Here is a 60948-nt window from a genome sequence, read left to right on the forward strand (position 1 = left end):
TTTATCCTTCTGTGACTGAAAACACAAAGGCTAAGCAAAGAAGGAATATGAATGAGCAGAGTGGAAAAGAACAGAATCTTTATCTTGATGACACTGCTAGTTCTCCAGTATCAGACTTCCAAAAGGCAAGTTCAATTTTTTCCCTCTGAACTTTTTTTTTAAACTTTTACCCTTATCAAACGCCATCTTGTGGTGGTGGTGGGTTTTGGGGGGGGGGGGGGGGAGGTTGGTTAGGCATCGACGTCTACCTCCTGTATTCATAGCCAAGAAAATGACAACATGAAGGAGGTGGTGTACTACCTAAACTCCAAATTGTTTGAACAGCATGTGATCATCTCATCTAAAAGCTTAAAAAACAGTCTCAGTATCGCTGAAAGTGCTATAACCCTTCAAGCAAGGGACTTGGGCAAACAAAGTCCTTACTCATATTCAATCAACAAATCATGTATCATATAGAGCTTTTCCCTCCCCTTTCTGCATAGAATTGTTTCGCACATATGTCAGATGACTTAATTATTTTATGTCTCAACCCAAGTTGTACATGAAGAATGGACAAGCCCATTCTCTTACAATTGATATTCCCATAACTCTGCCACTTATGTTTTTCAGGATACCACAGGTTTTTATAATGATACAACTTACATGGAGCAAGTAGCAGGCTACTCTGGAACATATTCAAAGGTATAGTTTTCTATTTTCCTTCTTTGATTTTCTATTGTCATGGCTTATTCATTGATTATTCTTTGCAACTGCCAATATATCTCTTTTCCTTTTCAGGGTAAATCTGTTCTAGGGAAACATTTTGGTTTCTTGAAAACATCTGTGGATGGGAAATCTTCATCTGAGAAATCTGGTATGTGAATATTTTAGTTAAAAAGGCTGGTTTCAATTGTTAAGTGGTTTTTTGTTAAAATAAACTGTGGTGTCGTGGACAACTTGCACGCACCTATACTAGTTTTACGGTATCTTTTATCTCCCACCAAAGATAGGTACATTTGATTTTGTCCACCAAAGCTCGGACAAATAGAAAAAATCACCCATATCTTTTGCCTCGGTTGGAATTTGAAACTGACCTCATAGTTGTTAACCAATTAACCTAACTTCATTGCCCATTGAGCCACACCCTTAAAGCGCAATATTAAACTATTTTAAGCTAAATGGTTTGGTTTTGTGCATCTTGCAGGTGTTTTGAAGGGAAGAAAAAGGGGATGAGAATTGAAAAATTAGTATATTTTCTGTGTCAGTTGCTGCAGTTGAAGACAAAGAAGATTAGATTGTAGGGGTAAATGCGACATGAAAAGTAAAAAAAAAAAAAAAAAAAAAAATAGATTTTTAGGATCTTGTTTTTATCCTTCTTATCTTTCTTTTTTTAATCCTTCTAGTTATTTGTTCCTGTCCATGTAGCGGGAAACAACCTCAAAGCGTAAATGTGAAAACAGAATAAAAACTCTGGCTTTGTTTCAAACAATAGCATTTTTTTGTATTTAAAAAAAAAAGGACTCTTTTTTCACTCAAGTAGTGTTCATCATTCTTTAATTACCACTATGCTGTGTTATGCTCTCTGGTTGTTCACAAATTCATGAGATAATTAATTATTTAGGGAATTCTTGCATAAAACTAGACTTTTACAGGCTGCATTGAGAAATAGCCATCATGCAGAAATGAAAGAGCAAACCTCTAAGGCTAATAAGCAAGGAAAAGCCACAATTTTCTTTTGTGAACAATACCAGTAAATATTTCCCCGCACCCGGTATTTACATTAAACTTTGTTAATTTATCATAGTTAAGTATTAAATTGAGATAAAAAATTGTATTACTTAGTTATGATTTTACGCTAACACTGTATTTGAATAAACATGATGTAGTATTCATTTATGAGTTGCTGTAAGTTAACACTGTGTGACTTAGATATGACATGTGAGAATACATTGAGGTGATTTGAGTTGGGTGAATTCTGGTAACGTAATCTACTAAAAAATGTAACAAGACAAAATGAATGATAAAGATTGATCCATTTAAAGTCTCATTTTCTATCGAAAGGGACCAAAAGGCACAATCCCACCTTCACCATGACAGCTACACACTATAAATGTCATCTATACATAAATATATACAATATTGGTCCAATTATTGATTTTGTCCTAATGAATAAAGTTCTCCCTCCAAATCTTTATTGGTCATATGATCCTTATAATTGCCATCCATATCTTGGAGAATGACATAGTTTTAGGAAAAAGACAATACCTCTCCAGCTATTGCTCCTGAGTGCTGACAATTATCTCCTTAATATCATGGTCCACTCTAATCAATTGTTATTACTAATATCGTAAGAGTAAAATTGCAATGCAGAAGTGGAAGGTTTAATTTGAAGAGAATAATAATGCAATTATAGTATTGCACTCTTTTTTTTCTCGTTCTTTTAATAAAAAGGTGTCATTCGGACAATTGAATACTTATTATACCTTCTATCAGCATAGATAGTAATAGTACTTGCAACGGATGTTTAGACTAAACCAATAAATATATATGATATGTGTTTGTGCATACACATATATCACTTAATCATGGTTGATTAATACATTTTACTACTTCATTAAATCACTTAATCATGATAAATTAAATTAATTTAATATAAACACTCGATATGGATAAGTTTTTACCGATAATGATTAGCTCTGAATATTTGTACTCTTTTCTGTTCTTCCTAGCTCTCATGAGGTTGCATGTGATTGAATGTGCCCTTTGTCCCTGCAAACCTTATGCAATACAAGGGATAGTTTAACTTTGTAAAACGGGAACTATCAAACCTACTTTCACTCTATTGATTTGCTTTATTGTGTCAGAAAGAATAAAGAAATACCATGTATACCCAAATAAATGTTACAAACATTTTCATAAGAAAACCACAAGATTTCATGAATTGAGATTTGGCTCGAAAGTTTCTCAGGGACTATTTTAGGACGAGAAAAGATCGCCCTTTGAGGTTTACTGCACATAAAAGAAAACTTGGAAAGAACATATATAGTAAGATTTAGCATGCAGAACACCAAGATCATTATAAATATACAAATTTAAAATATTGGTAGTACAAAAGGGTTGATTTTAGTTAACGATTTTTTTTCCCCTAAAGTGAGTAGCATATATACTTGAAAATAAGAAAAAACATTGACAAGCGAAATAAACCATGCATGGGTTAACTACTAAAAACTCCTAATTTACCTATGGAATTTACCGAGAGACGTCCATCGGTAATCAGGATTTACTGAGGGACGTCATCGATTCTAGGCGTGTGGGTAGTTTGACCCTTGGTAAATAATTTCGAGAGACACTCTCAGCAAATACCGATGGAGACCCTCACAGCTCCCTCGGTACTTTCCTTACCTAATATTCAGGCAAAATTAAATATACCGAGGGACGACCCACGATACTTAACAAATATATATATATATATATAATATTGATATATTATTTACAGAGGGACATCCATTAGTATATTAAAATTAATTAAATTAAAATTTTAAATATATAAACCGAGGTACGACCCTCGATAAATATAAAAATTTAACAATTATACTCAAGAATGTCCATCAGTAAGCTAAATAAAAGTAGTTTGATACTTGAAAAATAACGAGGGACGTCCATCAGCAACCTGGAAATCTGAGATTTGCAATTACACTTGTTACCGAGGGACTCTATCGGTAAATCCCTTGGTATTTCTAATATTATTTTGGCAAGCAGTGCCTATTTTACTGCACCACTTGCTATATAAAAGATTTTAATAGCTAATTCAATAGAAACAGAAACACAACCGATAATAGCCATCAAAACAATAGTAAAAATACTCCGAAATAATTCAAACATTAAAATTAAGCCAACAAACGTCATACGAATCCAACCAACTTCGACGTTATGCAAACATATATCAAAAGCATCCCACTAGACTTCAAACAATCCAAAATAACATAAACTAGAATAAAAATAACAATTGACACCTAATACTCCATTTCAGCCTCTCCATGCTCTCTATTCTCCTAATCCTTATCGTCTCCATGCTTCTGATCATCCTCATCCTCTCCATCCTCTCCATCATCATGATCGGGGCTCGGGGGCAGAGAACGGGGCAACCTGATCAAGTTACACACTTGAGCCTTGAGTTCTTTGACGTCTGACTCAAGCTTTATCCTACGTCGCTCCTCTCCCAACCTTTTATTCTGTTCCTCCTCGTAATTCCTAGCAAGTTCCTGGAGCTCGTGTCGTATCTCATCAAGCTACTCATTTGACACAGTGGCAAAACTCCCTATACCTTGCAATCCATACTGGAGGCGGTGAAAGTTCTTCTCGGAGCAAAAGGTCGTACGCTCTTCCCTTATAGACGCCGCCAACCACGTCTAACCAACAGCAGACAGTTTGTTCCTCCGATGGCATGATTGGATTGCCTTGATCATCGGTCGGCTGACTCCTAATGAGCTCCTCCATCGCTTGATTATACCGATTCTACATTAAAAATAAAATTTAGTATAAAACAAATGGTATAAAATAAATTCTGAAAAGGGAAAAAAAAACAAGACAAGATAACTTCATTTTAACAAGCTGCCCAGCTAATGTTCAGATGGACTGAATCTCTAAGGTTTCCAGATATTTGAATCTTAAACCACCAGAAAAAACGTTAAGACTTGCGTTCGAGTGAAGAGTTTTTGAACCTTTCAGTAATGAAAGAGAGCCGGGTGGAGGAAGGTGGAATTTGGTTCTGTTCAAAAGGCAAATCTCTTTTTGGATTTGCTTTACTTATCTTCATTGCAATAACTAGAAATAAGTGTTTTTTTTAGAGATGTTCGCCCAACTAGAACGACATATTGCTTTACGCAGCTGGATTTTCTTGGAATAAAATGGCATATGTACTTCCACTCATGATTGGTACTTTATGACTTGTCAAAATTACCATGGTGAGGAAGGTTCCGCTCCCACAATATGTACCAATTCACAGACATCAAGATTCAAGCCTTCATTTTGGTTGTTCTTAGTAAACAAGTTAAGTAGCAGTACTAAAAGGAAACTTAAATATTTCCGAAACAATATGCCCACCTTTTTGGGGAGGAGACAGAGAGAATGACACGATATTTACTTAAAAGACTTTCATCAATACTATTAAATTATATGCTCTCTTCATCTGCTATTTTACAATAAAAACATACTTATACTCGGTGTTTACATCAAATTATACGAACATATCATGTTTAAGTAATAAATTAAATTGAAAATGTGCATCAATTAACCATAATTTAGTGAAAATAATGTGTGTGAAGATTCATAAGTATTATGTATTCATTGCTACGAAAGGGTCTCCCTCTTAAGTTTTTCACTGTTTCACATTTTGACTACTACCATAGGCTCCATAGCCCCACCTCCATTTCCCCACTTTACTGTTTTACATCTAATTAACTACTTTAACTATTCCCCTAGTAAGACCCACAATCAGATGAGGACAATCTCCATTTAAAGCTCCCACACACTAACATCTGCACAGTTCTATTTAACAATATCGACAATCTACTGTATAATGCATTTGGATCTTAAGTTTTCATGATTAATGTGATTGTGTATTATTTCTTGAAGATTCACAAACTTCAATAGTTATTTAAATGTTGCAACTCTGCTATTTCCTTCATTTTTACTGCAGTTGCTAACGTAGTTGCTGTCTTGTTTTCGAGTCACTCATTATAATTAGAGGAGAAAAACAAGGTCAATAAATGGTAAAACATGGTAAGAAAGACTAATGTAATAATATTGTATTCTAATTTTCCATCTTATTGTGTTTCAGACCGAGAACAGCAATCTGCAGTAGTTCTATTAGTCTAACTAAGAGATTTTGAGAGCACAAACAATATTAATTAAGAAACATTATTGACGACGGACAGCTTTTATTGCTCAAATAGCAAAAATCCGTTGCTAATTTAATTTAACAGTGGATTAGTAATAGATTATACAAAAATCTTGTTAGCTACGTGTTATTTAATTTAGCTACAGATTAACAATAAATTTCATAGCTAAATATTTAGTGTCGCATACTTCAATGTTGAGTAGCTTTCAGATTGATTTATGAGAGTGTGTAATTTAGATAAGTTACCAAACTTTTTCTTCTTTTTTTCTCTTTATTAAGTTGTTTATTGAAGGGTAGTCGTACATCAACGATAAGAAATATTGTTGTTGTATGACTTGAAGTCAAGTCACAGTTTAAATAATCGTGTAAATAATCTTTATAGAAATGTATAATAAGACTTCATACCTATAAATATAACATAATTTGACTCATAATCTACGTATAACGAGATATTAGCATTTCAAACTTTTTTTGTTCTTTTTCTTTTAAAGTTGTTTTGTTCCACTAAAGTCAAAAGATTCCAGACACGATTTTTGTCCATATTATGTTAAGAAAATGGAAAAGATAAACATAGTGTTGATTAGGCCTAGTGTTGCTTCCACACAATCTTTTGTTTTGTGCCAATTTTTGAAATTATCCGTGCCCACACGTGCACGTATACGCTAAGATTCATTCAAGTGTTTCAACTTCAAAGATGTAAATATCAACCTTTATTTAAAAAAAAAAAAAAAAAAAAAAAAAAAGAGAGAGAGAAAAAAGGTTACGTAATAAACTTTACCGCTATTAATTGATAATTCTACTTCAATAAATAAACATACGAAAGCAAAGAACGAGAAAGAAACAGCGATGGCAAGGAAGGAATTTTTCGTTGCTCCTTTCGATGCAAACGCGATTTCAAAATTTAAATTTGATGGGTTCTATCTAACCTTAAGTTTTTAGAACTGAGTTTATACGATATTTCAAACTAGTTGGATAGACACTAACAGACAAATCTTTAAAATAAAGGCTCATTTCTATTTTAATCATTTCTAATGCACGTATTACGTACTATTATCAATGGGAGTGTGTTGATGCTCAAATATAAAAGCTTCAGCTGTTAAATAACACATTTATATTTAATCAATTATGTCTTTTACACGCTCTCTCATGTGCGGATCTGATTTGTTTTAAGGAATGGACGTTGAAGATTAACTTTTTGATAATGGGTGGTAGTGAGACTTAAACTATTAGATTTACAATATAACTTTGATACTGTGTTGAAGTCTCAGGACTATTTAATCTAAAATTAAAGCTTAAGCTATTAGAGAACATATTTATTTTTCTTTATTATGTTTTTAACATTAATCATCACACAAACAAAAAGAATAATTAAAAAAAAAAAAAAAATTCCCCTTCGTATTCTTGACAAACGAAAAAGCTCCTAAAGATAGTTAATTTGGTAGTACGTATATATTGAATTTAAATCTTAGAATGATTGGAGAAACCATAAAGATGAGTCAATTGCTAGGTACAAAATTACTAATTAATTGTTTCGAATGTTAAACATCAAATCAGAAAAGGAGAGGGGCTGCGGTACTGTTGGTCGAAGAATTTCACAAGGAGGCAATGGGTACCTCAGCAATAAGTTCGTTTTCATTATTATCAAGTGAAGTGATACTTCACATGTCCACCTTGACATGACTTTACTCTAACCAATTGAATTACAATCCAGAAAAACAAGGTATCTAGTAGATGTTAGTAAAAATTAGAACAATATAGATCATTAACAGTAAAACAAGGAAAACAACTTATAAATCACAATTTTAAATGATAAGTCGCTGTAAAGCGATTTCGGATCGGCCCATGGTGTAAATCGTTTAACAAAATTATGACACGAGGTTTAAACTTTCAAACACTTGCACTAGTGGCTGGAAGTGTTTGCACAAACTATTGTCCTGAAAATAGAAGAAGATATTTTTTGGTGTGTGTTCACTAAAAGTCTCCACCGGAATATATAGGTAGAAGGAAGGATCTCGGTAGTAAAGGACGAGATCAGAAACATCCCTCAATGTTTGGAAAATTAATTAAGATCACCATTAATTTGGTGAATTGGGGAAGGTGGGTGGGGGAGGGGGCGTGGGGGAGAGAGCACGGCTACGAAGCCCAATTCTCATGTCTTGTGAGCTTATTCGCAACTGTGCCATTCTTAGCACAAATGAAAATCTTACTCATTATAAAGTGGAAATTTTGCATTCATGAAGGACAAAAGAGAATGAGAGTGAAAAAGAACCCACAAGGAAACTTTGACTTTGCATTACCAATCAAGAAATTACTAACATAATTCTCACAGTAGAAATTTTAATTCTTTTTTTTCTCAATCTAAGGAGTATTTCCGAAGTACAAAGGGAACTTATATCATCTCTGGCAGATTTGCGAATAAACCAAAGTTTTAAGTTCAGTTTTGGAATTAAAGACTTTAATAACAATGAATATATTGACGACGTTGATATATAACCCCTAGCCTTCCAAGCTAACGATGAGCGAATTTGTTTAAATTTTGGATCTGCATTTGAATATAGGAGGCGGAAACAGAAACAATCATGTGGTCAACTCGCACGAGTGTTTGAACAGTGAAAAGAAGGGCTCCACTAAATGAAAATGCAAATGAAAGTGGGTGTTGGACCCCATTCATGTGCTAATATTGCTTGTGTGCAAACAAATACATCCCATAATTTGGAAATGTTGTCTCATTGTTTTCCAAGTATACCTATTTACCACTGTTATTGTTGACTCTTCACCATATATACTTTGGAAAAAGAAAAAAACATAAATAGACAGTTTTTGAAAAATTATTACATACACATGGCAACATTAATTGATTATCAATTATGGCAGTTTCTAATAAACAGGATTTTTATTTTTTGGTAATATACAGGAAATTAATCGTGCATGAATCACGTAAAACCACAGCATCCAAATAATTCTAGTCTATTTTTAAGCTAGATTTTTCCACAAAATATGAAGTTTAAAGAACTACGTCTCTTAACAGAGCCCTATAAAGCTGGAGGAAGAATCACGTTTGAAAAGCCTCAAGTAATTGAATTCCTTAATTATAGGCCACCAATTAATGCTCAACAACTATTATTATGTTTCATCTATCTTCTATATAAGAATGATTTTGTTTTAAATGGTGCTTTAGGTGTATAATTTATTTTTTATTGCTAAATTGAATATTTGGATAATGATGCTCACTTGGATAAATAACTGGTAACATTATAGAGATTTTACATTAACAAATCTAACTATTAATATACATTATTACACTCATCATATAACTGGTATAATTACTTGTATAATTAGTAATATATATTATTATGCTCAAAATGTATATAATTTATAATACACATTATTATAATTATACTCATAATATTACTGGTATAACCATTAATATACATTATTATACTCATATTAGTATTGGTATCATTATACTCATAATATTATTGGTATACCCAGTAATATAAATTAGATGTGTATATTGTTGTTGTTGTTGTTATTATTATTATTATTACCGGTATAATTAGTAATAGATATATAATTTATATTTCTAGTATATTCATGGTATAAATTATTTATATTTGAAATATACCATGTATTTCTGGTATATGCATGGTTTAAACTATTTATATCTGAAATACCATGTATGTTTGTGGTATAAATGTAATATATGACTAATATTCTGGTATAAATGTATATGGTAGCCAATTTATATTAAATATAAATATGTATTGGTAGCTCATTTACTTTAGGGATCAACTTGATCTCTGCTCAGTTCCTGAAAACTCCAATTAGTGATCTTTACCGTGAATGCAAATTGATAACAGCTAGTTTATGTTTACATTAAGTTCCAGATCTTGCTCAATAAATAAACCTCAATCCTACTAGAAATAAAATTGCATGTAACTTCAAATTTGTTAAGAAAAGTTCTTTTTGAACGGCAGATATAAGTTCTTTTTGACATTATATATGAAAAAAAGAAAGGAAAAAAAACTCAGAGACCATTACTAATTAGACACACAGCGAGAGACTCATTTTTTTTTCCTAACCTTAAACCTTGCATATCCTCTATAACTCTAACCAACCAAGAAGGGAAAATGAAAGAATAAAGGGATGAGTAATAGGAGATGGACGATATATTGATTAAAGAAGAGAGATAATCCAAAAATATAGTAGATGTTTATCAGTAAAAGAGAGAGATAAATGATGGGTTTATCTCTTAAAATTAGGGATAAATGAAAAATAAAAAAGAAAAAAAGAATAAACGAATATGTTGTAATATAATAAAAGTGCTCTTTTTGAAGAATTTGAAAAGTTATGCTATTTATGTTCTTAATTCTTGTACCATGACTTATGGTGTAACCTTCTCATAATTACTTTTCTTCTTTCGGAGACACGAGGATGTGGGAACAAATATTACGGTAAAGGAATTGACATGCAAGATTTAGTTTTGACAAATAGTTCAAATTAAATGTTATCTAGTAATCGCATATAAATATTTATACAATTAAGCCGTTGCTTACTATAGTAAAGTATTTACACTCTTTGGCGGATGGAGCCCTTGGCCAATGGATTCAACCAAACTAATTTCCATATGAAGCATAGATATGCAAGAATTAGTAATACTTTTAGATGTTGGACATATAATTCCGAAGGTACAGTTGCTTTGGTAGTTCCTCCTTTCCTTGCTCTGTGACAAAATGCCGAAACTCAAAGGTGATAACTAGCTTACTAGAAGATATTAAAATCTGATTGAAAAAGGCTTAATACATCGACAATCTCACTCGAATTACGACTTGTTTGAGCACCTGAACACATGATAAAGTGTTCCTATAAGATACTTTTGATTCAAATTTTGAATTTCTTTTTTGCGTGTGTTTCTCAAATGTCCATAACGTAGATAAGTTAACCACTTCAAATATGTCATGTAACGACCCGTTTAGTCGTTGCCGTAATCCCGAAAGATTCGCAACTTTGACATCCTGGACTTGTTCGGCTCGTTACGTAACCCCGGTGAACATCTAGCCTGACTGGACCCATCGCGTGAGTAGGAATTAAAATATCGAATTTCGGCCCGTTAGACCCAGTTAGACCGCCCCAGCGGTAGAGGCGGCAGCCATAGCGATCCGCCTCGGCGACCCACATACCCGTTGGAGCGAAGGCGGGGAAAGATTTCATCGGAGGCCCCCGCGGTCTCGGTCCGCTAAAGCGGTGCCCGACCTTGAAGCGTTAGAAACCGGTGGTTGACCTATTTAAAGCCCATTTATGGACTTGACCTAATATTTCATTTCCCAAACATGACCATCACTGAGAGATATTCCATCCCACTGAGAGACTTGAATGTTGGGAAGGTAACACACTTTTTGCTAAAATACCTCATTTTCATCTTCCTCTAATCCTCTCTTTCTTCTTACACCATTTATGGTTATGGCAAAGCATTAAATGAGGGTTCTTTCTCAAAATTCTTAAGAGACTATTGGGTAAAAGTGCTAATGTTGACCTAGAGTAATTAGTAACTCAAAGATGGCTTATTTATTGCAAGACCTAGATTAATAACTGTTATACCCCATTTCAACCCGGGTCAAAGCGGAGTACAACCTATTGGTGATTCCTAATTAATTACAGCAAGGAAATACGCCACTAATTATTTTAATGGTGAATTAGGACACCAATTTTAACTAAGTAAATGCCTAAAATAAACTCAAATTTTAAAGGTCTTACTAACCTAATAAATTCTAGGTAAGGGTTCTAAATATCCTAATGAGAAGGTCTTCGGCATCCATTAGAATCCGTTAAATACAGTTACCGACTAAACTTAGGTTAATATAAGAGATTGTGACGAAGTACAATAAATTGGTATCTTATAAATAATTTAAGAAAAAGGATTTCATAAAAGTATATAGGTAATTAAAATAGAGAACTTTGCAAATAAATAACATAATGCATTTCTAGACTTAAATAAAGAAATAACTATTTTCAAAAAGACTGAAAATCATTTTTTATAAATCATACATCTTAATGTCATTTGTTTCAAATAAAAGTACTTCCACAATACCTTGTATGAATTTAAGAAATTGCACCTAAATTAATCGCTTTTTTTTTTTTTTAAAGAAAATTTAACAATTTTGAGTTTTGAGTGAGAATTACGTATATGAATACATTAATGATGAAAGCTGAGTTTATTCTAAAAAATATGATATACAAAAGGACATAGGTTTTTTAAAAAAATTGCTTCAGTTGATTAATTCTTTTCGGACTTGAAAAAAAAAAACGAAGCTGCCTTTCTATAAAAAAAAAAATAGACTTGAAATTCCATACTTATTTAACAATTGATATCTCATAAGGACTTTCACCATAAAGAAAATTTAGCGAAACGTTATACATACTTAGATTCTAATAAAATAAAAAAAAGTTATAGGTATTAGACGGGACTTTAAAATAAATAGTTAACCACTAATTTCCCCTTTATAAACTACCCTTTCTAAACTCATAATGTTCTAGGCCGTGTTCTTCTAAGAAAGCTAAAATATCCCAAGCATAACCAAACGAATAAAACATAACAAAGTTATAATAAGAAGACTATCATAAAGTTATTCCCCGCTCCCACTTCATGTTCGGGTAGAGGAGTGAAGATTATGGATACTGAGAGATGGAAAGTCATCTCGCCCTTTTCACCCCGCCTTTCATTCGGAGATGTCGAAGTAGGCGCGACATGCGTATGAAGGAAGAAATGCAAATTTCTCAGCTATCGGAAAATTTGAGTCTCGCCCAACTCAAGCGTGCTCCCATATGCCATGAAAAAACAAAGAAAAGAAAAATGGGAATTAGGAAATGAAACAGATTTAATAAGGAAAATAATAGACAAAGACGAATTCTAAAACAATGACTAGTCAAGTCCAAAGAAAGAAAAACAAACATGAAACTTAATTACAAGCACAACTAAAATCGACAGGATTCAAAGAATCACTATGTGAATCATTTTTTAGGGACAGGGCAGATTAAGAGAAAGCACATTTGCTAAGTTAAACATATTCAGATCAGTAAACTTTCAATCAAGTATAGAAATCCGTTCTTTTAAAATGTGGCCTCAAGTTAAATACTTTTTCATCGGCCCTTCATGTAGTATCGTGTTCAAACCAGTGAACTTTTTATCAAGAGTAGTGTCTGCTAGTTAGAAAAAATGCAGCATCAGTTGCTGAGCCAGCTTAGCAACACATCAGTGGCTCGGCAACACCATTCAATTCAAAACAACAATTTTTTATCAACAAACTGGCCAAAGAATACAACAGCCATTTGGTCAAAGATTTTCACAATGCAAAGATCTATTCTTTTCAGCGAATATGGCAGCCCTTAGCAACATGCAAGAGCAAGAAGTAACAATCGTAACAGCTGCAAGGATAGCATTAAGGCTTCCAGGAGACAGCAGCCATGTTCATCAATATGTGGTCATGAATTGACCCAAAATGCTGCAGAGATGGCTCAGATCATAGTAGTAAAAAACAACAGCTCAACGGGTCATTTGGACAATGTCCAATGCAGTAAGTATTTAGCAAAGCAGTAGATGTTTTCCCCAACATTCAGCAAGCTCAAAGAATGTCACAGCAACAACTTATCAATGTAGGATCTGTTTCTTTAAAACTCAATAGCACCAGAAGTGTAGTACCAATCCCATACTGCAACAGCAAGCAACAACAAAGGACAACCACAACAAAAATGGAAATAAAACAGCAGCATATGAGGGTCTCTTGAGCATAACAGTGGTTCAAACAATAAGCATAGCGGCCACTGCTTTCCTTCCAATTTTTAACAAAAAGTAGCAGCCTCATCTCAAGTTCGACAGCAACTTCGGAGCAATTGGGATTTAAAAATCCCAAAGTCATGCAAAAAGAGGGGGGAGGGATGAGTATTCTAGCTACAAAGTAACTTCAACAGTGTAGTAAATGATAGAATAGACACTCCATTTATCGACTGATCATTACTAATTACTCGAGTTTAATTTATTAGACAAGCTCCAAGATTCTTAAAAATTAAGCGGGCACATAAGATAGCTTTATGAAAGTATACAGAAATCATATTATAAATGTCTAGGGAACTTCTCCAAATCCTTACATTAATTTAGAAACGCAAATAGGTGATCTAACATCCTATGAACAAACATCTAACTTGGGTTTGGTAATCAGAGTTGTTATAACCTAACCAGATTCTATACTGATGACGCAAAGGAGACAAAATATAGATGGTCAAACACAATTCAGGCAGGGGATCTTTTGAACTCTAAAGAAGGAGCAAACTTATAGGCTTTAGCTAGACTTAAGACTTAAACTCAGGAAAAAAGAAAACATATGTTCGGGCTTAGCATCTAATTAAACACTTCCAAGGCACTAAAGTAGGCTCACTCATGTTTAAAGGAATATTTTCAGACTTGAACCAAATATGCAGTCATTCTATGCTGTAACAGACAGTGACATCAATTTAAACAATAAAGGGAAGGTTCATTCTTTATAAGGAGCACTTGGACAGTTAAAGCTTGACATTTTATTGTCCAGAAGTTTACTCTAAAGAGTGAAGGACTATATAAGTAAACCTTTTAGAAAAGAAAAATATAGTAGTAGTTAAAGGAAGATAGCAGCAAGTAATTAGAGTTGTGGAAAAACAATCTTTGAAGGCTAAAGTGGTGGTCAGAATCTTAGTTTTTTTTTTTTTTTGAGAGAGAGAGAGTGAGGCTATCGCCTTTGCCCAACCGCGAATGCTTCGAGCTCTTTTATAGCTGTAAACTAGGGTTCGGATTTCAAAATCCTTTTGGCTCCAAAACGAAAATCAAGAGCCGTTGAAGTCAAAATCGATCTCTGAAGATTGATTTTTTCCTCAGAGATCTGGAAAAAAATTTGGCTTTTTGTGTTGACTCAATTAAGGAGGGGCTGTTACAGCCTTGATCCTTGCTCGAAAATGGAAAAATTCATCTCTGCCATGACCGATTGAGATGGTGACCGTGGCTGAAAAAGAGGACTGCGAGACTGCAGGGTCACTGCTATGGGCAGGAAAAGCCGAACCTTACCCGAATTGGGGGAGGCACACCCTGGCTTCGACGGTGAGAGGCGGGGAGTTGGTCTCAAAAACCAGCAAGGAGACAAACGTCTCCTGCCATGGAGGAAAGGATAGAGAGGCGGAAATGACGAGGTGGATGGGGAGATGAGGGTTTTCGTATGGTGGGGGGGGGGGGTACTTTAGTCATTTAGGAATGTATTTTAAAATACCGGCCAATACGGGGATGACACGTGGCAGGGACATGTAGGGAATGTGGGAGGCATGTGCTGGTAATGTGGGAGACGTGTGCTGGTAGTGTGTTTTTGACCATTTGGCGTAGACGTGGCGCTTGCGTGGCATCCACGTGGAAAAGTTGAATGGAATGGAATATGAGAATTGGGTTATTGTTGACCGAATTAGGACCGGATTTTATGTAAATTTGGATTTCAAAAATTAAATGACGAACACTCTTTATAAGTAACGTGCATAAAAAGAAAATATCACTTAATATATTTATCAGTACTCAAATAAATGAAATAAATGTGTATATATATCATGAAAGTTGTGCAAAGAAAGAAATGCTATCGTTCAATAAAATAAATGTCATGCGTTTTGCATAAGATGATAAATAGAAATGTTAAGAGTGACCATCGCGATTATAATATTAAGTGCTCGCAAAGATGATGAAAAAATAATAGTAATAATAATAATAATAATAATAATAATAATAATAATAATAATAATAATAATAATAATAATAATATTAATGATAATAACAACAACAACAACAACAACAACAACAACAACAACAATAATAATAATAATAATAATAATAATAATAATAAGATGGCGATTATAATAATATTAACAATTATAATATTAAGTGCTCGCAAAGATGATAAAATAATAATAATAATAATAACAATAATAATAATAATAATAATAATAATAATAATAACAATAATAATAATAATAATAATAATGATAAAATTAATAACAATAATATTAATAATAATAATAATAATATTAGGCGACGACTATAGTTGGACAGTGGAAAACGACAATATTAATAGAAGGCTAATAATTGCAATAAAATATAAACGAATGTTCTTAAGTTGTCAAGATATTAGAAGCGCAAATAAATATTTTTTGAAGAAAGGCGGGACAAAATTGGGTGTCAACAATAACAAGTTCTAAGCCTAAATCCTTTCTATTTCTCAAAGGGGTTAACTTGTTAGGTGTTAATAATGAGGAATGTGAATTAGGGAGGTAAGTTTGACTAAGGTAAACCTTGATTTCTATAAAAAGAAGTGAAATAGCAATAAATCAAGAATCCAGAATGATTATTTGAGAAATGACAGTTTTACCCCTATGACCCCAAATTCCTAAATTGTCACTTACTTGAATTTATCCATCGTTCCTAGACCTCTCGGATCTACAGTTTCCCTACAAAGATGGAAGATGGAGTCCAAGTGGATGTTCGCGCACCTGTTCTGCCTTGAGGTAGGTTACCACTTTCTTCTCTTGGTAGACTCCGGTTAGACTTTCATATACGTGTGTTAGATGAAACAGAGAATGAATGTATAGGATTTCGAAGATTGGGATGGATACTTTAGATTGATAACGTATAAGAAATAGCGGTTACTATGTATTACTAATATAGTTGTAGATTTATGATTACCTTATGGTGAGACTTTGATTAGGGAAGCGTATGTTTAGATGATATTGTCGGAGAATGCATGTAACCTTCGGGTATGAAGTTGGATTGGATATTGTCTTAGGTTGGGCCTTGTTGTATGATTTGGGGGCTAGCCACCCCGTTACGTTGTTGACTTATCTTGTTCTATTTACTTATTGGCTCGTTGCCACGTTGAGAAATCGGATATTGATGATTAGTGATATATCATGACTATGATATTGTGGTACTTTACTTGATTTGATATTGAGATGAGAATTATGATTCCATTGTGGCATATTGTGTAGCCTAATTATTGATATTACTTGTGTGCCATGTGTGGTACTGTTTGGGATTGAATTGGTTATTGATATTACATTGCATCATATTTATATTCATTTCCATGATACATTGATATTGCATTGTTATGGTACTGAGGATGGAAAGTGAGAAGGGAATACTGATTCATTGAAACACATTATATATCGAGTCATCTCTAGCTGTGTGCGGAATGACTGATACGAGGCGTCTAGGTAGGAAGGCGTCATCTCTGGGTTGTGTGCGGAGTGACTGGTACATGGACTTCGCGGGTCCCCCGTGGGTTGTGCTGCCGAGATGTGATGTTCCATCGGTCGGAGAGCATGTGTACGGTGCATATGCATTGCATTCATCTTTTATACATTATTGCATTGCATTGTGCCTCTTGATTTTCTGTGATATTATTGTGATGTGATTGTGATACACTGGTTCGGAATGGTTATACTGAGACTTGGCATAGTTGGGTTTAGATGCTATAACATAGGTGATGACTTTTCGTGCTATGATTGTGATATACTGGTTCGGATTGGCTATACTGAGACTTGGCACAATTGGAGTTTAGTTGCTATAACCATAGGCGGTGATCTTGGATTGGGAAAGTGTGGTGCTAGATGGCCTTAATACGGGTGTGTATGATTTGCTAGGTTGGGTGAGTAATGAATATTAGAATGACGAGAGAGTTTTCCTTAAAACTAATTGCGGATACGATAGATGATAGGTTGATTGTGGTATTGGCGTAGGATTGGCCCTGTTAGTAGTCGTAATGTTACGGTATTTTGAGCATGGCTATCTAATTAGTATGCTAGATGCTCTAGAACTTGAGGAATGATAAAAGTTAAGGAAATGGACTTCTAGAAGAGCGTTATTGGAATAAGGCTTTATAGTTGTTTGGGACGAGGGGAAGGCTATATTCATGAATTGACTTAAGACCGCCTACCATGTTTATTTGTGAACTCTATTACCATTATGTTATTCTAACCATTGTCAGCCTATGATGCTTACCAGTACTAGTGTTATACTGATACTACTCTTGCTACATCCCTTCTGGGGTGTAGAGTTGTGCAGGTTATTGGTTGATTTGGAGTTTCCGGGAGATGTGCGGTGCCTATCTTGCAGACCTCCATCATCTTATTCCTGGATGGAGGTTAAATCTTTTATTTTCATTGTAATTGTATCCAAATTAGTCGCTCTTGTACTAGTCTAGATCAGGTCATGGGAAAGGAGCCGGATTTATTAAAAATTGTTTGTAAACACTTCCGCTTTATTTATATATATTGGTTTTACTTCCGCATTTCGCTTGTATCTTAACGTAATGGTAGTGAACCTTGTTTTATGAAAGTAAATGAGTTTGGTTTGGGTTAAGGGTTTGCCTACCGAGGTAAAAATGGTAGGTGCCCGCGCGATACCTAAAATGGGTCGTGACATGTCCTCTCCTTCAACTATATGAATTAGTCTAGTAAGCCGTAAAACCACAGGCGTGTTATAATTGAGGATGACACGTATAATTAAAGGGAATGACATTTTAAGTGATTAACTTATTTATGTAATAGTGTGTTTGAGATAACAGGCAAAAAAAGTTCTACAATTTGAATCAAAGGTGTCTAATATGAGCATTTTAACATATGTTCTGGTGCTCAGTTGTAAAAAACCGTAGTGATTAAATCCTTGAACACAAAGTTACCACCATAAAAATCTAGTGTATAGATATTTATTTGCTCATTTAATTTCCTTATAAAGGAAGAAATTGATTCAACCTAGTGATCACCGTCCACCTTCCTATCAGCCAATCATCGTTATATACAAAACGGAAAAGGCTCAAATATGCCATCCAACTATCGGAAATGACTCATTTATGCCACTCGTCAATAGTTTGGCTTATTTATGCCATCGAACTATAGGAATGACTCATTTATGCCATCGAACTATAGGCAATGGCTCATTTATGCCACTCATCAATAGTTTGACTCATTTATGCCATCGCCCGTTAATAAAAATGACTCATCCATGCCATATTTCATTAAAGCTGGTTTTACAATACCATATATGACACGTGGCCTCCAACTAGATTATGGTTGTGGGTGGGTAAGGTGTATGGGTCGGATTTTTTATTAATTTGGTATTTAAAATTGGGCTGGTTTAATTAAACGACGTAGACCTCTAATTGGAGGCCACGTGTCATATCTAGTATTATAAAACCGGCGTTAATAAAAAATGGTATGGATGAGTCATTTTGGTAACGGGCGATGGCATAAATAAGTCAAAATATTGATGAATGACATAAATGAGTCATTTCCTATAAATATGATAAAATGAGCCAAACTATCGATTATGAAACGACATAACGGCATAAATGAGCCATTTCTAATAACACAATGATATTTGAGCCTTTTCCGTATACAAAAATATCCATTACTTTTGTTTTGAATGACAACTGAATGTCCACGATAATAGAGAACTTGGCCAGCCAAAAATATATGGAAACTGAAATCTTCCACAAGTTTACACAATATTAGGTCATACATGATTAGACACTTGAAAAAATCCAAGATATTCAACAGAAAATGACATTTTGCATGAAACGACAGTTTATAGGTAACTAACAATAAGGTTTGGTCCCATGAAAAGAGATTGATGAAGGAAGGGGTTGATTTTAAAAGGTCGAAGTAGCATGTGTATAAGGAAACAATAATCAATAATGGAAATGATAGAAATAGTAGTGAAGCACATAACTTATCTGATCCCAACCATTGGAAAAACAGTAAAAATATGATAGAACAAAATAAATTATATGATCCTAAACGTTGAACATCCAAGGAAATCAGAAAAAAGACGAGATTTGTTTATCTTGTGGTCGCAACTAAAAAGCTAGTTAAACTCTGCTTTAATTTTTCCATTAAGCGGTAAAGTTCATTACCTAACCTTTTTTCTGATATATTTTTTTAAAATAAAGGTTGATATTTACATCTTTAAAGTTGAAACACTTTGAATGAATCTTAGCGTATACGTGCACGTGTGGGCACGGATAATTTCAATATTAATTGGCACTAAACAAAAGATTGTGTGGAAGTCACTAGGCCTAATCAACTCTATGTTTCTCTTTCCAACAAAAATCGGGTCTGGAATCTTTTGACTTTAATGGAACAAAACAACTTTAAAAGAATAAGAAAAAAAATAGTTTGAATGGCTAATATCTCGTTATACGTAGATTATGAGCCAGATTATTTTATAGTTATCGGTATGAAGTCTTATTATACATTTCTATAAAGATTATTTACACGATTATTTAAACTGTGACTTGACTTCAAGTCATACAACAACAATATTTCTTATCATTGATGTACGACTACCCTTCAATAAACAACTTAATAAAGAGAAAAGCAGAAGAAAAAGTTTGGTAAATTATCTAAATTACACACTCTCATAAATCAATCTGAAAGCTACTCAATATTGAAGTATGCGACACCAAATATTTAGCTATGAAATTCATTGTTAATTTGTAGCTAAATTAAATAACACGTAGCTAACAAGATTTTTGTATAATCTATTACTAATCCGTCGTTAAATTAAATTAGCAACGATTTTTGCTATTTGCGCAATAAAAGCTGTCCGTTGACAATAATGTTTTTTTAATAAATATTGTTTGTGCTCTCAAAATCTCTTAGTTAGACTAATACAACTACTGCAGATTGTTGTTCTCGGTCTGAAACACAATAAGATGGAAATTAGTTGAACACACTATTATTACATTAGTCTTTCTTACCATGTTTTACCATTTATTGAGCTTGTTTTTCTCCTCTAATTATAATGACTGACTCGAAAACAAGACAGAAACCCATGATATTTTTGGTATAAAAAAAAAAAGGCATCCTATTTTTGTCTATTAGCTCCAAAAAGAAGTCATTTTGGCTCCGGACTCTGCAAGAATTAGTAATATAATACTTTCAGATGTTGGACATATAATTCCGAAGGTATAGTTACTTTGGTAGTTCCTCCTTTCCTTGCTCTGTGACAAAATGCCGAAACTCAAAGGTGATAACTAGCTTACTAGAAGATATTAAAATCTGATTAAAAAAGGCTTAATACATCAACAATCTCACTCGAATTACGACTTGTTTGAGCATCTAAACACATGATAAAGTGTTCCTATTAGATACTTTTGATTCAAATTTTAAATTTCTTTTTGTTTCTCAAATGTCCATTACGTAGATAAGTTAACCACTTAAAATATGCCATCTCCTGCAAAACCTCAGGCGTGTCTAATTGAGGATGACATGTATAATTAAAGGAAATAACATTTTAAGTGATTAACTTATCTACAAAATAGTGTATTTGAGATCACGCGCTAAAAGAATTCTACAATTTGAATCGAAGGTGTCTAATATGAACATTTTAACATATGTTCTAGTGCTCAGTTGTAAAAAACCGTAGTGATTAAATCCTTGAACACAAAGTTACCACCATAAAAATCTAGTGTAGAGATATTTACTTGCTCATTCAGTTTCCGTATAAAAGAAGAAATTGATTCAACCTAGTGTCCACCTTTCTATGAGCCAATCATCGTTATATACAAAAATATCCAATACTTTTGTTTTGAATGACAACTGAATGTCCTCGATGACAGAGAACTTGGCCAGCCAAAAATATATGGAAACTAAAATCTTCCACAAGTTTACACGGTATTAGGACATACATGACTAGATCGCACTAGAAAAAATCCAAGATCTTCAACAGAAAATGACATTTTGCATGAAACGACAGTTTATATGTAACTAACAAATAGGTTTGGTCCCATGAAAAGAGATTGACGAAGGAAAGGGTTGATTTTAAAAGGTCGAAGTAGCATGTGTGTAAGGAAACAATATAATAATCAATAGTGGAAATGATACAAATAGTAGTGAAGCACATTACTTGTCTGATCCCAACCATTGGAAAAACAGTAAAAATATGATAGAACAAAATAAATTATATGATCCTAAACATTGAACATCCAAGGAAATCAGAAAAAGACCAAGATTTGTTTATCTTGTGGTCATAACTAAAAAGCTAGTTAAACTCAGCTTTAATTTTTCCATTAAAGTTATATTAATTTGAATCAACTAAAAACAAATTGTAGTATAACTTAAGCAAGAGAGGAGAGAAGCATGCACTAGAAGAAAATAACTTTAACATTATGGATCAAAATGTTTGTTTCAAGGGGAAAAACTGATTGATACAGAAATTTTAAAAAAATACTAATTGATACATGAAAACATTAGTCAATATCTGAAGAGGCGACACTTCGTAAAGCTCACTAGCTATATTTACAGGTCCACGCATTTCCATAGAACTCCTGCAGATGAAGTGAAACTATATTGAAACTTGAGAATCGATTTCAAACCTTTTTCCCACCCAAACTCTTAACTAACAACAAAGAAAAATTTATAAGCGAAAGGGGTTTGAATACTCCCCTCGAAACATTCCCTAGTATTACAAAAACTTGTGACCAGAGTTATGTCCCAAAAATACGTCTGTGAACGGGTGGAGCATCAAGAGTTTTAACCACTTGAATCCAAGGTTTGTCTATGATCAAGGTGGAAGTTCTTGAAAGATGTCCAACAAATAAAACAGGATCCCTGAAAGCACAGAATTCAAAATTCTTTCTACCGTTTTGTTTCAAATCTAAGTCATTCCCTTTCAACTTGCGCTTTAAAGTCCCATTTGCAGGAGAACTATTATGTAGCTTCTTCAAAGCTAAATCTTGACCATTAGCTAAGTCAGTATCGTCATCATCACCAACTGGCAACCCAAAGTTAATCAAGCACATCGCCCTACAGAATAAAGCCATAAAATGCTAATCATGTGACATTTATAGAACTAAAGCACTGAAATAATGCAATTAGTTTATTGGAGTTAACCAGATGGAAAACTCGAGAAAGATCCAACAAAAGGAGAAGGAATATGCTGGAAACAGGACTAGTGCATGGTCGAGAAAATTTCCATTGGGCCATAGCGAGGTACATGTATCGAAGCATACACTGCTTAGGCCTTATAAATTTCCACAAAATATTAAAGCCGCAGCTTGTTCCTTCATAATTAAGTTGGCTGTTCAACTGAACACTTCTAAGAATGACTTGGACCAACATTAGGTTGGAAAAGGAATTAGATTTCTTTTTCTTTTTTTTTAATGCTGCGGTGACAGGGCCCGTTTGTGCCGACCTCAACTATTTCATCAGATACGTGTTACCTTTGACCAACATTGGGTTGGATAAGGAATTAGATTTCTTTTTTTTTTTTTTATGACGCGGTGTCAGGGCGAGTTTGTGCCGACCTCAACTATTTCATCAGGTACCTGTTACCTTCCATCAGTGCGGGTACCAGGTAACTTTGCCTACCAAGGTTTAGGCAGATGACAAGTGTCTTTTGTCTTCGTCAACCTCATGGTTCTCCTCCTCCCACTTCATTCCACTAGGCCATACCCTTGGGTGTGGATAAAGAATTAGATTTCTTAACACAGCCAAAAAAGAAAAGAGAGAACTTTCAGCTAGTAAATTGCTTTAAACATCCTCTCAGCTATAATGATTAAACCACAGCAATATGCAGCACATCACACGTGCTGACCGCTACTTCTGATGTGTGCTTATGTGCCTAGATGCATCAAAAGCAAAATCTTTTTATCCAAACATATAAAATGACAAGCCTAGCTAAGTAACTCCACTTGTTTATTACTTAGCCCCAATTAGGAGGCCAACCCGTGTTTTATGTTATTCACCATTCTCTAAAAGACACTCATATCCTAATAGACCCTGTCTAGTATAAAGGCCAGTATAAACTAATGAACATTAAAACAGCCTATCACCAAAAGAATTTAACTAGATAAGACAGCAGAAGACCAAAATAACAAAAACTCAAAAACAACTTTGGCAAAAATTGCAAAAGACACACCTTGAACTTTAGACTATGACGGATGATGAATTAGTAGAAGGAGCAAAAGAAAGCCCAATCACTTCTCCAGGAAATTCTTGAAATCTTCTCGGCAGGGAGAATGTATTCCGGTTGGACCATTCTCCTAGTTGTTTAGCTTCAACGTCGAAGGCATATACCCTGTTCGAAGATGTGGATACTATGAGCACATTGCTATTTCTAGGAGTAAAGCCACCTGCTGAAACGGAAGAGCCATTCAATCTTGAAATAAACCAATGGAGGTATCACATCTGCAAACAGCAATTTTGTCGTTCTTTTAATCAAAAGGTATCATTCGGACAATTGAATACTTATTACCTTCTACCAGCATAGATAGTAATAGTACTTGCAATGGATGTTTAGACTAAACCAATAAATATATATGATATGTGTTTGTGCATACACATATATCACTTAATCATGGTTGATTAATACATTTTATTACTTCATTAAATCACTTAATCATGATAAATTAAATTAATTTAATATAAACACTCGATATATAAGTTTTTACCGATAGTGATTAGCTCTGAATATTTGTACTCTTTTCTCTTCTTCCTAGCTCTCATGAGGTTGCATGTGATTGAATGTGCCCTTTGTCCCTGCAAACCTTATGCAATACAAGGGATAGTTTAACTTTGTAAAACGAGATTTATCAAACCTACTTTCACTCTATTGATTTGCTTTATTGTGTCAGAAGAATAAAGAGATACCATTTATACTAAATGTTACTAATATTTTCATAAGAAAACCACAAGATTTTTCATGATTTGAGATTTGGCTCGAAAGTTTCGAAGGGACTACTTTAGGACGAGAAAAGATTCCTTTGAGGTTTACTGCACATAAAAGAAACTTGGAAAGATCATATATAGTAAGATTTAGCATGCAAAATACCGAGATCATTATATATTTACAAATCTAAAAGACTTAATGCATATGCGGCCCCCTAAACTTGTCCCCTTTTTTTCATTTGGTACCTCAACTAAGTATTATTCCTATTAAACTCTTGAACTCGTCCTCAAGTGGAAAAAAGGGCAAGTTTAGGGGGGCGCATATGCATTAAGCCAATTTAAAATGTTCGTAGTACAAAAGGGTTGATTTTAGCTTATGATTTTTTTTTTCTCAAGTGAGTAGCATACATACTTGAAAATAAGAAAAAACATTGACAAGCGAAATAAACCATGCATGGGTTGCTGTCTTGTTTTCGAGTCACTCATTATAATTAGAGGAGAAAAACAAGCCCAATAAATGGTAAAACATGGTAAGAAAGACTAATGTAATAATATTGTGTTCAACTAATTTCCATCTTATTGTGTTTCAGACCGAGAACAGCAATCTGCAGTAGTTGTATTAGTCTAACTAAGAGATTTTGAGAGCACAAACAATATTTTATTAAAAAAACATTATTGACAACGGACAGCTTTTATTGCGCAAATAGCAAAAATCCGTTGCTAATTTAATTTAACAAGGATTAGTAATAGACTATACAAAAATCTTGTTAGCTACGTGTTATTTAATTTAGCTACAAATTAACAATGAATTTCATAGCTAAATATTTGGTGTCGCATACTTCAATATTGAGTAGCTTTCAGATTGATTTATGAGAGTGTGTAATTTAGATAATTTACCAAACTTTTTCTTCTTCTTTTCTCTTTATTAAGTTGTTTATTGAAGGGTAGTCGTACATCAACGATAAGAAATATTGTTGTTGTATGACTTGAAGTCAAGTCACAGTTTAAATAATCGTGTAAATAATCTTTATAGAAATGTATAATAAGCCTTCATACCTATAAAGATAAAATAATTTGACTCATGATCGACGTATAACGAGATATTAACATTTCAAACTATTTTTCTCGTTTTCTTTTAAAGTTGTTTTGTTCCATTAAAGTCAAAAGATTCCAGACACGATTTTTGTTGGAAAAGAGAAACATAGAGTTGATTAGGCCTAGTGATTGCTTCCACACAATCTTTGTTTTGTGTCAATTATTGAAATTATCCGTACCCACACGTGCACGTATGCCTAAGATTCATTCAAGTGTTTCAACTTTAAAGATGTAAATATCAACCTTTATTTTAAAAAAAAATATCAGAAAAAAGGTTACGTGATAAACCTTACCGCTATTAATTGATAATTCTACTTCAATACATACGAAAGCAAAGAACGAGAAAGAAACAACAATAGCAAGGAAGGAATTTTTCACACTTATTAGTTGCTCCTTTCGATGCAAACGTGATTTCAAAATTTAAATTTAATGGGTTCTATCTAACCTTAAGTTTTTAGAACTGAGTTTATACAATATTTCAAACTAGTTGGATAGACACTAACAGACAAATCTTTAAAATAAAGGCTCATTTCTATTTTAATCATTTCTAAAATGCACGTATTACTATTATTGGAGTCTGTTGACGTTCAGATATAAAAGCTCCAGCTGTTAAATAACACATTTATATTTAATCAATTATGTCTTTTACACGCTCTCTCGTGTGCGGATCTGATTTGTTTTAAGGGACCAAGCACGTTGAAGATTCTTTTTGATAATGGGTGGTCGTGAGACTCAAACCTATTGGATTTCTATCTGCTTTGATACCATATTGAAGTCTGTGACCATCTCATCTAAAATTAAAGCTTAAGCTGTTAGAGAACATATCTATTTTCTTAATTATGTTTTTAACATCAATCATCACACAAACAAAAAGAATAAAAAAAAACTGCCCCTTCGTATTCTTGACAAAAGAAAAAGCTCCTAAAGATGGTTAATTTGGTAGTAGCGTAGTACGTATATATTGAATTTAAATCTTAGAATGATTGGAGAAATCATAAAGATGAGTCAATTGCTAGGTACGCAATTACTAATTAATGGTTTCGAATGTTAAACATCAAATCAGACAAGGAGAGGGGCTGCGGTACTGTTGATTGAAGAATTTCACAAGAAGGCAATGGGTACCCAACAATAAGTTCGTTTTCAAGGCCAAACCCATCGAAACACACATTGATCGTCCACTTCTTTCACTTGAAAGACTTAAAGTGGCCACTTGTTCCATTTAGACAACCCGGGTGGGTCATTCTATTCCACTTAGACACTTTTTGCACCGTATCGGAGCAAAACTAACACCGATCGTCTCTCTCGTGGATTAAGTGGCCAATTAAATTGTGCTGACTCATTTAAATTGTGCCAACTCAATTAAATTGTGCCAACTCATTTTAATTGTAAATTCACTAATTTATAAATTCGTGGAGTTTTGACCATTAAAAATTGGGGCTTTTGGGTCGGTTGGATGTGCAATGAGGTGCGCGCCTTTGGTGTTGGTTTTGCTCCGATAACGGTGCAAAAAGTGTCTAAGTGGAATAGGAATAACCCACCTGAAGTGTCTAAATGGAACAAGGGTCACTTTAGGTGCTCAAGTGAAAGAAGTAGACGACCACATGTGTCTGTCGATGGATTTGGCCTTTTCATTATTATCAAGTGAAGTGATGCTTCACATTTGCACCTTGACATGACTTTACTCTGACCAATTGAATTACAATCCAGAAAAATAAGGGATCTAGTAGATGTTAGTAAAAAGTAGAACAATATAGATCAGTAACAGTAAAACAAGGAAAACAACTTATAAAATCACGGTTCTGTCGTGACAAGCCACTGCCTTGAAAGTGATTTCGGATCGACTATGGTGCAAACAGTGACAGAGCCAGAATTTTAAATAAGGGGGTTCAAAAATATAAATAAGTAGACAAATGAAGAAGTCAAGTGGGTTCAACATCTACTATATATACATAGAAAATAATTTTCACCTTGTATATACAGTGTAATTTTTTGCCGAAGGGGGTTCGGAACCCCTTTGGCCCTTACTAGATCCACCATTGGGTGCAAATCGTTTAGCACGGTACTCTCCCCAAGGTTCCACAAAGACTTCCAAATACTTATACTAGTAGTTGGAAGTTTGAAATTTGCACAAATTATTGCCCAGAAAACAGAAGAAAAGATTTTTTGGTGTGTGTTCACTAGAAGTCTCCACCGGAATATGTAGGTAGAAGGAAGGATCTCGGTAGTAAAGGACGAGATCAGAAACGTCCCTAAACGTTTGGAAAATTAAGATCACCGTTAAATTGGTGAATTGGGCCTCACGTATATCTCGCGCACGCAAAGAGGGGTGGGGGGTGGGGGGTTGGGGAACGGGTACGAAGCTCAATTCTCATGTGCGCGAGTCCACTCATTTATTCTAGCCCATTTACCAACCCAATAAAGTACTTCTCATTATAAAATGGAAAGAAAACTTTCCACCACCTATGAGGACATTTTGCATTCACGAACGACAAAAGAGAATGAGAGTGATAAAGAACCCACAAGAAAACTTTGGCTTTGCATGACCAAATCAAGAAATTACTAATATAATTCTCACAGTAGAAATCTAATTCTTTTTCCCTCAATCTAAGGAGTATTTCTGAAGTACAAAGGGAACTTATATCATTTCTGGCGGATTTGCGAATAAACCAAAGTTTTATGTTCGGTTTTGGGATTAGAGACTTTAATAACAATGAATATATTCGACGACGTTGATATATAACCCCTATCCTTCCAAGCTAACGATGAGCGAATTTGTTTAAATTTTGAATCTGCATTTGAATATAGGAGGCGGAACCTGAATCAATCATGTTGTCAACTCGCACGAGTGCTTGAACAGTGAAAAAAAGGGCTCCATGATGTGTGTGGTTGGTCCTAAATGAAAATGCAAATGAAAGAGAGTGTTGGACCCCATTCATGTGCTAATATTGCTTGCTTGTGAGCAAACAAATACATCCCATAATTTGGAAATGTTGTCTCATTTTTTCCAAATATACCTACTTACCACTGTTACTGTTGACTCTTCACCATGTATACTTGGGAAAAAAACATAAATAGACAGTTTTTGAAAAATTATTATATATACATGGCAACAATTGATTATCAATTATGGCAGTTTCTAATATACAAGATTTTTGTTTTTTGGTAATATACAAGAAATTAATCGTGCGTGAATCACGTAAAACCACAGCATCCAAATAATTCTAGTCTATTTTTAAGCTAGATTTTTCCACAAAATATGAAGTTTAAAGAACTACGTCTCTTAACAGAGCCCTATAATTGAGTTCCATAATTATAGGCCAACAGTTAATGCTCAACAACTGTTATGATGTTTCATCTATCTTCTATATAAGAATGATTTTGTTATAAATGGTGGCTTTACAGGTTAGGTGTATAATTTATTTTTTATTGCTAAATTGAATATTTGGATAATGATGCACACTTGAATAAATAACTGGTAACATTATAGAGATTTTACATTAACAAATCTAACTATTAATAATATATACATTATTACACTAATCATATAACTGGTATAATTATTTGTATAATTAGTAATATATATTATTATGCTCAAAATGTATATAATTTATAATACACATTATTATAATTATACTCATAATATTACTGGTATAACCATTAATATACATTATTATATTCATATTAGTATTGGTATCATTATACTCATGATATTATTGGTATACCAAATAATATAAATTAGATGTGTATATTATTGCTATTATTATTATTAAAATATTACCAGTATAATTAGTAATAGATATATAATTTATATTTCTAGTATATTCATGGTATAAATTATTTATATTTGCAATATACCATGTATTTCTGGTATATGCATGGTATAAACTATTTATATCTGAAATACCATGTATGTTTATGGTATAAATGTAATATATGACTAATATTCTGGTATAAATGTATATGGTAGCCAATTTATATTAAATATAAATATGTATTGGTGGTCATTTACTTTAGGATCAACTTGATCTCTCCTCAGTCCCTGAAAACTCCAATCGGTGATCTTTACCGTCGATGCAAATTGATAGCAGCTAGTTTATGTTTACATTAAGTTCCAGATCTTGTTCAATAAATAAACCTCAATCCTACTAGAAATAAAATTACATGTAACTTCAAATTTATTGAGAAAGTTCTTTTTGAACTGCAGATATGTGAGAAGTTCCTTTTGACATTATGTATGAACAAAAAAAAAGAAGAAAAAATACTCAGAGACCATTACTAATTAGACACACAGCGAGAGACTTTTTTTTTTTTTCTGACCTTAAACCTTGCGTATCCTCTATAACTCTAACCAGCCAAGAAGGGAAAATGAAAGAATAAAGGGATGAGTAATAGGAAATGGACGATATATTGGTTAAAGAAGAGAGATAATCGAAAAATATAGTAGATGTTTATCATTAAACGAGAGATAAATGATGGGTGTATCTCTTAAAATTAAGGATAAATGAAAAAAAAAAAAAAAAAAAAAAGATATGTTGTAATATAATAAAAGTGCTCTTTTTGAAGAATTTGGAAAGTTATGCTATTTATGTTGTTAATTCTTGTACCATAACTTATGGTGTAATTTTCTCACTTTTGTTCTTTCGAAGACACGAGGATGTGGGAACAAATATTACGGTAAAGGAATGGACATGCAAGATTTAGTTTTGACAAAGAGTTCAAATTAAATGTTATCTAGTAATCGCATACAAATATTTATCCAATTAGACCATTGCTTACTATAGTAAAGTATTTACACTCTTTGGCGGATGGAGCCCTTGGCCAATGGATTCAACCAAACTAATTTCCATATGAAGCATAGATATGCAAGAATTGAGTCCGGCGCCAAAATGGTTTCTTTTGAAGCTAATAGACAAAAATAGGATGCCTTTTTTTTTAATACCAAAATGGGTATTTCGTGGGTTATCCAACGAAATACCCAAAAAAAAAATACTGTTCCGGTCCGGAAAATAAAATTAACTAATCGGTGCATTTCGCCACAAGTGGAGCGAAATGCAAACAAAATTTTTGTTTGCATTTCGCCATTGTTTGCATTTCGCTACACTTGTAGCGAAATGTAACAAATAATTTTTTTTTTTTTTTGTATTTTGTTCATATACCAACGAAATGGGACAAAATTTATTTTGTTCCATTTCGCTGGAATATGAACGAAAAACCCCTTCTTTTTTTTTGTTTTTTTTTTTTTTACCGTTTTTCTGCTCTCCACATCGCTGTGGTTTTAATTTTATTTTTTTGTACATTTCTGTTGGTTCAATCAGTTTCAGACGAGCATTGAATAGTCACATCAAAATAATATCTTTTGCATTTCGTGACTTAATTTGTGAAATTTTTTACTTTTCTCCGTTTATAAATATTGTCCTATCTTTACATATGGTTAGGGGTGTCAAATGGGCGGGTTGGGCTGAAATTGGCCCAATCAAAATGGGCTGAGGTAGTAAATGGGTTGAGCTAACATTGGCCCAAAAGTTACTTGAAATATGGGCTAAAAATGGGCTGGGTCATGACCCGCCCAACTTGACCCAATTTTTTTGAAGGGTCTATTTTCTAGAAAAATATTTTTCGTGAAAAATATTTTTCTTGAAAATTATTTTTGCGGATTTTTCTTGAAAAATATTTTTGAGGAAAACATTTTCCGTGGTAAATATTTTCGAGAAAAACATTTTTCTTGAAAAGTATTTCCCTTCAAATTAAACATACCACAAACTTATAAGATACATGATTCAAGAAAAGTGTATACATAAAAAATAAAAAAAAATAAAAAGTAAATCTCAAGCAATAAACCCAAATTTAAGTAAATCTTAAAAATGGGCTAGAATTGGGCTAGTATTGAGCTAAGTTGGAGATCACTTTAAAATGGGTCATGTTGGGTTGGGCTAAAATCAGCCCAATATGAAAATATCTTGAGCCCAACCCATAAAATTTTGGGCGGGTTGGGCGGGCCATCACCTTTTGGGCCAAATTTGACACCCCTACCTATGGTATATCCTTCGTCTTTCAATTTTCTTTTATCCATCTCATATCTTTCATATATTGTTTTTCTCTTATCTGTTTCATATCCTTCAACTTTTTTTTTTCTCTCATATATTTCATAAAAGATAACGGAAACTCATGTTAAAGTGTATTTATTTTGGGGTGGTGAAGTTGTGTATGAAGCGGTTCGGTTAGATACGTAGTGGTCCCGAAATAGGGCAAAGGTTTCCAATTTCCCTAAAATATGATCGTCGCAACGCGTTTTAAGGAGTAAAATGTTCGTAAATGATCCCCCGAACTTTCGGTGGTTATAACCGGACGATGTCCAAGTTCATTTACGTACCGATGGTTCACCAATTTATGGTGAGATGCCAATTACGGACGATGAATCTTTATCGTCATTTCTTCGTTGTCCTGAGATTTTTAAAAATCACATATGCATAGCGGCGCTTGACATGTATGCTACAGTTCAACGCTCTAACCAGGTTGAAGTACCGACTGACAATGAGTTCGATTTTGGAGGTATTACCTATCTCCCAAGTTTGAATATTGGTTTTTCAAGGGGTGTTGTTCAACAACAAATAATTGTAGGATTTGGTAATCAGTCAAATGATACAACTAATTATGGTACACAATATGATGGTGTGGCTACAACGCACTATCATAACTTTGATTGGAGTGGGCAGAATCGTGAGACAGGTGGACCAAGTTGCACGATCCCGACGTCTAGTTGGCAACTTAGGCAGTGCCACATAATCTGCTGGTGGTATATAATCGGGATCAAATGTCAACCTCGTCCCCATTGCAAAGAACATTCAGAGACTCGGTCGACATGTTAATAAACCTCTTCATCAATGCATTCATACCCTGAGAATTTGATGGCCACTGTGACGGATCTTCCTGAACACTGTAAGACAAATGTCCAACTCCATGAATTCCACGAGCCTACAAAAAAATATATAACAAACAGTGACGTAAGAAAGCCATTGATTGGCAAAAAGAAATTAATGTGTATCATATATGTACAATTATTAATATTACTATAATATTTAATACATATGATACACATGTATTTGTATGTAAATCGGTTCCAAATCCTTTATATGATGATTTAGTTAGAAAATATAATTAAATTACTTTCATAATCATGGTCAATGTATTATCATACATTCTTTTGCTAAATAACGAAGGAGATAAAGTATAAAAATTGAAGCACCTAGGTTAAGAGAATCATGGTAAATTTGCCTGAATAATGGCATTGGATGAGATCTGTAGTAAGTCAAATTCTTACACTATTTTTCAAGATATATTAGTTATTACTAGCATTGATTTTGTTTCTACTCAAATGTTAGAAAACTATATAGTACATCATTAACTGTCTATTTAACTTGACATGCACCAAAGGTTACGTACCAGTGCTTCGTGCCTCCCTGCGAGGTGTTGGTATCCCCTATCCACGGCACATTCTGGATTTCCTATGAAAGTGCGGGAGTGCCTCCGATACGATTTAAAATATCCAGAATTCGGTCCGGGAGCTACAGTAGTATGTGGAGCTTCAACTATTAGTTCCCAACGACATTCCCACAAATATTCAGCTTTCTCCAAAATTTTCCCCCATCTCCGGACTTATCTTAAATCGCGTGTCCAGTGAAAAATGAAATGGTATAGGTGGGGGGAGTGGTCTCGAAACAGACTGCTCCATAACAAATTGTCGGAGGACCCGACCCGCCATGTGCCACTATCGGTAGATCCCACAAATGAGTGGCAACTGCGCCCTCCAAATGTCTTGACCACGTCGGCACTACTCCGGAAGTCTATTATTGATGGCCTCTGTATAAGGCTCCCACACAAACTATGATAGCAAAAATATTATACAGTCATTTATAATTTATAGTACAAATTATACATTTTCTCATCACAACAAACATCCATTATGCATTTTCACAAAATAGGGGTAGTTAAGTAAAGATTAGAACATTTAAGCAATTTCCTTCCTTCTAAATACACAAATTTCATCATTTCCAAACCATGCAAATGAAGAATAAAAAATACTCAATAGTAGAAAGCGTATCATGACCAAATCCTTGCTAGGAGCACTTCTTTTTTATTCAGTTCCAAAGCATAACAAGAACAGGCTAACTTGAAAATTCCATAATGGATTTTGATGGAAATAAAAACAAATAAAATAGTTTAATAACCTTCTAGCCATTAAAACAAACCTAGGCAAAATACTAATTGTGCTAAAAGAAGAAAAGCTCATAAAAAATATCACAACCAGTAGCAAGTTGTAGCAAATTAGCTATAACAAATTAAAACAAAATCAACCCATTATCACAGTACGAGTTACCAAAAAATGAACAAGATCTACAAAAACTCTATTGTTGTTATATTTTTTCACATTTCTTATCAAAAAAAATTAAAAGGAAAAATATTTGATTATCAGTTAGGTTGTCTAAAACATCCCTACAAACTACTAGAACAGCTCGTGCCTCGCTTTCAAGAACTCCACGACGAGTCCACTTCTGCGCAAATACAATATCTCGTTCGTTTATTCTTAGAGGACGAAGTAATGGCTGCATCGGGATTATTTGCGCCCAAGCCCAAATCTGTATAAGTAAATTCAAATATATAAATATTTTGAATTAAATAAAATAACCCGAAAATACACATGAAAATTGTGTTGTTATGGCTGGGTTTTGATAATGCGCTAATATTGTCGTGCAAGCCATCCGACAATATTATAATTTTTAATGATTTATAATACAAATTATAACACTAAAAAATCTAAAATATTATTTAAAAGACAACATAGAAGTTGACTATTTAAACGTATATCAAGCAATACTTTTAAATTGTTAGCGTGATAACTCAAGGAAATATGGTTAGCTGACATTTAGATATATACACAAATATTAATAATTCAGATTGCATTATATATAGTGATACATTTAGTGTTTATAATAAAGCTCAACTTTCGGTTCCTATTTTCATTTTTCAAAATTCGGGTAATGGTGGTTATAAGAACGCTGCTTGATCTCTTATTTCTACTGAAGTAGAGCAATATAATATTGAAATTCACATATTTGTAACAAAGCAATAAATCCACAAGCATCATGGCTATTACCCATCGAAGCACGACATAGACAATTGTACAAGTATGATAATGCTGCTGCTCCCCAAGCTTTCCCGCCCATTGCATCAAGGTCTATTATGTCAAGTAAAAAGTGTAAACTAAGCAATGAACCAGTATTATCAGGGAATATCGTGCCACCAATCAACCAAAGCAGGTACAACCTGACCCTATTTTGCACCTCAGACTCATCAGTGTGTTCATCAATAATATCATTCGCGGCAATCAAGGTCTCCAAATGATTAGATAATTGTGTTATTACCAACAAGCTACTACCTTTAATTGCTGCTTCTCCGAGCAACCAACCAGTAAGGTCGTACATCAATTCCCGCCACCTTGATTTAGTTATTTTTCTAACATTTCTCTGCACCAATGGGTGGCCATCCACGGGAATGCCATATAAGACCTCGACATCCTGCAGTGTGATGGCACATTCGCTAGTCCGCATATGAAATGTATGCGTCTCTGGACGCCATCTCTCAATAAGTGCAGTGATGATTCCTCCATCATACTGCACATCACCTACTGCTAAAACTCCCCAAATCTACACCTCTCAAAGTAATTAGGGATGCGATTATGTAAAGGGTGTTGCCTCACGTGATTCCAGAATTCATGATTCGCACGACGTATAGTTAAACACGCGTTCTGTCCAGTCAATTTTCCATCCCACACAGCCTGGGATCGATGCTGTTGCTGGAGTATTAATAAATCATAGTTTTCTGGACCTGGATGTACAGTGACTTTGGGGCGATCCATACCTATAACATTGCAACACTAAGCCACTGCTGTTAGAATAATTGACAACAAATTACACAATTGTTTACTATATATTCAATAGGAAAGTCAACAAAGGTCAAACTATAAGATATATTATCACGTGAGAAAAGAAAAAAAAATTAATAAGAGTACAACTATCAAAAAATAATTGCAGTTCACTATGTGGTCAACTAAATGTAATTAAACTTTTGGTTAAGCTCATAATTAATTGTCATAATAGTATTCATCTTATATATAACTACTTCTTTTCTATTTAAACAAACCATATGACTGGAGAGGGGATGCAAGGACAGTTAATTTTTTTTTACCGGACCGGAACAGTAACCTTTTGGGTATTTAGTTGGCTATCCAACGAAATACCCATTTTGGTAAAAAAAAAAAAAAAAAAAAAGACATGCTATTTTTATCTATTAGCTTCAAAAACAATTCCAAGTTCCTCACAGTTTCTTGATCTTATACTTTTAATTTTGAAAAGTAAAATTTTTCATGCTTATCAATAGAAAATAATCTCTAACGACTAGTCACAATTTGAACATAGAAAATGACTCAGCAAATGATACAAATATCTTTATGTTATATTTAACAATCTTACTTTCCTCACAATTTCTTCATCCTTTTTTTTTTTAACTGATGTTCTATGAAAATAACTAACTAAAAGAACATTTTATAATATGAATTTATACCTTTTTAACCAGTAGCTTCAACGATCTTTTTAGTATTTTAATTGCAGTTCGTTGACCAATAAACTCTACTAACATTTTTTAAAGCTTTTTTTAACTGAAGCAAAAACTGAAATTACCAACTATTGATTAATTAAACTTGTAACTTTTGTTTTCTTTATTATAATCTACTACATTAAGTACAAGATATAAATGAATCAAAAAAATAAATATGAACTAATTTGTAATGACTAAATCAAAAAATATATGTAAAAAGTTAGAAAATTAATAAATTACCTCAATTTGAAGAAGATTATGGAGCAGAAGTTGAGGAATCCTTGTGATAGGATTAGTAGAAAAAAAAAGAATGGAGAACGGAAGAAGAGAAAGAATGGAGAATGGAGGCAGAGGAAGAATGGAGAATGGAGAATGGAGAGGTGTGGCTGTGATAACGTAAAATAATTTAGGGTAAAAGTGGAGAGCGGAAAAACGGTAAAAAAAAAAAAAACAAATAAGGGGTTTTTCGTTCATATTCCAGCGAAATGGAACAAAATAAATTTTGTCCCATTTCGTTGGTATATAAACGAAATAAAAAAAAAAACTATTTGTTACATTTCGCTCCACTTGTGGCGAAATGCAACGATCAGTTAATTTTATTTTCCGGACCGAAACAGTATTTTTTTTGGGTATTTCGTTGGATAACCCACGAAATATCCATTTTGGTATATAATAAAAAAGGCATCCTATTTTTGTCTATTAGCTCCAAAAAGAAGCCATTTTGGCGCCGGACTCTGCAAGAATTAGTAATATAATACTTTTAGATGTTGGACATATAATTCCGAAGGTATAGTTACTTTGGTAGTTCCTCCTTTCCTTGCTCTGTGACAAATTGCCGAAACTCAAAGGTGATAACTAGCTTACTAGAAGATATTAAAATCTGATTAAAAAAGGCTTAATACATCAACAATCTCACTCGAATTACAACTTGTTTGAGCACCTAAACACATGATAAAGTGTTCCTATTAGATACTTTTGATTCAAATTTTGAATTTCTTTTTGTTTCTCACATGTCCATTACGTAGATAAGTTAACCACTTAAAATATGTCATCTCCTTCAACTATACGAATTAGTCTCAATAAGCTGTAAAACCTCAGGCGTGTTTAATTGAGGATGACATGTATAATTAAAGGGAATAACATTTTAACTGATTAACTTATCTACGTAATAGTGTATTTGAAATCACGCGCAAAAAGAATTCTACAATTTGAATCGAAGGTGTCTAATATGAACATTTTAACATATGTTCTAGTGCTCAGTTGTAAAAAACCGTAGTGATTAAATCCTTGAACACAAAGTTACCACCACAAAAATCTAGTGTAGAGATATTTATTTGCTCATTCAGTTTCCCTATAAAAGAAGAATTTGATTCAACCTAGTCTCCACCTTTCTATGAGCCAATCATCGTTATATACAAAAATATCCAATACTTTTGTTTTGAATGACAACTGAATGTCCTCGATGATAGAGAACTTGGCCAGCCAAAAATAATATGGAAACTAAAATCTTCCACAAGTTTACACAGTATTAGGACATACATGACTAGACACTAGAAAAAATCCAAGATCTTTAACAGAAAATGACATTTTGCATGAAACGACAGTTTATATGTAACTAACAAATAGGTTTGGTCCCATGAAAAGAGATTGATGAAGGAAAGGGTTGATTTTAAAAGGTCGAAGTAGCATGTGTATAAGGAAACAATAATCAATAGTGGAAATGATAGAAATAGTAGTGAAGCACATTACATGTCTGATCCCAACCATTGGAAAAACAGTAAAAATATGATCGAACAAAATAAATTATATGATCCTAAACATTGAACATCCAAGGAAATCAGAAAAAGACCAAGATTTGTTTATCTTGTGGTCATAACTAAAAAGCTAGTTAAACTCAGCTTTAATTTTTCCATTAAAGTAGATTAATTTGAATCAACTAAAAACAAATTGTAGTATAACTCAAGCAAGAGAGGAGAGAAGCACACTATAAGAAAATAACTTTAACATTATGGATCAAAATGTTTGTTTCAAGGGGCAAAACTGATTGATACAGAATTTTTTTAAAAATACTAATTGATACATGAAAACATTAGTCAATATCTGAAGAGGCTAACGGACACTTCATAAAGCTCACTAGTTATATTTACAGGTCCACGCATTTCCATAGAACTCCTGCAGATGAAGTGAAACTATATCGAAACTTGAGAATCGATTTCAAACCTTTTTCCCACCCAAACTCCAACTAACAACAAAGAAAAATTTATAAGCGAAAGGGGTTTGAATACTCCCCTCGAAACATTCCCTAGTATTACAAAAACTTGTGACGAGTTATGTCCCAAAAATACGTCTGTGAACGGGTGGAGCATCAAGAGTTTTAACCACTTGAATCCAAGGTTTGTCTATGATCAAGGTGGAAGTTCTTGAAAGATGTCCAACAAATAAAACAGGATCCCTAAAAGCACAGAATTCAAAATTCTTTCTACCATTTTGTTTCGAATCTAAGTCATTCCCTTTCAACTTGCGCTTTAAGGTCCCATTTGCAGCAGAACTATTATGTAACTTCTTCAAAGCTAAATCTTGACTATTAGCTAAGTCAATATCGTCATCATCACCAACTGGCAATCCAAAGTCAATCAAGCACATCGCCCTACAGAATAAAGCCATAAAATGTTATCATGTGAGATTTATGAAACTAAAGCACTAAAATAATGCAATTAGGTTATTTGAACGTAACCAGATAGAGAACTCGAGAAAGATCCAACTAACTGAGAAGGAATACGCAGGAAATAGGACTAGTTCATCATCAAAATAATTTCCATTGGACCCATAGCTAGGTACATACAGTGAAGCATACACTGCTTAAGCATTATAAATTTCGACAAAATATTAAAGCCACAGGCTGTTCCTTTGTAATTAAGTTGGGCTTTCAACTGAACTCTTCGAAGAATGACTCGGACCAACATTAGGTAAGATAAGGAATTAGATTTCTTTTTTTCAAATGATGAGGGGTCAGGACAAGTTTGTGCCGACCTCAACTATTTCATTGGGTACCTGTTACCTTCTACCAGTGCCGGGTACCACATAACTCTGCCTACCAAGGTTTAGGCAGATGACTAGTGTCTTTTGTCTTTGTCAACCTCATGGTTCTCCTCCTCCAACTTCATTCCACTAGGCCACACCCTTGGATGTGGATAAAGAATTAGATTTCTTAACACAGCCAAAAAAGAAAAGAGAACTTTCAGCTAGTAAATTGCTTTAAACATTCTCTCAGCTATAATGATCGAATCGTGGCAATCTCCAGCACATCACACGTGCTGCCTACTTCTGATGTGTGCTTATGTGCCTCGATGCATCAAAAGCAAAATCTTTTTATCCAAACATATAAAATTACAAGCCTGCTAAGTAAGTCCATTTGTTTATTACTTAGCCCAAATTAGGAGGCCAACCCGCGTTTTATGTTGTTCACCATTCTCTAAAAGACACTCATATCCTAATAGGACACTGTCTAGTAAAGGCCAGTATAAACTAATGAACATTAAAACAGCTTATCACCAAAAGAATTCAACTAGACAAGACAGCAGAAGACCAAGAATAACAAAAACTCAAAAACAACTTTGGCAAAAATTGCAAAAGGCACACCTTGAACTGTAGACTATGACGGATGATGAATTAGTAGAAGGAGCAAAAGAAAGCCCAATCACTTCTCCAGGAAATTCTTGAAATCTTCTCGGCAGGGAGAATGTATTCCGGTTGGACCATTCTCCTAGTTGTTTAGCTTCAACATCAAAGGCATATACCTGGTTCGAAGATGTGGATACTATGAGCACATTGCTATTTCTAGGAGTAAAGCCACCTGCTGTAACGGAAGAGCCATTCAACCTTGAAATAAACCAATGTTGCCTGTTACACAATAAAATTCAGTCAGAGCCGAAAAGGAAATACAAAATGAAGGTCCCACAAAGATATTGAACTGACATGACAGGTAAAGATATCAAGTGGAAAATGAGAGTTCTATTCAAAAGATAAACGTGCAACGCGGGAAATGATGTATTACGAAATTTCAATGCGCAAGAACACGACTGAAGAATTTTGACTCTCTACAAAAATTTCTATAGGCCATATAGTAAACCTATAAGTTTATGGAAGAAAAAACAAGATAACCACAATGGGGAAATTGAGGAGAGATCAGATACTTGATATATGCCAAGAGAAGGTCCAGTACCTCTGTATCTCTAGATTAAATATATATACATCTCCATAGCAGTTGACAGCAGCTAACCATTGCCCATCTGCACTAGTAAACATTCTCGTAATGGGAGGTTCTTTTGGTGGCAGTTCTTCATAGTGCTCTTTACGACGAGGTGTAAAAACATGAACTAGTTCCAAGCTTACAGCATCAACCACCTAGAAGAGAAGACAAGTGTAAGAGACCATATGCATTCACGAAAACATCACAATTATACCTCAAGTACTACCACACTTCATCATAAGATTGATACTTTTTATTGTCCATTCACTGTTGTCTCCACGCTGCACTGTCCTTAAGCAACAAGGTCCATAATCCCTCTCACACCAGTTACAGCCCAACTCTCTCCTCCGTTGTCATTGGCCCACCCACCCCCCGCCCCCCACAAACCCAAACTGGCAATCTCTTCAACTCCCTCAAGCCTCTTTTTCTCCTCAATCACCTGCTCAATATTTCACATTCTCCTTGATGTTCTCTAACCTTCCACCAACTCCTCCACATCTCCCCTGTGAATTGTGATCTACATTGGCAGTGGTGAGTCTGCTGGGGCAGGGGAGACAGATGACAAAGTAAGAGGTACAATTCAAAAGGACGCATGTGTTGCTATTTTTCCATTATTCTACCACACGGTAGTAGGAAAAAGTAGTCCCACTTGTCCTCCCTTAAAAAAAACATGTTTAGGCGAGATGGACCATTTTCACTGGGAGAAATTAGTTGGTTCAACTTAGTGTTTTCAACTATGAAAAGCGCAAAAGACGCCATGGGGGCTTTCAGCAATAATTATGAGAGAAGTGACGCGCGAGAAACCACATTTTTTGAAGAAGTACCAAAGTTGCATAATACGCATAAATAATCAGGAAATCATCATAAATAAAAGAGCAAAACTTAACAAGCGCATACTATACAAGTTCTCACATAACCGTCACACACCGAAGAAGCATAATCAACTTTATAAAAAGAAAAATGGAATGAATTCAAACAAAGTTCACAAGCTAATAGGCTAAGATTAATTATTACCATTTGACCGTAATCCTATTCCTCAATTTTAACCCCGCCAAACAGAATCATACACCTCATGATCGTTTATTGCTATAAATTTATAAGAAAAGGGAGTAGAATGCAGGCACGGATTGCTAAAACCATACCATTTTCACAGCAGTATTAAAAAAGGGAAAAATACAAAAACAATTTGCCATTAATTAATTCACTTGACAAAGTAATTGGCTTTTTATAGTAAAGCCTTCTTCACATACTCTATTCAAGTAAACAGAGTGAAAACAATTAAAACAATCGAAAGATAGTAGTGTTGCAAGACGAAGAAGAAGAACAAGCTTCAAAGCCTTTCTGGGTTCTTCACCTGTGCAGCGAAGACTCGAGGGAGAAGTGATGCAAAGCTTCTGCACTTATTCGTCAGAGCCCTAACGCAGGGTTACAGGTTCTGTAGCAGTGAAACTTCAAAGAAGAAACAGTAGAAGAGGAGGAGAAAGAAGCACCTGCTGCTAGATCAGATTCATGCGAGAAGTGTCGGCGCACGAATTCTGAATTAGCTGGGTAATTGTCTGGCTTTTTGTTTCTTTATTCCCTTTTAATGGTAAGAAGTCAGAAGCAACAAAGCGATCACTTGTTGCTTGGTCAGCTCGTCACTGGAAGCGAAAGCTTCAGTGATATTGCACCTTCGACATGTCGAAGTGAGGCCATCTCGCGTCGCTCCGCTGTGTCACTTTACGCGACAGAGCAAACACTTTTCTCAACACTGGTTCAAATTCACTAGCAGGAGAAAGTTAGTGACCATCTCACTGAAACTCAATAGATACGAGTTTACGTACTAGAGAAACAATTTCTTCTCCTATTTTTATTTTTGGTGGGTGGGGGAGAGGAGGGAGATAAAATATGATGAAATTTTTCTTCTTGAAGAAAGTTCTCAACTTCCTTCACATGATGCAACAAATTAAAGTTGCATCAGATTCAATACTCACTTTTTTTGATAACCAATAAATATAAACATATTGAATGATGTTCGATACATGTACATCATTTTTTTTTTTTAAGATGAAGTAAAAGAACCTATACATGTACATCGTATAGATATCAATTCAACTAATCTATCAATTTACTACACTTCATGGGTCAGCAATAAATCATTTATATTAATTCCACATCAGAGGATTCATCATACTTATAGACTACTTTCACGCTGCGACAGCTATCCCATGCCACCTTACATAGATGAAGTTTGTATTCTAGTTTTCATGCATTAGGAACAAGTAACACTTATTCAAAAAAAACAACACTTCAAAATACATTAATTTTAATAAGATTTTTTTTAACAGTATAATTTTAATTTTAATAAGACTAACACAAAACAATGTTGCTCTGGATACAGATTTTGCACTAATTATTATGGGATATACGTGTCGTGCACGTAAATAGAGACTGGTTGACATAAAATATGTGAATGGGAGAAACTCTAATGTAGTTCTTTAAGTTGGTGTAGTTCTAAAGATGATTCCTGATTAAAAAGTTTCGTCATTAGTAAGAACCTTACCACCTACAAACTCCTTAATAAATTCAGAGTAACCCTCAGAAAAGCTGTCATGTACGCACTGCTCAGAAGCGATTGTAACATAAAACATTGATTGTAACATAAAACATACATTGACCCTCACTTTAAAGGTGAAAAACATTATCGTGTAAAACTATAGAAGATAAATTGGAAGACAGATTTACTCACATAGATCCTTCTGTCACACCCCGCTATCATCATCCGAGAAGAATCTGCACTGAAAACCATTGAATGGGCAAATGGAAGTCCCAAAGGGAGCTGCCTTCGGCTTACAGTCCATGCACTCTTGCCAGCACCACTCTTCTTAAGTTCAAAAAGGCAGGGTCTTACATGGTCAGAATAAGCAAATAGTACACCTGAAGGAGAAATTGCACTGCATGTGATCTTCCTTGAAGTTTTGCACTTAACACGAGCCACTAGATCTGTTCTTGCAGCTCCACCAGCTGGGCCACAGCTGTCAGACACAACCCCATTTTTTACACGAACACAAAAAATATCTATCCAGTACGAAGCCTGGACTAACAGTAAAGACGCCTGACTGGAAATTGTATTTACTGCAAGTTGTATGGGTGGCCTCTGGGGTGAAGAACAAATGTCGTGTGGAGAAAATTTGGTGAATTCCCTTGCAGAGTATGCAAAAAGTTTAGTGTCATCACCACCTGAGATAAGCATCGGCACACCCAAATGTGCCCATTTATGGTAACTAAACTCAAGGGGCTTCTCCCTAGAACGATGCTTCTTTGCCTTTTGTTCGATTATGGGCTCTGATAAAGAGAAGAAAGCTAAACAATAAGTATAACAAACCCAAAAAAGAAAGGGATATCTTAAGTCCAAAATTAAAACAGAACCAAAATTTTAACATCACTGTCAGTGAACGACAGGCACAACTAAATAACTGACCTTCATGAGCGATGGGTACAGCAACTGCCAAGGCCCTCACATCATGTGTATGGGCCCTCACATAACCAACATAAACCCATTTCTTCATGACTACAGAAGAAATGTCTCCATCATGAGACCCAACCTCATTGGCTGAGAGCTTATATAGTATAACCTAAAAGCAGTAGCAAATCATTAGCAGATATATAAGCAAGCTTAAATTGAGTTCTCTAAACAATTATAGCTGAAAAATCTCAAATAAAATCAAAAAAGATTACAGAGATATTTCTGGTAACAAAGCAGAAACCCCCAGTTTTATTCAGTGGTCAACTCTTTGCCTTGTGCTTTCACTTTCATTTACCTTAAACAATTTATAGAAAGAAAAAAAAAACTGATAGCAAAAAATAAAAAAGAAAGTGAAATTTTACGCGCAACTCCAAGTAATGAAAAAAATGAAATAACAAAACACAAAGAGCGCTTGTACTGGAAATATGGAGCAACGGTAATCAAATGTTCTAAAGCATTTTTTTTTTCTTTAGACACTATCCAACCCGTGTACTACAACTTAAGCAACTAACAATTACAAAAGCTTAAGACATATTATCTTTTTCTATTCACAAACCATTTAATCTTTTTATTAAAACTGCAGCATCTCAAAGCACTGCTGTCACCATTCCCCACTCTCTAGCAATTTCCTCAGACCTTGCTTACAGACCCACTAAAGCCCAGTCCATCTCACCCACTTAGTAGTCTCTACTAGTTCTCTTTCGCACACGTTGGCAGATGCATAGCCTCTGTTTCTCTTCTATCACGCCATTTCCCTTATCATCAATTCCCAGCTCTTCCGTCACATTATTTCCCTTATCATCAATTTCCTGCCTTTCTCAGGCCTATCCTACCATTAATTCAATTGTCAACCTTCCCTAGATTCTAAAACCAAGAGCTCCTCTTTGAATCCTTAAAAACAATAATCGTTCTTCACTTTTGATATACTAGAAGATATGAATGGAAAAGAAAGCAAAAAATCTTAACAATCATCTCTTTCCTGCACTATGCAAGCAAATCTGATTTGAGTGAAGATAGAGCAAGAAATCATAACAAGCATCTAGAAAGATTTGCCAATAGATATCATTTTTGTTGACTTCTTGTTTACTTAGCTATTTTAAGTATAATCGCGCAATGTTCATTTTGATATTGTTCTAAAATTGTGAGGCGTGAGCTTCCTTTTTGCGCTTAAGCCCTAAGGCCCTAGTTGATTTTTTGCGCTTCTCACTTTTACACGTAGTACCCTATGTCACATGAGATCTCAAGGTGGTATTAGATACACTTCGGACAAGTATATACTAGGTCCCTGCAAAATTTACGTAACTAGTAATTTGGGACAAGCATAGAGGTCTAGATATTTGAATTCTCTGCATTTAAGTACCGCAGTACTGCCTAACTGCACCTCAACTTCACTTTCTGTATGTTGGCTAAACTGGAAATACATATATTCTCCTCGTTAAAAAGGTGGTGCATATATACCCCTGCCGTTAGACAAATGTGCAAATATACCCTTTTCGCTGACAAAATTTTTTTAAAAAATCATTTAGCTTGTTTTTCAATGAAAAAAATGCCACATGGATTTAAAAAAATAAGTTTACCTATTTTTTTTTAAGTAGACTTTTGTTTTTAAAGCCACGTGGTTAAAAAAAATTCCTAGTGGGTGGGGTCTGGTTCATTTAAAAAAATGGGTAGACTTATTTTTTTTTAAAGCCAATGAGATATTTTTTTAAAACAAATGAGACAATCCACTAGAAGAAAAAAAAAAATTGCCTCATGCCTTCAAAAAAAATGGATAGACTTATTTTTTTTTAAAAGCAACGTGACATTTTCTTAATTAAAAAATAAGCTAAATGATTTTTCAAAAAAATTAAATTCTGATAGCGAAAAGGGTATATTTGCAACATTTCTGTAACGGCAAGGGTATATTTAAACCATTTGTATAACGGCAGGGGTATATATGCACCACTTTTTTAACGAGAGGTATATCTGCTCTAAATCGCAAAGTTGAGGGATATATTTGCACCTTTTCCCTATATTCTATATTACTTCTACTTATACTAAAACACTTAATCCCTAAAGTGTTTTTCATGGCTCAAACTTTTGGCTGACACCCTTGCTAGTTTCAACAATAAAGATAGCATTTCTTACGAAATGCATAAACATGGGACCTCATTTGTATATTATCAGTCAGCTCATCAATATCTTGGTAAACAAGTATGAGCTCAGTGAGATCCTAGTGGATTGAGCACAAATGACATGCACTCCAATGGAGAATTTTCTTCGGCTACAGAGTGGTGTTTATGCACCTGACCGTCAGAACCAGCAGAAAACACCCTACTGTGGCTGCGAGATGCTGCTAAAGCATTCACGTCACCCTTATGACTGGAATGTGACTGCAAAAGAGTTCCATGCTGGGAGTCCCAGAACTGAACACTCCCACTACTATCTGCACTAACCAGGGTACCACATCTGCAAACACAAATATGAAGTTAGAAGCAATATGGAAATGGAAAATCTTAGAAAACACAAAAAGATGGGAAAATAATGAATTTTCTTTCTTTCCAAAACTTTTAAGGGAAGGATTGCCAATGTGATCTTCACCTCAATGCAAGTAATGACCATATGCATAGTTCCGATCCACTACCCAAACCTCCAAGACCCACTGTTATCCTGTAGATTTCATGCGCAAACTTGGCATCCCAGCATCTTATAAACCTGCAAAGAAACAATCCCTACTCAGAATTTTCACAGTGGACACCATGAAGAATAGACAGTTCTGCTTCCTCGCCGTTATGCCTCAATTCAGTTTTCATCATAAATCAACAAGTAAATGTACAGCACATGGTTAAGTTTAAAATAGAACATACCCGTCGCTACTACCAGAAAATATCCTCTTTGCATCAGAACTCCAAGTGACACTCAATGTACGCCCTGCAATTATCCAAAAAGTAACTATGAAATTCCCAAAGCAACCATCAGATATCTGTGCTTTGACTCTTAGGGGCAGCTTTCTCACCGCTGACCCGAGGCAACGATCTTTTGTAAGACAAATTCTTCTCATCCGAAACAGTGTAGATTCGTACACAGCCATCGTCACAAGCAAATGCAATTCGACCATTTTCAGTAACATCATCTACATGAATAACAACTGAGTCATCATCCTCTTCACCTTCACTGCTCTCGTTGTCGCTACTAGTACCACTTGTATGATTAACATGGCCATTCTCATACTGCTTTGGATGATTTTGATGAAGCTGTGAAATACTGAATGGCTCCACAGCCATCTGCCAAATTGAAACACCAATAGAATCTAGCACAGCCTGCAAGTAACCATAGAAACAACAACATTACTCGATTTGTCAAAACCAATCCAAAACTACAGGTAGGAAAATGGACGGATCTTGAAGTACTTTGATCTGGGAAGACCCAAAATCCCCCATCACACAGCCATAAAGACTGTATTTTTTATGCCAATTCCATGTGAGACGCTGAACAACACAGTATCTAAGACAATTACAGCTAATAACAATAGATTATAACATTATGCAGCTCATGAGCTTTTACCAAAAGTACTTGCCATTTGTGACTATGTTCCGCTAAATTTAGATGTTTATTAAGGGAAAATATTATAGAGGATTTCATCTGTTTGAGTCTCTTAACACCATAAAATGGAAGCTAAAAATACCTTCTCACAAACACAACAACAACAACAACATACCCAGCTTTTTCACCAACAGTTTGAAGGAAATCGACTATTTTATACAGTTAAAAAATGTAGAATATTGGTAGAGGAGAGGAAATAAATAAGATCATATAATTTTGGATAATGTCAATCACCGGGACAAAATGTCAAGTTCCTTTTATGTGGTAGTTCGATTTTGCCTAAATTTTCTATGTTAACCAAAAGAGCAGTCGAGAAATTTATCTTGTTGATTGTATTTCCATCCACTCATACATCAACCAACCATATCTCAATTTCAAATCTCTGTGAGAGTTTGGCTATGGACGGTTTCAGCAGAGGCGGAGGTAGGCCGACAAAGTATCGGGAAGAGGTGATTAGTCAGGACATGGCGTAGGTCCAACATGCCGAGGACATGACCTTAGATAGGGGGTTATGTAGGACACAAATTAGGGTACAAGGTTAGTAAGTAGTTGAGTGTTGCCCTACTTATTCTTTCATACTAGTATTCGTAGTATTATTCTTGTAGTTCCTTGCCTTTCGATTTCTGTTATTATTTGTTGTCTCCTGTATGTTGATTATCGTATTATTGTGTGGTAGTTACGGCTCCTTTTTTAAGCCAGCTTTATCCTCCTTTCTATTGTATCTTGCCATGCTTTTTATACTGCTTTGAATTGCTTGGTCTTGTGCCCAGGTTCTACTGGAAACAGCCTCTCTACCTCCCAAGGTAGGGTAAGGTTTGCGTACACTCTACCCTCCCCATGGGAGACCCCACTTTGTGGGATTTAACTGGGTATGTTGTTGTTACATGAATCCTCTATACCATTCAGATCCATTTCATTCCACTGCTAAATAATGTATACTTTTTAAGGACCAGAAATCACTCATCATATCACACACCAGCCACCCTAAAACGAGTATAGTTTTGCATAGATAGTTCCTCTGATTCGGTCAATCAATACATCCATGCACTTATCAGACTAATTCACTTGCTAGAGTTTGCTTTATTTTCTAAGAACCAGGAAGTACCAAGTAAGAAAAGAATTGCAATGCCACTCAAGTTAGTTTGTAAAAGAGGACAGCAACAACAATAACAGATGTTGCTAAAGTTTGTAGACGTACCTTCTGAGTCAAATCGAAAAGATCCCACTCGTAAACTGATCCATCAATGCTGGATGAAAATAACCGACCTGCAGGCGACCTTCTCGACCCCGACTGACACCAAGCTAACGAGGAAACCCTGGAATTAGGATTTCCATGTATTACCTAAACACAACACAAAAAAAAAAAAAAAAAAAAAAAAAAAACTCAATCACTTTAACAACACACTAATTCCAATTCTGATACCAGAAACATCTCAATCCCTAGCCGGTTGAGGTCGATTATATGAATCATCACTATCTATTTTGCTCCATAAATCCATTTGATTCCAAATACACACAGTACGTGAGCATTCTAAGATATTTTAAATAAATAAAAAAATGGAACAAATATATATTCGTACAAGTTGAACCAACATCTCAATCTCAAGCTAGTTCCTACGACTATATGAATCATCGGTATCTATTTTGCTCCCTTTAAATCCAGTACGTGAGCACATTCTAAGATATTTTAAATCCAAAAAAGGGAACAAATATGTATTCGTATAGTTTGCATTAACATAATGTACTCAATCGCGTTAATTGCAATACTATATGAACCATCGCCATCTATTTTGATCCATTTCATTCCAATTCATCACATTCTATGATATTTTAAATTTAAAAAAAAAAAACTAAGTATATATATATACGTACAAGTTGAGAGTGCCATCCAACGGAGCCAGGTGAAACAAGCCAAATCTCAACCGTTCCATCTTCTCTGGCAGCAGCAACTTGAGATTCATCGACGCTAGTAGCTAACGCTACAACAGGCGATGGCTTCCAGTCAACTGAGCTGCTTCTATAAACTTCCAGCATCTTCTAGAACCTTCTCGAAAAATACTCTTTTTACTTAGAGAAGAAGTGAAGCAGCTATGAAGAAGAGGGTTACATGTGCACAAAATGTGTGTAATGTAGGCGATGCCAAAAAGAGGGCTAGGTTTACGAACAGAACGAGGGTTTAAAGCTTACGTGAATTAATTACTATATCGGGCTTTTGAGGGTCAACCCGGTATATAAACGGGTTAGTCTTTTTTTTTTTTTTTTTTAGGGAATTTTCATAAATAGCACTATTTATACCTCTAATAACAAATTATGGCGATATTAATGAGTTTTCAAAATATACCAATAATTTTTTTAAACACATAATACGTACATATATATAGTTAAAATCTGCTATAAAATGAAAAATCTAGCTATTCATATAGTAATAATTTAAAATGATTGCTAAAACGGGTAATTAATGTGCTCAAGTCATTATATCACATATTTTTTCCTTATTATATTTTTTTTTTTTTGGTCCAAGGGTTAGTCAATAAGTCCTAGACCATTTCGACTCTGAAAGAGAAGAAAAGGATAACATGATAAAAAAAAATGTCACATGTTTAATTAAAATTTTAATTAAATGTCACATAATTGTGTTGTTAATCAGGATGCAATTTTAAGTCTATAAAAAATGTTTGGGACAAATTTGATCCATAGGTGTAATTAGGGTATTTTTTAGTCGTTTCTAATACGTTAAGGGCACTTTAACCCTTTTCTGTTAAAAAAAATAATTGGATTCCTTTTAAATCATTTGGTCCACACAGTAACTAGGGTGAAGCGACAAATAACAATTTTAAAGATATCATTTAAAATATCATCAATTTAAAAATAAATAAATTATTATTTAATATTTAAAGTTCGGGTATAGTCTAACTTCAGATTTGTGATCTGAAGTTCAAATTTTATCCTTTGATCATATGGACAACTTAGGTGAATGCATTATGACATATATAACTATTATTATGCTGGAGTAAGGCTGCATTTGTTTTCATTAAGATTAAAACGTCTGAATCTGAATGCACATTTGAATGATTAAGATGTTATCTCTACATTTGAATATTACATAATTAAGATTGTTTGTTTTTAACATTTGAATGAATATAATTTCATTGTATTCCAAATTATTACTATTTGCGTCCCAATTTATGTGGTATAGTTCGAATTTTGATAGTCCAATTTCTTAATTTTGACTGCAAATTAACATAGAATCTCTAAATTTTTAAAATAAAATTTGCATATTTAAAAATTACGTAAGAAATACTATACGTTACAATGATTAACAATTCAAAATATTTAAAAGACATATAAAAGTTTGCAATCCAAACAAAACTTGGTTTGACTCTTAAAATACGAAAGACCACACATAATTTGGGAGAGAGGAGTAATTAACATAATTTAAAAAAAGAGCTTTGAACTATCTTCAAAATCCTTCTCTAAACTCAAAGTTCAAAGACGAAAAAGAAGAAATTAATACAATTTCTAATTTTGTTTATTTTCTCAATTCCCAAGATTCATTCCACCACCTACTCTCACTAAGAGACCCACCATTTTTGCCCTCACAACTCAATAAAAGATCACCACTGTCATGATGGTGGTGGGTGGGTTTTTCTAGACCTTATTCGTGGTTGTTATCCATGTATTGATATTTGGTTATGTCATTGGTAATTTTTCTAGCAATGAATTTCAATTATATTATCTTAGGCCAGTAGAGGAGTGATGATTGGGAAGAAGCATGGTCAACAATGGAGATTGTTTTTTGCTTGCTTTGTTTTGGAGGTTGAATTATAGTTTATTATTTCCATTAGTCCGACAACAGACAAGAGAGATGAGAAGAATTAAGAGGCAGAGCTAGAAATCCATAACCATGAATGATTTGGGTTTCTACGGGGAGATAAAATTAGAGAAGAAGAAAAAGCTTAATAGTAAAATTTAACATTAAAAAATAAAAGAGCAAGCATAGGTCTGAATGATTTTCAGGCTCTGACCGAATCAGACCTAAGAGGTATTAAGTGGCTAGATATTTAACAAAAACAAATGCACTTAATGGACTGAAATCTGAACCATTCAGATTCAGACCTCTATTAAGTACAGACAAATGAGGCCTAAATCTCGTCAGAATGCAATTAAAATGTTACGGTTAACTCAAGAAACTGTTGCTCATCCTGTCTTGAGCTTTTACATTTCATGTCATGTAAATGATGCTTGTCACAACAAAGGCTTAAACTGGAACCAAAGAGATGAAATAGTTTCAATTCAATAGCTTTAAAAAAACCATTACAGCAGTACTGCAGCTGCAATTAATTGTGCATGTTATGAAATTATTTGGGCCAAATCCAACTAAAGTTCCTATAGGTAGTACAAAAAGATCTATGTTTGATCACTTTTGATCCACATTTCAAATGTTTAAAGTTGGGTCAGGGCCACAAACATTCAAGTACATCAACTAACCAATATAAGTATAATATTACTACTACTAATACTATCATTTTTCAATGTTTCTATACTATTTGAGATATTATTCTAACAAAGCTAAACAATTGTAAAAATTCTTTTACACCATCAAAGTTATAAGATCTATAAATTATAAATGCAATTGAAACCAATTTAGTTAAATTGAACGATCTTGAAAAAAGCTTTTATGGAAACATAAAGGCATTTAACAATGAAAAAGGAAGATGATCTACCATATATAGATGAAACGAGGCTTCTCCACCTTATCCCTTTTTCAATAGAAAACAAGAAACATTACCTTACATAATAACCAAGCACCACATAAATCCAAATAAGCATATAGTAAAATAAGAATGTAATCTTGAATTAATCTTCTTTTTTCTTTTCATCAAAACTTAAGGATCTTTCAGATTGGTCTTGGAGCTCGCAACGCCATCATAATTCGTGCTGTCATGAAAACCCCCAAATAAACCTCTTCCAAAGTTGAAGTCTTGTCCATCAGTTGAAGGCTGGTTATTACAACTACCAAATGGTCCATATGCACCTTTGTTAGTGCCAAATTTTATAGATGTCAAAACTGATGATGGCAACAAGTTTACTCGAGCTGCCATTGGACGCATGACAGTTTTTTGCGAACCACCCATCAAAGTAAGAAATTCTGATGGATAATCGAAGACAACTGCATGAAAATTATCACATTCATTAACACCGCCTATTTTGTTTGATAGAACAATTCTCATAGTACAAGAACTGAAGTGGATAAACTTTGTTTTGACCATAGTAAACATATACCCCAGCAACTTGGTCATGTCCCTTTTTTCATCCCAAATGGTTCCAAACGCTCCTCCCACTGGGCCACCTTTGATCATATCCATGTTTTCTCGTTTGTGAATTATAGGACTTGGAAGATCAAATTAATATTACTATTATATATAAGAGGGAATGTGAGGACTTTTGTAGTCCTCACAATAATTTCCCAAAATTTTAAAAACTTTTTCATTAATTATTTTTATGTCCTAATTTTATTTATTTAAGTCAATTTTTTTGTTTTTTGTTTTTAAAGTCTACTTTTCAAAAGTATCGAGCCAGGGACTTTTGTAAATCCTCACAATAATTTTCAATTTTTTTTTAAAACTTTTTAATTAATTACTTTTAGGTCCTAATCTTATTTATTTATGTCAATTTTTTTGTTTTTGTTTTTAAAGTCTACTTTTCAAAATCTATCGAACCTCCTACCTCATTTTTCACGTTCTTTGATTTTCTGATTGGTGCTCGATATCCGCATTTTGAGCCAATTAATCCAGATAATTCGCACTGCATCGCGCCTATTCGAGGGAGCGCTTCCTCCAAAGATTTTTTTCCATATCCATGTTCGAATCCCTAATCCCTAATTAAGAGAGGAGCAGCTCCATCTGCTGAACAAGTTAAATTATGTATTTGTCTTAAAAGTTCATTAACTATGTATAGATTATTTATTTAGAATTAAATAACTTCAGAAAATTAGGATACATAAGTTATAATGTCAAATTATGGTTCCAAATTTGATTTGAATTAAATAATTTCATCAAAATGGAAGTTAAAATATTAAAGGAGTGGAATGAAAATTTTGCTTTTATATAACTACCCACTTGTGGGACTACAATGGGTATATGGTTGTTGTTGTTGTTATTGTACACTTGTACTAACACAAATTATATTTGTTTAGTTAAAATATATCGCTTTTATATCTTGAGTTTGGTAGGCCCCGCCAGACGCCTCACATAACTAGTATATATATATATAAGAAGATTTTGAGTTGTATTAATTAGCACTAGAGAGCGTTTTCATTGTCACATATATGTTGGTGCTTGATCTTCCATCTAAATCTCGAAAATAGTGGTATGACGCTTAGGTTCTCTCTCTCGATTAAATATTGTCGTTCAATGGATCAGTTTTCAATGCCCATTGATTTAATGAAAACATCATCTGGTGAAGCCTGCAAAAGGAGGTTTGACAGTTTTACTTCGTCCAGTTTGGAAACAATACTTCCTCTGTCCCAATTATGTGGAATCATTTGACTAGCTACGAAATTTAAGAAAGAAAAGAAGACACTTAAAAATTTGTGGTCCAAAACAATCCTTGAATATTTATATGGTTGTAAATTATCTCATAAAGTTAAATTGTTTCTAAATATGAAAATGTCACATTCTTTTTGGGATAGACTAAAAATGAAAGTGTCCTACGTAGAGATCGAAACAGAGGGAGTAATTAATATGAGTATTTTGCCACAATGCCCATATTAATTGATGTTTAGTCTTAGGTTCTGAGAAATGATTTGGGGAATACGTAATTAATAAGGGTAAAATATGATTTTTTTTTTCTTGATGTGTTAAAAATGACAAGTAAAAGAGAAAGTATATTTTTAATGTAGTGGACAAGTAAAAGTGAACGGATGAAGGAACATGTAAATTACACTAATGGTATAAAAGATTCATTACACTATAGTGCACATAACTTATTATATATATATATATATATATATATATATATATATGACTTTATGTTCTATACACCCGACACAATAACAAATTAACTCTTCATATTTTGTTGCTCAACTAAAGGTCTAATAGAAATTCAGGTACAAAAAACTTCGTGCTTGATTTGCTCACCATTAATTCAAATATTTTAAGTTGGCGCAGGACCACAAGCATTCATTTAACTACATGAAGTAACCATTATAAACATATTATCACTTTTACGATGCTTCAATTACACTATTGTTTGAGATATTATTCTGCTTTACATGAGTAGCTAAACAATTGATTATGCGTGTGAAGAGACAATTCAACAACTTTTCCTAGTTTTGTGCGACCTTCTACGTCTAGAAAGGTAATATTTTCATGGTAATTCAGAGAAATAAATATTAAACTAATTAACTAAGAAATTTACAAAGGTTGTTGAGCTATCCATCTTTTAAACATATGAAAGCTCTCTTCACGTTTGTACTCGGGAGCTGTGTGTCCTGCTCCCTAATGAAAAAAAAAAAAAAAGAATAACAAAAACATTTGAAAAATGTGAGCATAATATAATTTTACTATTGAGATTGAAGACACTTTTACAAAAATACATGAGTACAAAACTCTTACCTTTACTGTTGCAAATGTCATATGATTAGAGAAAGACCTCGTGTAACTGCAAATCAAAACTGTATAATTTAGAATTTCATAACAATCATATCGTCTATCCAATTAGAACGAAAATCCAGAGAAGTAAAATTTGAAGAATCATACCCTGCAACTTGTCCGTCAATAGTCCATGGACGCCAATCATCAATAATAGAATAATTTAGATATTTTATCCATGTTTGTGTCGATTGGAAAGGAACAACCATGTCATGATCGCCACTGCTCAAACAAAACAAAAAATTGTTATGTATATGCTATATAGTAACTTCAGCTAAATCTTGTGCTTAAAACACAACTCAGAGAACCATAGCGTGAAAGTATCAAACCTGTATATAAGTGATCGATAACCTTTCGAACTAAGGTTTACATGGTAAGGTATACTATTCATGAAAGTTATTGTGTAAGTTGTACCTCCGATACTTTGCCTACATCTCGCCCATGGTCTTCTTATAGTTCCCTAATCAAAGAAGCACAGAAAAGAAAGGAAAAAATCTTTTAATATCTTGCACCATAATGCTAAGCAACATTTACTTGTAACTACACAAGTACTCCCTCCGTTCACTTTTACTTGTCTACTTTTTGACTATGCACACCCCTTAAGAAATAATAAATGAAGTGCATAATTTTCCAATGTACTCATATTGATTGGTGCATATTTTTATTGAATTTGAAAAATAATTTGAAGTGAGTATTTAATATTATGGGTAAAACAGGAAAAAAGAAATTGTCTTGTCTTGATATGCTAAAAATGACAAGTAAAAGTGAAAATCTATTTTTGCAATACTGGACAAGTAAAAGTGAACAGAGGGAGTACAAATAGAATAAATTGAAATACCTTTCTAACATGGAGAGCCTCTTGAACTCTCAGGTCATTTGCCCAATAATTGGAGAGCTTGCGTGTGGCGACCTACAATCGAAAACATATATGTATATATACTTACTTACCCTGCATTTATCTTTTTATCCTGAAAAACTCATCAAAGAGAACACGATACAGCTCTTCCATTCATTAAGATTATTGCATTTTACTTGATCTTTCTCCATATTGTTATTTAGAGGCGGCTCCAAGATTTTAAGTTATTGAATATTCATTCTTTGAAGTAATAGCTGAGAGGCTCACATGACTTTCGTGACAGATGAAGTCATCATGTTTTAGAAAGATCAAATCTTCTTCAAGAGATCTTCTTTCACCAGCAGTCAATTGACGCGGTTTGTGTACTTCAGAGTCTGTTCCGCAGAAAGGCTCTAGTATTTGCTGATCATTTATACCACTCACAAGCTGCAAAGTTGCATTACATGAACATTATGGTATTACCTTAGCTTAATTAGAGCCAATTCAAAATATAACGAATAATATATATACACACAAAAAGGAATAAAACCTTACCTTCTTGAAAATCTTTAAGTTTTGTGAACATAGTGTATTGGTAGGATCTATGTTTCGGTATTCGCCTTTGCAAGTCTCTTTCAGTGACTGATACAAAAAGGTCCAAATTATTACTTTTGTGCCAAATTGTTTTGATATGATACAAAGTTTATACATGAAGGAAGATTGAACTAACCTCAAAAAGTTCATCAGATATTAGCCCCATACCATGACAGTAAGGAATTTGGTAATTGCTTTCTTCAGGAAATGTTTTTGGATTTCCAAGTGAATAGCCCTGAAAGGATATAACATCAAATTGTAAAACACTATTTTTTCCGTGCACAAGATATATGTTGAATGAAAGGATAGGAATAAAAAACCTTAAGGTTGATTAATGGCTCTTTGCCTGCTTCATTTCCTGCATTTTCATAACAAAAAACACTTTGTTATAATCTTATCTAAAACACTTTGTTTGAACATCTTCACTTCAACTAAGTGATGCTACAAATTCAGATTTGAAGAAGCAAAAACAAAATGTAGCTTTCTATATATTTTATCTAATACTCCGTATATGCAGAACTAATAATCAATAATACGATCTAAAGCATAAATTTGGCTCCGAGTATCCCCCTTAGTGGACCTAGTCGGGCATGAATTCGGATTAGTCAGACCAATATGGGTTTCGGATATCGGATGGCTAAACCAGAAGGAATTATAATAACAAAGCATATACTAAAGAGTAATGGAATGATGAAAATGACGACAACCTCATTATATGATGATACTAAATGGCCCTTACCATCTGATATTAGTTGAACAATAACTGGAACTGTAATGCCTGAATATGAATCCCCAGAAACATAGAAAGGGTTCGAAATGAATTCCGGATGATTAATGAACCACTGCAAAATAAATCGCGAGTTAGTTAGCAATACATCTCTGTTATATTTGGTTGCTACTTATTATTAGTGTCTTCATTTTCTCATGATTCATCCGTCTAGCTTTGTTTTTTCTCCCTATTTCTCTGTTTATTGTCATTATCCTTTCAATTTCCACTCTATATCATTTTGGAGAACTATAGCTTCAATACACAAAGCATAAAACCGATGGAGAAGCTACCTGGACTTTATTTTGCAAACAAGAAGGTGGATTTGTTATAATATTGGACTATGAACATCCACTGGTCAGTAAAATGAACCTGAATAATTAGTCCATATCACTCAATTACAAATCTCCCATGAACGGAGGCTGATGGAGCACCATTCAATGAGTTCAACTTAACCTTATATTCTCGATACAAAATATAGATGTATATGTGAAATTCACTAAAGTTTCAACAAATATTAGATTCTGAACGTATAATTTAAAAAGTAGACAGTTAGTTCTTAAACGGTTGAGCTCTACAATTTTAAATTCTATATCCTCTCCGATGAACAATGGAAAACGAAGGAGTTTATTGAGGAATACATGAAAATGCAGAATTAACTCTGTTTACTAATTCATACTATGTATCTAAGTTCATGAACTTGGAATAGTTCTCAAATACCTTCCGTAGAAATTCATAGACCTGGTCGCACGCTTGTAGATCAGTACACATATACGCCTCTGAAGTTGTTGCATATGAAAACCCAGTATTTACAGGCTGTTCCAGGAACAATACGCTTGCAAACTACAAATGTAAGGAATACATTGATTTCATGATAACATGAAGTGTGCATGAGAAATTGCGAATATATATGCATTTTGGTAAAGAAAAAAAGAAGCTCTTTCGTATCACCTTTGTCCATGAATATGGACTTGAAACAAGAATCGGTAGGCTTCCATTGTATGCCTTTTGACCAAAAGCCAATGGGCCTAAAATAGAGAATTCAGAAGTCAATTTTCTTCAAATATGATTCGCACATAATACAATCAGACCTCTCTATAACACATCACTATAACAACCAAGTTTTCTTTGGAGCCGATTTGTCATTTTATGTTATATTATATTATATGTTCTCTATAACAGCATTTTGCTATAGCAGCCACAAAAATCCAAAACGAGGCTGTTCTAGAGAGATTTGACTGTACCAAGCTTTTCCACATATATAGTAGCAGTATTGGCAGAGGCGGATCCAAGATTTAAACTCTATGGGTTCAATTTTAAGATTTTTAGTATTGAACCAATTATATTTTTAAAGTTATAGGTTCATATCTACTGTTTATTACAATTTCAGTAATTTTTTTACACATAAATTTATACTCGTGTCGAAAGTTTGGGGTTCAATTGAACCCCAAACTACAAGGCTAGATATGCCTCTGACTGTGTTGGTACATATCTAGACTCGTTTAGAATAGGACCCACAATATTTACTACTAATTCACTAATTAGAAAGTTTGATCAAACTTAATGCTTCTGTAATACTAACAAAAGCGTTCCTCAAATGATTTAAGTTAAACACAAACAGTTTAACTAGATTTGACAAAAAGTACATTTGAAAGTAAGCAGCTTCTGAAAGCTGGCTAAACAGTAGGATTGTAGGTCAAACATTGGATGAAAATGACAGCATACGTTGATCAATTGGCTCTTTCAAAGATGAATAATAACGATAACCATTCGAATAAAGATAACATCTAGACTATGAAAGTATGTTGCACATATTCAATGTGAGTTACTGTTGCCATAACTAACATACTATCACACAGGTTAAAGTAGACAAATAGTGTAAAAAATCTTTACATCGTCAATGTATATAACTTAAATTTATCTAACACTTACCTACTTCATACGCCAACCCCGTAAAGGATGAGCAACCAGGCCCTCCTGTTAGCCATAACAAGAGCGGATCTTTTCTCGGGTCGGATTCTGATTTAACGAAGTAATAGAATAGTTGCACTTCCTCGGATTTTCCAACTCCAATATATCTAAAAAATTCAAAATATATTGATCACTTCAACTAATTTGTTTTACTAGTATGTAATCAGTAAGTTCTGAAAAATACTAAAATAAGAAAACAATTATCCTTTGATCAAATGAAAATGAAAATTCAAAAGGAAACTAGATTTTATACAAATCTCAACTTGGAATTTTACAAGAGAACAAATGAGTGTTATTGTCAGAGGCGGAGCCACAAGTTAAAAGATTATGAGTTTACAAGTCTCGACGACCTTTCTAAGTTACTAGGTTCCATATTAAAAATTTATACATATTAAATGAATTTTTAAGATAAATACAATATCTAGACTAAAGTTATTGAGTTCCGCCAAACATGTGACTTAAACTCTGGCTCCACCGATGGTTAGAGCCAATAAACTAAAAAAAAAAAAAAGGAACTAAATATTTCATCTATATGACTCCTAGCTAACAATTATTTTATAACTTATCCTAGATAGTCGTAAAATAGGATTAGCAACGAATTATGCTATTTAGCTACAAAATTTATCTATCACTAATTGCAAAAATATAACTTACCCGGTCTCAAGATAAAAAGGAAGAGGACCATCAAAACCAGGAAGAAACTCAACAGTTGAGCCATACTGAGAAAGACTTTGTACATGTAGAAACAAAGTAAGAAGAAGATGAAACAATAGTGTCAAGCGAAAATTACACATGATTTTTCAACAAATGGATTGAGGGAGGCTTTTATTGATTCTAATGGATTTACCTCTTGAATTATCCGTCCATATATAGGCCCTTTTTCTCAAGAATTTTCACCTGTTGTCTTTTTCAAGGATTAGTTTCTTTATTTTGAAAATTTTAGTAATTTAGTTGACTCTTAATATTTTATTTGTGAGGATTGATATAATAAATCTACTCTCCTCGTCATCCCAGTTTTACATGACACCACTTAGATTTTGAAAATCAAACAATTTTTTTATATATTTTTTTAAAATTTTTGAATCATCAATTATTTGTAATTTATAGTACCTTTTATATAAAAGTTCGTAAAAAATTTACTTTTAAATTTATGATCAAAATTTAAAAATAAGCTTTTAAAATTCAAACGATGTCTCATAAATTGAAATTACATGTTAAAAATGATAACATGGAAAAATACTTGTGGGTTATTTGATTGATGAGATAAAGGAATAACACTGTTGGGATATCTTACGGAAGTATATTATCCCGCATTTGGTAATGAGTACTATTAATTAGTCTCGATGATCATTTTGTAATAAAATGGTGAGATTAGCTATTTTATATAATAGTAAAATAGCTAATCACATTAAATATTTCAATCGTAAAATATCTTTATCTATCCCATTTCA

The 60948-nt window shown here is 33.8% G+C and overlaps 3 protein-coding genes and 1 long non-coding RNA gene across 4 annotated transcripts in view; 1 reads left to right on the forward strand and 3 right to left on the reverse strand.

The window, feature by feature from the left end:
* LOC132040676 (protein SOB FIVE-LIKE 5-like) overlaps positions 1–1515 on the forward strand; it is a 1979-nt gene extending 464 nt beyond the window's left edge. Inside the window, exons 1-4 of the mRNA XM_059431333.1 lie at positions 1–125; positions 610–681; positions 778–853; positions 1184–1515. The exon at positions 1–125 is cut by the window's left edge and continues 464 nt beyond it. Coding sequence (XP_059287316.1) covers positions 1–125; positions 610–681; positions 778–853; positions 1184–1212 — 302 coding nt within the window. The 3' untranslated portion in view covers positions 1213–1515. The remainder of the gene's footprint in view (positions 126–609; positions 682–777; positions 854–1183) is intronic.
* A 20814-nt stretch (positions 1516–22329) lies between these two features.
* On the reverse strand, positions 22330–24691 carry LOC132040779 (uncharacterized). The gene is made up of 3 exons (XR_009410773.1): positions 24382–24691; positions 23850–24118; positions 22330–22735 (listed from the first exon to the last, which is right to left on the reverse strand). It is a non-coding gene; the product is annotated as an uncharacterized LOC132040779 (long non-coding RNA).
* A 13641-nt stretch (positions 24692–38332) lies between these two features.
* On the reverse strand, positions 38333–49857 carry LOC132040761 (WD repeat-containing protein PCN-like). Its single transcript, XM_059431433.1, has 11 exons — positions 49552–49857; positions 48878–49021; positions 47093–47396; positions 46944–47007; positions 46678–46791; positions 46383–46545; positions 44053–44206; positions 43321–43916; positions 40566–40747; positions 39983–40243; positions 38333–38990 (listed from the first exon to the last, which is right to left on the reverse strand). Exons 1-11 carry the CDS (start codon positions 49711–49713, stop codon positions 38672–38674), a joined length of 2463 nt encoding a protein of 820 aa, XP_059287416.1. The 5' UTR covers positions 49714–49857; the 3' UTR covers positions 38333–38671.
* A 5006-nt stretch (positions 49858–54863) lies between these two features.
* Positions 54864–60354, reverse strand: LOC132040425 (serine carboxypeptidase-like 17). The gene is made up of 14 exons (XM_059431066.1): positions 60152–60354; positions 59459–59604; positions 58478–58554; positions 58247–58369; positions 57500–57602; positions 57081–57118; positions 56897–56995; positions 56722–56808; positions 56455–56613; positions 56170–56241; positions 55661–55791; positions 55440–55553; positions 55296–55341; positions 54864–55178 (listed from the first exon to the last, which is right to left on the reverse strand). Exons 1-14 carry the CDS (start codon positions 60289–60291, stop codon positions 55095–55097), a joined length of 1419 nt encoding a protein of 472 aa, XP_059287049.1. The 5' UTR covers positions 60292–60354; the 3' UTR covers positions 54864–55094.
* Between the last annotated feature and the right edge of the window lie 594 nt (positions 60355–60948).

The sequence above is a fragment of the Lycium ferocissimum genome, chromosome 12 (assembly GCF_029784015.1).
Source record: "Lycium ferocissimum isolate CSIRO_LF1 chromosome 12, AGI_CSIRO_Lferr_CH_V1, whole genome shotgun sequence".
Taxonomy (NCBI): Eukaryota; Viridiplantae; Streptophyta; class Magnoliopsida; order Solanales; family Solanaceae; genus Lycium; species Lycium ferocissimum.

Excerpts from the sequence above, each read along its gene's own strand:
- LOC132040761 (XM_059431433.1), bottom strand. The coding sequence starts at position 49,713 with ATGCTGGAAGTTTATAGAAGCAGCTCAGTTGACTGGAAGCCATCGCCT. Across the intron at positions 46,792-46,943 it reads TTTTCTGGTAGTAGCGACGG|GTTTATAAGATGCTGGGATG; the intron begins GTATGTTCTATT and ends GTTTCTTTGCAG. Across the intron at positions 40,748-43,320 it reads GGTGTGACAGAAGGATCTAT|GTGGTTGATGCTGTAAGCTT; the intron begins GTGAGTAAATCT and ends CTTCTCTTCTAG.
- LOC132040425 (XM_059431066.1), bottom strand. The coding sequence starts at position 60,291 with ATGTGTAATTTTCGCTTGACACTATTGTTTCATCTTCTTCTTACTTTG. Across the intron at positions 55,554-55,660 it reads TATCGATCACTTATATACAG|TGGCGATCATGACATGGTTG; the intron begins GTTTGATACTTT and ends TTGTTTGAGCAG. Across the intron at positions 55,342-55,439 it reads ATTGACGGACAAGTTGCAGG|TTACACGAGGTCTTTCTCTA; the intron begins GTATGATTCTTC and ends TTTGATTTGCAG.